Below are 72,089 nucleotides of genomic sequence, written 5' to 3'. Positions count from 1 at the left end.
TTGTAGTGAGCATGGCACAGTACCACATGTGGTGAAAGTGAAACAAGTGTTAGAGGATGTTCACCCACAGAATCCCACTCTGAGTAAATCCACCATCTGGATATTCACATAATTCTGGGTGTGAAACTTTAGGAAGTGGGGACGTGAAATGATTGAAAACAGCGCTGAACAGATTGATGAGAATAGTGTGGTATATGAGGAATATCAACAATAAAGGTCATTTGGAAAGTTGGGGCAGGACTCCTTGGAGAGCAGAAGGCCAAAACCTGGCCTTGTTCAACCTTTCCAAGACATGAGTGGGTTAGACAGATGAAATAAGGAAGGGGGAATGCGCCCCACGCCTGAAAGGATCGAGAACGATTCGACAGAGTTTTAAAGACATTAGTAAAAGAAGAAAAATGTACATGATGAGAAATGTTTTCACATAGGAAATGGTTAGGGTCTGACATTGACAAAGACGCAGTTTCAATCGAGTTGTTGAAAAAATAATTCAATGTTCATCTTGAAAGTAAAAATGTGTAGAGTTACAGGGAGAAGGCAAGAGAATGCGACGAAAAGAGAAGCACATTTATCTCTGTCGGAAGCCAGCACAGCTAAGGTGTTTTGTTACACATTTGTGATTCTGACTGGAATCACAGTTCAACCAACAGGATGTAGGGAGTTAAACAACGGTGATATTGGCAAAGCCGGGACACATGACACAACAGAATGTTATCCAGCACCTACATGACACAGGGAGGATGGCGCTGTCTGAAAATCCTGCAGGGTGTCCTGCGGATCAGACACAGGAAATATCACTATTCGAACCGAATCAGCCCTGTGAAGGGGAGCCAAGGAGCCGGAGGCGCCTGCTTCAGAACTCAATTACTAAAGAAGCTTAGGCTCGAGTCACCCCACAGCAATTCCTGTGGCTGCGGCGTGTTCAAATAAAGAGCAGGACTGGGAATTTGCTTTGGGGAGACGGGGGTCAGTGTCCATCTTGTCATGATCGTGTTCGCCTCCCACACGGTAAATCGCGGGTTCAAGCTGCTTTACGTTCCAGGCAAGTTGAGGTTTTAACAAATTGGGTCCGATTCCTGGAGAGTTAACTGTGGTGTGGGAGAGTGCAGATCTTCTCAAAGTGACTGTGCTGTCATGGTAATGCTCGCCTCCCGCACGGGAAACCGCAAGCAGCTCTCCTGTTTCTTTATGTTCCAGGCAAGTTGAGTTTTTACTGGAACCGAATAGAGACTGTTATTTCATCGCTGTTGTGAAACAAAGTCCTGCGGTGACTCGGCTCGTCGTTATTTGGTTTTCTGGCCAATGAGAAAATCGTTCCAATGAATTTAGATGTGATATGTTATTGAATTTCTCCCATTTCCTTCATTTCCGTCCTGGAGACATCGGAAGGGAAAGGTAATCTAATCGAGACAGTGATTGGTGAAATTCACTTTTTATGGCCCATTCTTCTTATGTTCTTTCTTTCTCTCTTTTCAGCATTGTCTGGTAAGTGGTGGTGATTTAAGGCTGCAGTATGTTTGAAAGAGGAGTTTGGAATTGCCCTGTTGTTAGTTGTGAGATTACTTTATGACTCATGCCCTCGGACTGTCTCACATTTAGTATTCATGCATCCCTGTGTCTAAAAATGCATTTGGTTTGCCAGTTCTGTTTGCGTTCCGTGTTAAATGCCTTCTGTTTTGCGATTCGCTCAATACATTTCGATTTAACAGGGTTTCTGAGGTAACTTCCAGCGGCAAAAATCCTCAACTGAGGATCTGGGGAAATTTCACAGAGTATGGTCAGTCGGAGCTAAAGTAAGGAAGTCGTTCGTTTCTGCAGTGTTTCACAATACTACCTATCCCGTGAGCAGTCGAACAGACGAAATGATTGTGCCACAGACTGCAACGGCAAACTCCGCTAAAAAGTGATCCTTTCAAGCCGGTGTGAGCAACACGACGTTATTGGGGTACACAGCATGGAAACAGATACTTCGGTGTATCTCGTCCATGCTCACCACATAGCCAAAATTAAACAAGTCCCGTTCCCCAGCATTTGGCCCCAATCCCTCTAAACCCATCCTATCCAGAAACTCATCCGATTCTCTTTGCAATTTTCTGAGTGTAATAGCCTCCTCCACTTCCTCTGGAAGCTCATTCCAAACACGCACAACTTTCTGCGTGGGAAATGTGCCTCAGGTCCTTTGTCAATTTCAGTCCACTCACCTTAAACCTATGCTCTCGAGTTTTCAACTCACACCAACTTGGGTAAAGCACGTAAATACTCAGTTTACAACCCTTCCATAAGATCATGTCGCAGCCGTTAGGCTGCAGGGAAAGTCGTCCCAGCCTATTCCACCTCGCCCTACGGTCCAAACATTGACGACATCCTTGTCTATATTTTGTCATCAATTTCACGAGTCTTTTTTTTACGTTTTCAAGATGTCAGTTAAGCTGGACAACAACGAGCTCTGGGAAACAGAAAGGTGAAACGTGGAATGGCTTCAACTTTCAGTGCTGGATGCCACTGAGCCGCAGCACGGGCGCGAGTGGCTTGTTTCTGTAGTGTAGTGGTCATCACGTTCGCCTCACACGCGAAAGGTCCCCAGATTGAAACTGGGCAGAAACTGCTTTGTTCTTCAACTGCAGCCTTTTCCATGGACAAGAACGGAGCTTCCTTGCTTGCTTTCCCATCTGCAAACCTATCTTCGAATTTGCTGGAACAAATCTGCTCTCGTAGTGAAATGTAATGCAATTCCATTTAATTACAGTGCAAAGCGTTGATAAGTTTTTCTCCAACTTGGTTCTGATCATATGCCATTCTGTTTGAGAGTGTAGTTACCGCCTTCTGATCCTTCCACGAAAAGCAGTACCGCATTTGCATTCCTTGAGCAGGCGGCTCGGTTCAAAGACAGGGAAGAAGCTGATGCTCTGGTGTCACAGCGCACCACGAATTCCTGAACTTGTCTGTCTGTCAAATGTACCCCAAGGTCGTCTCAGAAAGACCTCATTTGGAAGCTGTCTGTCCTTATTCAACGTGCGAGTATTGGCACCAGAGGTCCTGAATCATGTTTTGGAGCAGTTCGCACGTTAGTGACTCATTCAATCGGCAACAACAATGAAAGAAATTACACTCTCAGAGGAACATTTGGACTTGTGCTTTCATAGCGTCGCTAGTAGTAAGGTGCGCCCCGAGATCAAAGTCATGTTGGAACTGAAACGGAGGAATCGCAGAGAGGCTACAGAATGACATCGCATCCATTTGGTTTTCTTTAAATCACTGACGAGCAGGAAAATGTAAACGGGGAGGGCGAGTGGAGAAGTGAGGCAGTTGCAGCTCTGGTCAAACTCCTTCTTTGTGATTCACTCAGCCACAAGAGTCGTGAAGGTGACTCAGGCGTGAGAGCTCTTCATATCGAGAACAAAAAGCACTCAAGGGCAGTTAGCACCTCTTCTGGAGTGGGGGTGGGGTGAGGTAATTACCTTTTGACTTCTGTGACTATGTTCAGAAACTGGCTTTTAGATTGAGGTGAACAGAAACTGCATTTCTAAAAAGCACCATGGAATTTAGCAAAATTTATTGAGTCGCTTCTCGTCGATTCCCACACAGGTTTCCAACTCAGTTGATATCCATGTGCCTCATGTCCAGGAGTGAACATCTCAGCAGCAAATTGCACGGTTAAGGTAAAAGGCAAGGAAAGTGGCATCTCGAACTGGCTCCGAGGTTCAGAGCATCCTCACAATGTGATCTGTCGTTCTCGGATTGTAATGCTACCTCCAGTTTTAGGGGGGGAGAACATTCTTTGGGACTCTTATTCTGCAAATCAGACACAGTGACTGAAACTATGCTGCACGGTATGATGTAGAACACGGCCTGTTCAGCTTTGTGCATTTTCTCTGTAGTCCGGTGTGCTTCTTGTTCGGTGTAAACGTGAAAGTCGTCCTGTTTCGAGCAATGGGTGAAATCATTGAGCAAAGTAAGAATCGAAATTGCAGTAATGTCAAGCAGCTCATGTTTACTTGACCATATCATAAGCGAACATATATTCTCACGCACTCACAGATACATTTGTAGCTGAAAAGAGTGTGAGAAGATAGACTCAGCTTACCATTGATTTTTGTCGGGATTGGTGGGCTATCAATATCTGCTGGGAAAATGACATTGCAGCTGTGCGAGTCGGAGAGGGATCCCTTGGAACCCTTTTCATGTGACTTTCCAGCTGTTGTTATGCAGGAGCACAATTGGAAATGCAAGAAAATGGGCGCAAGCGGCCCGCTGGTAGTGTGGCCGAGCTGTCGAAGGCGCTGGATCCAGGTTCCAGTCTCGAACGGGTCGTTCGATTTCATCAATTTCACGTGTCTTTTTTTTTACGTTTTCAAGATGTCAGTTAAGCTGGACAACAACGAGCTCTGGGAAACAGAAAAGTGAAACGTGGAATGGCTTCAACTTTCAGTGCTGGATGCCACTGAGCCGCAGCACGGGCGCGAGTGGCTTGTTTCTGTAGTGTAGTGGTCATCACGTTCGCCTCACACTCGAAAGGTCCCCAGTTTGAAACTGGGCAGAAACTGCTTTGTTCTTCAACTGCAGCCTTTTACATGGACAAGAGCTGAGCTTTCTTGCATGCTTTCCCATCTGCAAACCTGCCTTTGAATTTGCTCGATCAAATCTGCTCTCGTAGTGAAATGTAATGCAATTCCATTTAATTACAGTGCAAAGCGTTGTTAAGTTTTTCTCCAACCTGGTTCTGATCATATGCCATTCTGTTGGAGAATGTAGTTACTGCCTTCTGATCCTTCCACGAAAAGCAGTACCGCATTTGCATTCCTTGAGCAGACGGCTCGGTTCAAAGACAGGAAAGAAGCAGATGCTCTGGTGTCACAGCGCACCACGAATTCCTGAACTTGTCTGTCTGTCAAATGTACCCCAAGGTCGTCTCAGAAAGACCTCATTTGGAAGCTGTCAATCGTTATTCAACGTGCGAGAATTGGCACCAGATATCCTGAATCATGTTTTGGAGCAATTCGCACGTTAGTGGCTCATTCAATCAGCAACAGCAATAAAAGAAATTGCACTCTCAGAGGAACCTTTCGACTTGCGCATTCATAGCGTCGCTAGTATTAAGATCCGCCCCGAGATCGAAGTCATGTTGGAACTGAAACGGAGGAATCGACAGAGAGGCTACAGAATGACATCGCACCCATTTGGTTTTCTTTAAATCACTGACGAGCAGGAAAATGTAAACGGGGAGGGCGAGTGGAGAAGTGAGGCAGTTGCAGCTCTGGTGAAATTCCTTCTTTGTGATTCACTCAGCAACCAGAGACGTGAAGGTGACTCAGGCGTGAAAGCTCTTCACATCGAGAACATAAAGCACTCAAGGGCAATTAGCACCTCTTCTGGAGTGGGGGGTGGGGTGAGCTAATTACCTTTTGACTTCTGTTACTATGTTCAGAAACTGCCTTTTAGATTGAGGTGAACAGAAACTGCATTTCTAAAAAGCACCACGGAATTTAGCAAAATTTCTTGAGTCGCTTCTCCTCGATTCCCACACAGGTTTCCAACTCAGTTGGTATCCATGTGGCTCATGTCCAGGAGTGAACATCTCAGCAGCAAATTGCACGGTTAAGGTAAAAGGCAAGGAAAGTGGCATCTCGAACTGGCTCCGCGGTCAGAGCATTCTCACAATGTGATCTGTCGTTCTCGGATTGTAATGCTACCTCCGGTTTTAGGGTGGAGAACATTCTTTGGGGCTCTTATTCTGAAAAAAAAAGACACAGTGACTGAAACTATGCTGCACGGTATGATATGGATCACGGCCTGCTCAGGTCTATGCATTTTCCCTGTAGTCCGGTGTGTTTCGTGTTCCGTGTAAACGTGAAAGTCGTCCTGTTTCGAGCAATGGGTGAACTCATTTAGCAAAGCAAGAATGGCAATTCCAGTAATGTCAAGCAGCTCATGGTTATTTGACCAAATCATAAGCGAACCCATATTCTCACGCACTCAGAGATACATTTTTAGCTGAAAAGAGTCTGAGAAGATAGACTCAGCTTACCATTGATTTTTGTCTGGATTGATGGGCTATCAATATCTGCTGCGAAATTAACATTGTAGCCGGTCACATCCCAGCAGCTGTGCGAGTCCGAGAGGAATCATGGAACCCATTTCATGTTACTTTGCATTTGTTGTTATGCAGGAGCACAATTGGAAATAGAAGAAAATGAGGCGGCGCGGCCGGCAGGTAGTGTGGCCGAGCGGTCTAAGGCGCTGGATCCAGGTTCCAGTCTCGAAAGGGGCGTGGGTTCGAATCCCACCACTGCCATTTCTGCTGATCAACTCCAACGCTGCAGCTTGTTAAAAAGCTGTTTCGGTGCCCACTGTAAATGGATGTCAAAAACAAAAGTAAAATGGGTTTGCTTCCCAGGGAACTAACTGTGGTGTGAGATACTGCCAAATATTTCAAAATGTCTCTACTGTCATGATCGTGTTCGCCTCCCGCGCGGAAAATCGCAAACAGTTCTGCCAACCCAGGCAAGTTGAGCTTTTACTGGAACCGAATGGAGACTGTTATTTTATCGTTGTTGTGAAACGAAGTCCTCTGGTGACTCTACTCGTTGTTATTTGGGTTTCTAGCTAATGGGAAAATCGTTCCAATGAATTTCGATGACATATCTTGTTGAATTTCTCCCATTTCCTTCATTTCCGTCCTGGAAACATCGGAGGGGAAAGGTAGTCTAATCGAGACTGTGTTTGGTGAAATTCACTTTTTACGGCCAATTCTTATTATGTTCTGTCTTCCTCTCTTTTCAGCATTGTCTGGAAAGTGGTGGTGCACTAAGGCTGCAGTATGTTTGAAAGAGTCGTTTGGAAATGCCCTGTTGTTAGTTGTGAGATTACTTTATGACTCATGCCCTCGGATTGTATCACATTTAGCATTCATGCATCTCTGTGTCTGAAAATGCATGAGGTATGCCAGTTTTGTTTGTGTTCCGTGTTAAATGCTTTCTGTTTTGCAATTCGCACAATACATTTCGATTTAACAGGGTTTCTGAGGTAACTTCCAGCAGCAAAAATCCTCAGCTGAGGATCTGGGAAAATTTCACAGAGTATGGTCAGTCGGAGCTAAAGTAAGGAAGTCGTTCGTTTCTGCAGTGTTTCACAATACTACCTATCCCGTGAGCAGTGAGAACAGACTAAATGATTGTGCCACAGACTGCGAGGGCAAACTCCGCTAAAAAGAAATCCTTTAAAGCCGGTGGAAGCAACATGACGTTATTGGGGTACACCGTGGAAAAAGATACTTCGGTGGACCTCGTCCATGCTCACCACATAGCCAAAATTAAACAAGTCCCGTTCCCCAGCATTTGACCCCAATCCCTCTAAACGCATCCTATCCAGAAACTCACCCGAATACCTTTGCAATTTTCTGAGTGTAATAGCCTCCTCCACTTCCTCTGGTAGCTCATTCCAAACACGCACAACCTTCTTTATGGGAAATGTGCCTCAGGTCCTTTGTCACTTTCAGCCCACTCACATTAAAGCTATGCTGTCGAGTTTTCAAGTCACACCAACTTGGGTAAAACACGGAAATACTCAGTTTACCACCCTTCCATAAGGTCATGTCGCAGCTGTTACGCTGCAGGGAAAGTCGTCCCAGCCTATTCCACCTCGCCCTACGGTACAAACATCGACGACATCTTTGTCTATATTTTGTCATCAATTTAACGTGTCTTTTTTTTTTACGTTTTCAAGATGTCGATTACGCTGGACAACAACGAGCTATTGGAAACAGAAAGGTGAAACGAAGAACGGATTCAACTTTCAGTGCGGGACGCCACTGTGCCGCAGCACGATTGGCTGTGGCTTGTTTCTGTAGTGTAGTGGTCATCACGTTTGCCTTGCACGCGAAAGGTCCCCAGTTCGAAACTGGGCAGAAACTGCTTTGTTCTTCCACTGCAGCCTTTTACATGGACAAGAGGTGAGCTTTCTTGTTTGCTTTCCCATCTGCAAACCTGCCTTAGAATTTGCTTGAACAAATCTGCTCTCGTAGTGAAATGTAATGCAATTCCATTTAATTACAGTGCAAAGCGTTGATAAGTTTTTCTCCAACTTGGTTCTGATCATATGCCATTCTGTTTGAGAGTGTAGTTACCGCCTTCTGATCCTTCCACGAAAAGCAGTACCGCATTTGCATTCCTTGCGCAGGCGGCTCGGTTCAAAGACAGGAAAGAAGCTGATGCTTTGGTGTCACAGCGCACCACGAATTCCTGAACTTGTCTGTCTGTCAAATGTACCCCAAGGTACATTTGACAGAAAGACCTCATTTGGAAGCTGTCAATCGTTATTCGACGTGCGAGAATTGGCACCAGATGTCCTGAATCATGTTTTGGAGCAATTCGCACGTTAGTGGCTCATTCAATCAGCAACAGCAATAAAAGAAATTGCACTCTCAGAGGAACCTTTCGACTTGCGCATTCATAGCGTCGCTAGTATTAAGGTCCGCCCCGAGATCTAAATCATGTTGGAACTGAAACGGAGGAATCGGCGAGTGGGGAAGTGAGGCAGTTGCAGCTCTGGTGAAATTCCTTCTTTGTGATTCACTCAGCAGCCAGAGACGTGAAGGTGACTCAGGCGTGAGAGCTCTTCACATCGAGAACAAAAAGCACTCAAGGGCAGTTAGCACCTCTTCTGGAGTGGGGGGTGGGGTGAGGTAATTACCTTGTGACTTCTGTTACTATGTTCAGAAACTGCCTTTTATATTGAGGTGAACAGAATCTGCATTTCTAAAAAGCACCATGGAATTTAGCAAAATTTCTTGAGTCGCTTCTCGTCGATTCCCACACAGGTTTCCAACTCAGTTTTTATCCATATGGCTCATGTCCAGGAGTGAACATCTCAGCAGCAAATTGCACGGTTAAGGTAATAGGCAATGAAAGTGGCATCTCGAACTGTCTCCGAGGTCAGGGCATTCTCACAATGTGATCTGTTGTTCTCGGATTGTAATGCTACCTCCGGTTTTAGGGTGGATAGCATTCTTTGGGACTCTTATTCCGAAAAAGAAAACAGACACAGTGACTGAAACTATGCTGCACGGTATGATGTGGAACACGGCCTGCTCAGGTTTGTGTATTTTCCCTGTAGTCCGGTGTGTTTCGTGTTCCGTGTAAACGTGAAAGTCGTCCTGTTTCGAGCAATGTGTGAAATCCTTTCGCAAAGCAAGAATGGCAATTCCAGTAATGTCAAGCAGCTCATGGTTATTTGACCAAATCATAAGCGAGCCCGTATTCTCATGCACTCACAGATACATTTGTAGCTGAAAAGAGTCTGAGAAGATAGACTCAGCTTACTATTGATTTTTGTCTCGATTGATGGGCTTTCAATATCTGCTGCGAAATTGTCATTGTAGCCGGGCACATCCCAGCAGCTGTGCGAGTTCGAGAGGAATGATGGAATCCTTTTCATATGACTTTGCATTTGTTGTTATGCAGGAGCACAATTGGAAATACAAGAAAATGAGGCGGCGCGGCTGGCTGTAGTGTGGCCGAGCGGTCTAAGGCGCTGGATCCAGGTTCCAGTCTCGAAAGAGGCGTGAGTTCGAATCCCACCACTACCATTTCTGCTGATCAACTCCAACGCTGCAGCTTGTTGACATTCTGTTTTGGTGCCCACTGTATATTGATGTTGAAAACAAAAGTAAAATGGGTTTGCTTCCCAGGGAATTAACTTTGGTGTGGGATACTGCCAAATATTTCAAAATGTCTCTGCTGTCATGATCGTGTTCGCCTCCCGCACGGAAAATCGCAAACAGTTCTGCCATCCCAGGCCAGTTGTGCTTTTACTGGAACCGAATGGAGACTGTTATTTCATCGCTGTTGTGAAACGAAGTCCTACGGTGACTCTACTCGATGTTATTTGGGTTTCTAGCTAATGGGAAAATCGTTCCAATGAATTTCAATGTCATACCTGATTGAAGATCAACCATTTCCTTCATTTCCGTCCTGGAAACATCGGAAGGGAAAGGTAAACTAATCGAGACTGTGATTGGTGAAATTCACTTTTTACGGCCAATTCTTACTATGTTCTTTCTTTCTCTCTTTCAGCATTGTCTGGAAAGTGGTGGTGCACTCAGGCTGCAGTATGTTTGAAAGAGTCGTTTGCAAATGCCCTGTTGTTAGTTGTGAGATTACTTTATGACTCATGCCCTCGGATTGTATCACATTTAGCATTCATGCATCTCTGTGTCTGAAAATGCATGAGGTATGCCAGTTTTGTTTGTGTTCCGTGTTGAATGCTTTCTGTTTTGCAATTCGCTCAATGCATTTCGATTTCACAGGGTTTCTGAAGTAACTTCCAGCAGCAAAAATCCTCAGCTGAGGATCTGTGAAAATTTCACAGGGTATGGTCAGTCGGAGCTAAAGTAAGGAAGTCGTTCGTTTCTGCAGTGTTTCACAATACTACCTATCCCGTGAGCAGTCGAACAGACTAATTGATTGTGCCACAGACTGCGATGGCAAACTCCGCTAAAAAGAAATCCTTTAAAGCCGGTGGAAGCAACATGACGTTATCATCGCATCATGAATCACTCCTAAAACTTTGTGGTAAATGAATGAGCCTATCCCCTCTCAGGACCCTGCCATCCTGCACAATCTCTGTATGCTGATAACCCTCGGCCAGCGAGAGGGATAATGCGAGTTTCTCATATAAAAGAGAGGTTGCAGGAGGAACCCAATAGGACTGGCACATTTTGGGAGAGAGAAATAATGCTCATGTTTAGAGACAATTTCTTACTTTATTTTGATTATTCTTTTCTCTCTGCCCTAATAGTGATGGATTTTGAAGCTTCTTTCTCTGAGGATTGTAAGGAAGGACATACACACAAAAACATCAACAAAGGGAATTATTTGTCTGTCTGATTTCTCACCTGAACTGACACTGCCTTTATTAAACTTCTTTGAATATTTGAAGAAGATTCACAGACAGGAAACTCAAAAGAAATATTTAATCAAAATCTGACATGATCAATCAGAAACTGAAAACAACTGGCGTTTGAGAGTTGCATCCTCAGTCATTACAATCACTGCATATAATTTCTCCATCATATCCTCCCTGATGAGCTGTACCAAAGTCTTAGGTGATTGTTGATGTGTCCCATACCTGGGGGGAGGTGTCTTCCAGGTAGAGGAAGCTGGGAGCTGACAGGATGAAATGGGTTGGGGAGGAGATGGGGTTTGAATTACAGTCTCTGGGAGTTTTTGAACCTAGCTCAGTCAGCCATTACCCTCACGCCATGCGGGCTGACTGGGGGAGTATTGACCTGTTACTGTCTCTGTCTGTCTGTAAGGGCTGGGGGTCACTTGTTCCCTTTTTGCCTTTTCTATCTCTCTCTCTTGCTCTCTCTTTCTCTTCTCTCTCCTCTCTCTCTCTCCCTCTCTCGTTTTCTCTCTCACACTCTTATTCTTCTGCTCTTTCTTCTCCACCTCTTCTTCACTTCTCTTCTCCTCCTCCCCTCTTCTTCCTCTCTCTCCTCCCCTCTCTCTTCTCTCTGCCCTCTCTCTTCCCTCACTCTTCCCTCCCCCTCTCTCCTCTCTCTCCCCCCAGTCTCTCTTCATCTCTCTCTCTCTCTTGTTAGGATCGCACGGTGGCTCAGTGGTTACCACAGCTTCCTCACAGTGCCAGGAACCCTGTTCAAATCCTGCCCCAGGCGACTGTCTATGTGGAGTGTGCACATTCTGCCCAGTGTCTGTGTGGGTTTCCTCACTCGGTCCAATGGTGTGCAGGTCAGGGTGGACTGGTCATGGGGAAGTTGCCCATTAGGGTTAGGTGATTCGGAGATGCCGGTGTTGGACTGTGGTGTACAAAGTTAAAAATCACACAACACCAGGTTACAGTCCAACAGGTTTAATTGGAAGCACACTAGCCTTCGGAGCAACGCTTCTTCATCAGGTGATTGTGTTAGGTGAACTGTTCAGACGGAGAAAGGTCTGGGTGGGTTACCCTCCTACCCATCTGCCCACCCCTCTCTTTCCCCCAGTCTCCTACTCCCCTCTCCTCTGCCACCCTGCCGTCACCCTTCTTACCGATTGTCTCATCACTTTCCTCCCCCACTTTCACCGTCCTACCCATCTGCCCTTCTGTCTTTCACCCAATCTCCTCCTTCTCCCCCACCTCCAACTGCTCTGTCCTTCCGAATTCTCCTCGCCACCTTCTTCTGCTCTCACACCTCCTGCTGTCTACTCCCTCTCTCCACGCCACCACCTCCTCCCCCTCACCTCTTCTATCCCCATTAACATCCCCCCGCTCTCCTCCTCCTCGCCCCCATACCTCACCCACTCACCTCCTCCCCATCTCTGACACCTCATTTGCCCCTGATGCTCTCTGCCTCCCCCTCCCCCTCTCTCATTGCCCCTCACTCTTCCTCCTCTCTCTCTTCTCTCCCTCTCTCTCTTACACCCCTCTTTTCCACCCCTGCTCTCCTCCCCCTCTCCATCCTCCCCCTCTCCTCCCCTCACTCTCCTCCCCCTCTCTCTCCTCGCCCCTCACTCTCCTCCCCCTCTCCATCCTCCCCTAACCTCCCCTCTCTCTCTCTTCCCATCTCCGTCCTCCCCCTCTCCTCCCACTCACTCTCCTCCCCCTCTCTCTCCTCCCCCTCTCCCCACTCTCTCTGCCCCATCTCTCTCATCCCCTCTCTCCTCCCCCACACTCTCTCCTCTCTCCGCTCCCCTCTCTCTTCTCCCCTCCCCTCTTTCTTCTCCCCTCCCCTCTCTCCTCTTCTCCCTCCCCCTCCTCCTTCTCTCCTCTTCCCTCTTCCCTCTCCCCTCTCCCCTTACTCCTCACTACTCTCTCCTCTCACTCCTCACCACTGTCTCCTCTCCACTCTCTCCCTCCCCTCTCTCGTCTCTCCTCTCCCCTCTCTCCTCTCCCCTTCTATTCTCCACACTCTCCTCATCCGCTCTCCCCTCTCCTCCTCCCTCTCTCCTCTCTCCTCTCCCCTCTTCTCTCTTCCCTCTCTTCTCTCCCCTCTCCTCTCACTCCTCATTACTCTCTCCTCTCACTCTTCATCACCGTCTCCTCTCCCCTCCCTGCTCCCTCCTCTCTCCTCTCCTCTCTCTTCTCCTCTCCCGTCTCCCTTCTTCTATCTTTCCTATCTCCTTTCTCCGCTCCCCTCTTCCCCTCACTTCTCCCATCTCTCCTCTCCCCTGTCTTCTCTCCCCTCTCACCTTTCCCCTCTACTCTCCTTTCTCCCCTCTCCCGCTCCCCTCTCCACTCTCTACTCTCCCCCCTCTCACTCCTCACTACTCACTCCTCTCACACCTCACCACTGTCTCCTCTCCCCTCTACCCTCTCTTCTCTTCCCTCTCTCCTCTCCTCTCTTCCCTCTCTCCTCTTTCCTCTCTCCTCTCCCCTCACCTCTCCCCTCTCCTTTCTACCCTCTCCCGCTCACCTCTCCACTGTCCCCTCTCTCCTCTCCCCCTCTCCCCTCTCCTCCTCCCTCTCTCCTCTCCCTTCTTTCCTCTTCCCCCTCATCTCACTACTCACTCCTCTCACTCCTCACCACTGTCTCCTCTCCCCTCTCATCACTCCCCTCTCCTCTTTCTCCCCTCTCCTGCTCACCGCTCCACTCTCCCCTCTCTCCTCAACCCCTCTATCTTCATCCACTCTCCTTACCCCTTCTCTTCTTCCACCCTCTCCTTTCTTCACCTTCCCTGCTCGCCTCTCCCCCTTCCGCGCCCTCTCCTCCCCCTTGTCTCCACACTCACATCTTCCCCTCTCCCGTCCCCCTCTTCTTCACCCCTTCTCCCGAACTGCTTCCCTACCCCCATGTTCTCCCCTCGTATCCCTCCTCCAACCTGTCCTCCCCTCCACTCTCCCATCTCTCCTGTCCCCTCCTCCTCGGCTCTCCTCCCTGTCTCTGCTCCCCTTCCCTCCTCACTTTCCCCCTCCTTCCCCCACTTCCGCCTCTCCTCCCCCACTCTCTTCTCCCCCTCACCTCCCACCGTCCTCCCCTCCTCCTCATCTTCACCTCTCTCCTCCCCAATCCTCCACACATCCTCCATCCATCATGTCCCTCTCTCCTCCACCTCCCACCCCTTCTCCACACCCTCTCTCCTACTCCACCCCAGACTCCCCCTCGCCTCACACCCCAAACTCCCCTATGTCCTTGCTTCCTCCCCTCTCTCCTCCCCGTTCTCCTTCCCCTCTCTCCTAACCTCTCTACTTCCCTCTCCACCCTTTCACTCATCCCCCACTTCATTCGCTGTCTCCTCCCCTCCTCCAACTTCCACTTGCTCCGCACCTCTACTGTCCTTCATTCCTCTCCTTCTCTCCTACAACACCCCTCCCCTACACCCTACACGCCTCTACTCCCCTTCACGCCATCCACACCTCGCTTCTCAACCCCGTCCCCCTGTTCCCTCTCCTACCCAACTCCTCCTACTCTCTCCTCCCATCCCTCCTCCTATTCTCACCCAGCGTTCCCAGCTCCCTCCTACCCCCCATCACTTACAGCCCTCTCTCCACCCCTTCTTTCCTCTGCCCTGCCTCTTTCCCTAATCCCCTTATCCCCGCACCTCCCCCTCCTCCACCCTCTCTTCCCACCCTCTCTCCTCCCCTATCCCTCCCCCTCCCCTCCCCACTCTCCCTCCCCATTTCTCACATTGAAAGATGAGGCAAACAAAGTGGTCAAAAACTGCATGAAACTGGAAGATTGGGAAAGCGTTAAAGATCAGAAGAAAGCCACAAAAAGAGCGATGAAGAACCGTCGGAAAGAACAGGAGAGAAAAGATGCATCACAGAATTTAAAGATAGATAGCAGAAGTTTCTATGTAAACTTTAAATGAAAAAGACTGGCTAAGGTAAATGTTGGCCCTTCAGAGGATGAGAAGGGCCATTTAGTTATGGGATGTGATAAAATGGCTGAGGCACTGAACAGGTATTTTGTATCGGCCTTCACAGTGGGGTGCACGAATAACATGCCAGTGATTGACAAAGAGATGGAGTCGGTGAGGACCTGGAAACAAACATTATTACAGAACGCTAGTGTTGGGCAAGCTCATGGAGCTAAGGATAGACAAGTCTCCTGGTCCTGGTGTAATGCATCCCAGGGTTTTAAAAGAGACAGCGGGGGATAGAACATGTGCATTGTCAGTAATTTTCCCAATTTGCTGGACTCGGGGGCAGTTCCTGCAGATTGGAATACAGTGGCGCCGCTATTTAAAAAGGAAGGTAGACAAAAGATGGGGAAGTATAGATCAGTTAGTGTAACATCTGTAGTGGGGAAAATGATGGAGTCTGTTATCAAGGAAGAAAGAGCAAGGCTTTGCTGGATCCCCACGTGAATACCTTCCCAAACATGGAACAGCTGAATGACTTCTCCCCCATGTGCTGAAAATGTGTTGCTGGAAAAGCGCAGCAGGTCAGGCAGCATCCAGGGAACAGGAGAATCGACGTTTCGGGCATAAGCCGTTCTTCAGGGCTTATGCCCGAAAACTCCTGTTTCCTGGATGCTGCTTGACCTGCTGCGCTTTTCCAGCAATACATTTTCAGCTCTGATCTCCAGCATCTGCAGTCCTCACTTTCTCCCCTATGTGAACAGGATGATATTAAATAAAGACAATTGAATTTAAGACCTTTACAGATCTTAAAGTTTTTTTCCCCCACAGTCAGGGGAAAGGTCTCTTGTCAGTGTAAAGCCACTGGTGTGACATGAAGCTGGATGACAAAATAAATCTCTTTACACAGAATGTCTGTGTCAATGAGTCTCCAGTAGGTCTGGGAATTTGCAATTATTCTCACAATCCAGACATTTCCATGGTGCCCATCTCCTCACATATCTCCAAGTTGGATGACCTGGTGAATTCTTTCCCATTAATACAACATATTTAAGGCTTCTCTGTCTGTGAATGTTTTTAGATTGTTAACTGGATAATAGTAAATAATTTCTGAAGTCAGTTCACTGGAACACTCACACTCTTATATGTGTGTGTGTGCATGTGTCTGTGTTGGTGTTTGACCACACAGAATGTTGTTAAAAACCTTTGCTCACTGATATACCAGATAATCATGTTCCCTTTATGTTCAAGTGGATTTAGTGACTCTGATGGATCTTCATATCATGTTTGATTTGTCTCACTTCTTGCGAGAGGTGCAAGTGGAGTTCAATGCAGCTAAATGTGAGGTGATGCACTTTGGGAAGAATAACAGGAAGGCAGAGTATTGGGTCAATGGAAAGATTCTTGGTAGTGTGGATGTGCAGAGGGATATTGGAGTCCATTTACATAGATCCCTGAAATTTGCCACCCAGATGGATCGTGCTGATAAGGCGGCATTCGGTGTGTAAGGCCTCATTGGTAAAGGGATTGAGTTCTGGAACAGCAATATAATGCTGCAACCATACAAAATGCTGGTGTGGCCACAGTTGGAATATTGTGTACAGTTCTGGTCGCACCATTACAAAAAGGATGTGGAAGCATTGGAAAAGGTGCAGAGGAGATTTATCAGGATGGTGCCTGGTCTGGAGGGAAAGTCTTATGAGGAAAGGCTGAGAGACTTGGATCTGTTCTCATTGGAAAGAAGGCTGCTCAGGGGGGATTTGATAGAGACATATAACATAATCAGAGGATTAGATAGGGTAGACAGTGAAAGTCTTTTTCCTAGGGTGATGATGTCAGCTTGTACGAGAGGCAACAACTACAAATTGAGGGGTGATAGATTTAAGACAGATGTCAGAGACAAATTCTTTACACAGAGAGAGTGGTAAGTGTGTGGAATGCCCTACCAGCTAAGGTAGTCAACTCAGCCACATTCGGGAGATTTAAACAATCCTTAGAATAGCTCATGGATGATTTTGGGAGAGTGTAGGAGGACGAGTTGAGAAAATTCCACAGGTCGGCGCAACATTGAGGGCTGATGGGCCTGTTCCGCACTGTATTGTTCTATGTTTTATGTTCTATAATCTGAATCTTTTTCCAAGATAGAAATGATAAATTCTAGAGGCCATAGATTTCAGGGGACAGGGGGAAATTTAAAGAAAATAAAAACCGAAAGAACAGAAGATGCGGAAAATCAGAAACAAAAACAGAAGTTTCTGGAAATGCTCAACAAGTCTGGAAGCATCTGTGAAGAGAAATCAGAGTTCACGTTTCTGAGGAAGGACCCGAAACATTAACGGATTTTTATTTTCACAGATGCAGCAAGACCTGCTGAGCATTTCCAACAACATGTGAAAAACAGAGTTATGTCAGGCAAGTTTCTTATGCAAAAGGTGGCAGATGTTTAGAATGTACTCTCCTGGGAGGTGGTAAAAGCAGAAACAATCACAATGCTTAAGAGGTATTTGGGCAGGTACATAAGCTGGCAGGGGTTGGCAGGGAAATGGATCATGTCCAGGCAGGTGGAATTAGTTTGGAATGGCATCATGGTCTGCACAGACATGATGGGCCCATTATTCCGGTGCTGTACTGTTCTGTTTTCCAGGGAGTACAATGTGTGGAGCGAGTTAATATTTTTTAGAACACACAGTGAGATGATACATTTTGAGAGAAGCAATATCGAAAGGAAATATATATTTGGATTGCACAGACACAAAGACTAGAGCCTGAGGGAAGGGGGGACAATGTCTACAATTCTTTAAAGGAGAGAGGACATAATCAAAGTGTTTTGATCAAAACATATGGGATCCTGGGTTTCATTAAACAATTTAGTTGACTGGTTACGTCACAGTCAATCATTGTATCCAATTCAGATCAACAGATTCCTGCTCAGGAAGGATCTGAGTGATGTTCAGGGTGTGGGGTACAGACTTACTGGTGTGGTGCACTGGTGAAGAAAATGCAGTCACTGGATTGATTTGAAAAAATGCTATTTTCTTTGAAGAAATCAAGTTGAATATATCTTGATAGATTAAAATAGATTAAAATGGATTATAACACATCTAGATAGAGCAGACAATAAAATAAATTGCATTTGATAGGTGATGGCTCAAAATTTAAGATTAGATATAATGTTTTGAGAAAGTGGGAGATGAGCAAGTGTTCCCGCTGATTGCATTGGCTGAAAATATGCAGAACATTCTGCCTATTATGGTGGTGCAAGTAGAGATGATCAATGATTAACAAATACGATTATATCAGATCTGAGGGAAATAAATTTCCAGGGTTTTGGGGACAGTTGGAGAATGAGAACAAGGGATTCTGCTGCAAAGGGCCAACTTGGATTTGATGGGCCCCTTTTTGTGCCATAACACATTTTTTTTTTGTACTTGCTTAACTTGTTCTGGTTATTTGTCTTCAGGGGTTACATCTGCTCTGTGTTCATGCTCAGACCAACACAGGTTGTCCTTCCACAGCAGGAGATAATGTTTACTGCTTTATACTTGGTTCTGGGGGAGTCCCCAGGTAGGGTACACAGAACTGAAAATCTGCTCTAGGGTGTTTTAACCAGGATTGTGAATATCTTGGAACATCTAGTGCCACACCAATACCTGAAATGCTTTCCGACTGACTGATTAAATGAAATATGTTCCTTCCACAGCATGTTGCTGGCTGGAGTTCTGTGGTCAGTGTTCTTCCACAAGGATCAGAAATGGAACATCTATTGTCTGTAACATATATCAATGATTAGCATGGAAATGTAAACAACTTAATTAGCAAGTTTCTAGATGGTACAAATTGATGAAGTTGTGAATCGTGAAGAATGTTGTCAAAGGATACCGCAAGAAAGAGATCAGTTGGAAAACCCATACGGAGATAGATTTTAATCCAGACAAGTGTGACGTGATATATTTTGAGAGGCTCATTGCAAGAGGAATGTATTCACTAAACCGAAGGGCTCTCTGCAGCATTGATGTACACAGGGATCTTCAGGGGCAAGTTCACAGCTCCCTGAAAGTGGTGAAGGATCTGTATGGCATACTTGCCTTCTTTTGTCAGGGACTGAATATAAAACTGTCATTAGGCCACCTTTGGAGTATTGTGTGCTGTTTTGATCACCACATAAAAAGGAGGATGTGGAGGCTTTGGACAGCGTGAAAACAGGTTTACCAGGATGTTGCCTGGATTGGGAAAGGTTGGAAAGTCTTGGATTTTTGTCTTGGGAAAGTCAGTGGCTGTGGGTGATCTGAAAGGCTCGGACAGAGTGAATAATCTGAATCTTTTTCCAAGGTGAAAATGGCAAATTCTAGAGGCCATAGATTTAAGGGGAGAGGGGGCAAGTTTAAAGGAAATGAAATCCAAAACAACTGCAGATGCTGTAAACTAGAAACAAAAGCATTTTCGGGAAAAGTTCAGCAGGTCTAGCAGCTTCTGTGAAGATAAATTAAAGTTAACGTTTCTGAGGAACGGTGACCAGACCCAAAACATTAACTGATTTTTCTTCACAGATGCTGCATGATCTGCTGAACATTTCCAACAACATGTGCAAGTTTAAAGGGAGTTGTGTCAGACAAGTTTCTTATGCAGAAGGTGGTAAGTGAAAAGAATGTACTTTATGGAGAGATGGGAAAAGCAGAAACAATCGCAACGTTTAAGAGGCATTTGGGCTGACACATAAGCAGGCATGGGTTGGCAGGGATATGGATCATGTACAGGCAGATGGAATTAGTTTGGAATAGCATCATGATCCGCACAGACATGGTGGGCCAATTATTCCGGTGCTGTACTGTTCTGTTTTCCAGGGGGGAGAATGTGTGGAGGGAGAGATAATATTCTGAGTGGAATATGTCTCTTCATGAGAATACACAGTAAGTTGATGCATTTTGAGAGAAAAAATATAGAAAGGGAATATATATTTGAGTGGCACAGACACAGAGAGCAGGACAGCAGGAATGGGGGACAATGTGTACCAATCATTAAAGGAGAGAAAACATAAAGTGTTTTGAGTAAAACAAATGGGATGCTGGGCTTCATTAATGGGGGAATGATAACAGACTCACGGAAAAGATGCTGACCCTTGACAAAGCTCTAGTTAGGTCACAGTCAATCATTGCATTCAACTTTGGTCAACAGATTCCAGTTCAGGACGAGGAAGTTAAAATACCATAGAGGGGCCAGTTCCATACCTTTTGCTTCTCTTTCACGACACCGTGGGGTCTCAAGGGTTAAACATTCCCATGTCAAAGGCCTTATTTCATCAACAGAAGGCCTGTATTCTTACAATACAGACAGAACACCACAGAAGGGGGTGGGGGTGGGAGGCTGACAGTATCTCAAAATAGAATTTCTTGCAGTCACACATGTGGATTGCCCCGTAACCCCAGACAGAGAGCTCTGGGCAAAACCCTGTTAAACTGCCTCCCGCTCCCATTGTCTTATCTCCCCTCCATCTGAGCATAGGTAAGTGAATCCCCCATTTACTGAAGGAAGAACCCTTCTTCCCATCAACACATAATCATGAACAATACGATAATCAGTTTCTGTAGTCCATTCGCACATTATCACAGGACATCGGCATTCATCAAGCTTTGTAAGGTCATAATTACCCACTTTAAACTATCAGTTGACAATCGCCCATGTTACTGATATGCCTTTCTCTAATTCCTATTAAATATACTGTCTCTGTGGGTAAGGCAGAGATTCGTGAAGAAGAGTCTCTACAAGTAGACACTCAGCTACTTTAGAAATGCTTTGAAACTCTCGCCGGCTGTCCAATAATAAAACTGCTGCTGTTGTGCAGAAAACTTGTATCATCTGGATTTGTGGAACAAAATAGGCATCAACAATGAAGGATATGAGTGATTTTCAGAGTGCGGTGTACAGACTTACTGGAGTGGTTCACTGATGAAGAAAATGCTGTCACTGGATTGATTTGAAGAAATTGCGATTTTCTTTGAAGTGAAGAAGTTGGATATATTTTTGATAGAGCTGTATAATATTATAACAGACCTAGATATAGCAGACAAAAATACCTGTATTCGATAAGTGATGGCACAAGAGTTAAGGTCAGATGTAAGGTTTTGAGACAGCAGGAGATGAGCAAGTGTTTCTGCTAACTGTGTTGGCTGGACATATGCAGAACATGTTTCCTATTATGATGGTGCAAGTATAGAAGATCAATGATTGATAAAAACAATTAGATCAGTTCTGAGGGAAATAAACGTGCAGAGTTTGGGTGACGTATGGGGAATGAGAATATTGGATTCTGCTACAGAGAGCCAGCTTGGATTTGATGGGCCTCTTCCTGTGCTGTAATGCATTTTATTTGGACTTGCTTAACTTTCTCTGGTCACCGATTAAGTTGTCATTTCGGTAAATCTGCTCAGTGTTCCTACTCAGACCAATACAGGCTGTCTCTCCACAGCAGGAGATAATGTTTACTGCTTTATACTAAGTTATTTTGGGGGGGGGGGGGGGGGGGGGGGGGGGTGGCGGGCTAACGGTGTGTGTAACAGTCTGCCAGCATTTATCTGAAATGGCAAAACACCAGTGCAGCCACATTAGGGACCGACTCTGGAAATATGGGAAATGCCAGAAGGGAATTCTTTACCATCCCACCTGGAAACTGGCCAAACCAGTCAGACTCGGGAGAAGCTGTTCACTTGCTCTGTGTGTGTGTGTGGATGGGTGGGGGTGGAGGGGGGGGGGGGGGGGGGGTGTCGGGAGAAGGTATTCACTCAGGCATCCATCCTGCTGAGACACCAATCAATTTACTGATAGCCACAGTTGAAGAATTCTTTTCTCTTTTTCACGCCAAGTAATGAAAATTGGCTTTGGCAGCTCATAAAGTTGTGCACATAGAGATCTTAGCTTTGGAAATGTTCACAACATTGTTGAACATGCACAGATTCACACTGGGTACAGATTTTTATTTTCCTTTACTAATTCACAGGATGAGGGTGTCGCTGGCCAGGCAGCATTTACGGCCCATCCCTAATTGCCCAGAGAGCAGGTAAGAGTCAACCACATTGTTGTGGGTCTGAGGTCACAATGTAGGCCAGACCAGGTAAGCATGGCAGCTTCGTTCCTGAAAGGGCATGAGTGAACCAGATGGGTTTTTCTGACAATCGATTAATGGTTATCATTAGACTCTAAATTCACAAGTTTTTTTAAATTGAATTCAAATCCCCCATCTGCTGCAGCAGGCTTTGAACCCAGGTCTCCAGAACAGTATCTGGAGTTTTAGATTAATTGTCTCGCGACAATACCACTCGGCCAATACTTCCCCACATCGCTGTCCATCTGCACAGAGTGAACAGCGATTTTCTGGTTCATCAGGACTGGATAATCACACATACGTTTGCTCAATGATTGCAGGAGTTGGATATTGATTGGAAATTGACATCCATCGCCAAACCATGTATCCTGGGTTTGTTTCTGGTGATGATTGGAAGCACCATCAGTCTTGTTACCTTTTGGGGATGAAAACAGTTTCAATTAGCTTTCTGTTAAATGATGGCAATCAATTCTATCTCACAACTCTCAGGCAGATTAGTTTCTTTTGAAGGGCTCTCCATCTCCCCAACCTCCTCCAAACTCACCCCCAACAGTACAATGATCTCATAGAGTCTCTTTGTGACTATGAATGAGACAATCTGATCTGCTGCTTCTTTCCCTAATCCTGTGTCAAGTTGGATCTTAAACTCCCCTTACTGCAATTGTGATCCTGCATCATTGTACAGTGTTGCTCGTATTTCATGTCTTGGCCTATCAGTGTTCATGATACTGCATGTAGTATATGGGCCAACAGTGTAAGAGTTTAGCTCTTTCCTTCCACCAATAGCAGTAGAATTGTGCTACAACAAAACTTATAGAATCACGGCCCAGCATATCCCCCAACTTACCTCTTACCATCAAACTAGAGTATCAATCCTCATTCAACTGAGAGAATTCAGGAGGGCATGTCAGTTACAGCAGCATGAATACCCAAAAATGAGGTGTTAACCTGATGAAGTTCTCAAAGAGGACTACTTGTGTGCCTAACAGCATAAGTAGCAAGTGATAGACAGAGTGAAGCAATCCGGGAAACAACAGAACAGATCTAAGATCTGCAGTCCAACCAAATCCAGTTGTGAATGAAGTCAGAGCACAGCTGGAGTTCTGAGGACAGTTCTCTTCAAGATATTAACCAAGAAGAATGTCAGACTGGATTAATTATCATAAAACTCAAGTCCGTTTGATATTCACATATTTACAATCAGTGTTCAATTCACCAAATGTAGCTGAATGTAAAGATAATCTTCAAGTGATTGTAACAGTGGAGACATCTGAATACTTGTTCAGCAAATTAAAGCCTGTTGTGTTTAGATAGTAATAATTTTAAAGAGATGTTTAAAAAGTAGGGTGACTTGAGTATAATGGAAGAAGTTGATTGGTGGGTAGCTGATAATGTTGTTTTAATCTGAAGTTAATTTAGGATTAGTTAACAAATAAACACATGGTAGGGAATCCCAGCCTCATGGAGTGCACATCCAGTTCCATGTGGGAAATCCAAGACACTTCTTGTGTGAGTGACAACCACAAGAACATGGAGGTGACACGGGAAATGTCAGGAACACTCGTTTGACTGCAGTTAAAGTACTGCATACACTTCTGATCTCCACATTCCAGGGTTGATGTGATCACACCAGAGAGGGTACAGAGGAGATTGATCAGAATATTTCTACAATTGGAAAATTTCTGCTCTGAGGAAAGGTTGGATAGGCTGGGGATGATTTCCAAGGAGGATGAGGTGAGATTTATTTGAAGTGATAAAATGCTGAAGAATCCAGATCAAGTGGAAGGAGCTATTCATTAACAGAGAGGTCAGAAACTGGAGGATTTAGATTTAAACTAATTCCCAGAAAGAAGGAGGGGAGAATTCATTTCACTCGGAGATGGTGGAGAGCAGGAACTCATTGATTGGATGGAAAAGGCAGTAACCAGCATCACATTAGAATAAAAGGACATGGATGTAACTGAGATGCTGGAACATGCAAGGTTGTGGACTAAAGTCTTCAGAATGGGATCATTGTGATTTATTTAACATTTCCCCAGAATATTAAACTCAAGTCCAATTTGAGAATTTATGGACATCATCCGACCTGAATTCCAAATGACAGAATTAATTTATCAGAAAGTACAGCACAGATCGCGGCCACTTGGCCTATCCTGCATGTGTTGGCTGTAATAGAATAATCCAAGCTTTACAGCGTTCTGTACTCACCAATGAGAGCAACAATTTCAGACTGCGTACTCTGCCATCTATGTTGTTATAACCTGTTTATTCAATGTATTTCTTTGACAGCTGCTCGCCTTGTTTCCTGGTTTCTTTCCCAGCCCTAACTCCATTCCCCGTGGCCTTGAGGGGCTACCATTTCTGCTGTCTAATCTCTCCTGCCTTCTCCCGTGTGACAGACTGCCTTTTTGTCCTTGTCTCACTCCCACCTTGCTCACAACTTGTTACATTTCTGATGGTTCCCAGACCTCTGTGACTTCACTGCGTCCCCCGGGTCAGTGGCACGAGTTTTGAATTCTCTTCCTCATGAGATAATCGGAAATCTTTCTGGCTGCAGTTTCCTTCAGATTTTATTTTGAAAAAAAAAGAGGATTTGCGTCAGAGTCAAGTACTTGTGAGCCTTCATCCACAATCCTGAGCACTTAGACATAATATGTGACCCTCCCACAGATGTGCAGGTTTGATGGATTGGCTGTGCTAACATGGCCTGTAGTGTGTAGGTTCGGCGGGTTGGGTTAGCCATGCTAAACGTGGGGTTATGGAGGTAGGGTGGGACAGCAGGTCATTGCAGACTCGATGGACCGAATATTCTCTTTGTGCGCCTAAGGGACTCTGTAATTCTAACTAGTTGTGATTGATGTCACATTTTCCTAAGTCCAGGTTCATTCAACTCAGGTACACATGCTGCCTTTTGTGTTTCTGTGGGTGCTCACTCAATCCTTTCCTTCTGATTTACATCAATTTCACACTGTATGTGAGGGTGGGAATGAATGTGTAAATTTAAATACTCCAACCGAAACCCCTCACAAGTCAGGAACTGTTTCTGCTACTAGCATCACTCACAACAGGAAAATAAAGGTTCAGTCACAAATCTGACAGAAACACAGTAGTTATAATCACGAGGAAAGACTTAACAGCTTAAAACTCTTTTCTTAGGAAAAGAGGAGGCTGAGAGACAACCTGGTACAAGTAGGAAGCTTTGTGCCTGTGTTTTCAGAGGTTTGAGGTTGAAATCATTGCCCCAGGTCATCGAAGGTGCTTTCTAAATGTGCATCTTTCTTTCTGCCTATCTGTCTGAGTCAACAATCAGATGGATATGTCATTGTCTGAGTGTTTTCCCAAATCCCCGATTGAATTTGCCTCCCCCCACAATCTCAGGTGCCAGCTGCCTCTAGTCTCCCCACATGGGTATGTTGAAGAGCATGACAGGAGAATGGATTGAAACCGAGAGTTCAATGCCAGAATGAAATAGGAAGAAGGAAATAGGCGGGATTTTTGGATCCCAGGGGATACAGACTCCAGGATTAGTCCTTGTGGGCATTCCCGCAGTAACACGAGACAGCATTCCATGATGAGAGTTTAATCCGGGTGGCAGTAGAGGGAATCACTGAGCATGAGCAGGTTTAGTTCAAACACAGGAGGTTTGTTCAGTCAGTAACAGTGTGTTAGACATGGAGGTGAAGTTTCAGTGAGGGGAAATGTACCACAAGCTGCAGATAGATAACTTTCATTGGAACAGGAGGAAGCCATTCAGCCCTTCAACCCTGCTTTGCCATTCAAGAGATCATAGCAGATTTGGCACCATCTTTGGGTCCAGTGACCGGTCAGGTGACCAGCTGCAGCTGACCTTTCTGCCTTTTCTGCAACACTCTCTGGAACAGGTTCTGGTGCGAGGGGAATGAGATTGTCAATAACAACTGAGAGAAACAGGAGGACGTGCTCAATCAGAATAAAACCCATTTTGGTCTTTCACTTTTAATTCAACTATAAAAATTATTCATTATCATTTCAGAAATAAGATAATAGGCCAGAAATCAACTCTTCATGTCATTGGGGCTGGGAGACTGTGTTAATTCTGACCTGGTCCAGCCTACATGTGAATCCAGAACCTGAATAATGGGGTTGACTCTGAACCATCTATTGGGCAGTTAGAATGGATGACAAATGCTGCCCCGGCAAGTGATGCCATGAACAAACAAAACAAATCCAATCGCTGTGGTTACTTGTGAACTCGCCGGTGTTATTGGAAATGGACGAATGGGAAGGTTTATGGGGTAAAGGGAGAAGAATGCATTCAGTGAGGTGATCCTTTGGAGAGCTGATAAGCCAATCAGCCTCCTTTCGTACAGTAACAATTCAGTAAATATTTCATTCTGAGCCATCTAAGGAAATATCAGGGCAGGGTTTATAAAGAGGTCAGATTAAATGAGGGTCTCGGTGAACACAAATGAGACACAGGTGGGGTGGAAGATGTTGTGTATTGGATCCCCATTCAGACACATGGGACTTGTGGGCTGTCACTGGGATTTACTGAGACATCCGCCCAGACAACCTGATTTCTGATGTAAGGAACATAGATTCAGCCAATTGGGGGTTAGGGAGGTTAATAAGGGGCAGCAGGTTTTAAGCAGAGGTGGCTCAGTGGCTCGCACTGCTGCCTCACAGCATCAGAGACCTTAGGCGACTGTGGGGAGCTTATACATTCTCCCCATGTTTGCATGGTTTCGTGCAGTTCTCCAGTTTCCTCACACAGTCCAAAGATGTGCAGGCTCGGTGGATTGCCCATGCTAAATTGCTGACAGTGTCCATGCACGTGCCGGTCAGACAATTAGCCATGGGAAATGCAATGTTTCAGGGAATTAGTGGGTCTGAACGGGATGCACATCATAGAGTTGGTGTGGACTCTATGGATGAATACCCTGTTTCTGCACTATAGGGACTCTATTCTATTCTCATGAGGAAGAATGTACTTATCTCGATGTGTTGTGAATCTGTGGAATTCCCTATTCAAAATGCGGTGGATGCCAGGACAATGAGCAAATGTAATGAAGAGATACAGATGTTGAATTTGCAATGGGTTGAAGAGTGAGAAAGAGCTGGCAGGAAAATCCAGCTGAGACCGATGTGAGCTCAATGATCACCGTATTAAATGGTGGGGCTGGTTCTCCTGTGCCCAGTCCGTCTCTTCTTACGGTAATAACTGGAAAGCGGAATCCAAAACTCACCACCTTCACCAAAGGAGATTTTCTGAAAATGACATAGTCAGGTGGATTAGCGTTCCAAACTTAGATAGTGAGGAAGTGTGTAGGAGATAATGATTTTGCAATTTTAAACTGAGGGGAGACAGTGATTTATGGTTTTAGATTGCGTCGTACATTCGCAGCGTCCAGTGTACGCTGTTGTGAATATCTATCCTGTACTTTATTACAAAGCCAAGGTCATGACAATGAAAACCAAAACACCCAGGTAACATCGTCTCACCTCGTAATCTGATAAAAGACTTGTGATAAGTCTGGTTGAACTTAGAACACAGATGGAAAGCTGGAAGATTAGATCCACTCCCAAGATCCTGTGCTTTTTAAACAAAAGGAGACTACAATAGGATGAGGCAGAAGTTGGCTAATGTAGACTGGAAACAAAGACTTTACGGTGGGAAAGTTGACAGACTGCGGGAATATCAAAGCAATTTTTTGAAGTGCTCAGCAAAAGTATATATCAGTGAAAAGGAAGAACTGTAGGAAAAGGAATAATCTGCCATGGGTGGCTCAGGAAATAAGAGAGTCTATCAATCTGAAATAGAATGCATACAAATTGCCAAAGACCAAGGAGATTTAAAAAACTTTAAAGATCAACAGAAAGCGAGATGGGATTGGGGGAGAAAAGTGATGAGTAGCTATCCCCAGGGCCAGAATAGCAGTTTACCCTGCTAGAGGGGAACTTATTGTGTGGCGTCTAATTGTTGAAGCACTGAACTGTTACCATAGAGATAATCCTGATCAAGTTAAAAATCACAACACACTCCGCAAGCTTGTACTTCCAAATAATCCTGTTGCACTACAACCTGGTGATGTGTGGTTTTTAAACTTTGTCCACCCCACCACCGGCTCCTCCACATCAGAATCCTGATAGAAAGCCCCACTGAAACTGAAGTGCCTGTCAGATACTTGAGGGAGCCACGGGGGCGTGGGGGAGGGGTGTGTGGTTTAACCACAAAGTGCTGAACTGAACTAGACTTTCTAACTGACCGTTGCCATGGAGATAATACTGAGAGACAGTCTCTATTCAAAGTCCCAAACCACAAAGGTATAAGAATGGGAGCGGCACATCGGACAGACGGGAAGTTACCTGATGCTACCTGGAGGTGTTTTGCATGTACACTATCCAGGTAACTGCCATGTCTCATCAATAAAGACTTAAAGAAGACCTCTCAGAGTTCTGTGCCCAGTTATTCCTATCCAGCAGGGTTCAGGAATATGAGTACACAGCAGTCAGTCTTCACAGTGGAGGATACGAAGATCATGCCAGTAATTGATAAGGAGACTGAGGAAGGTGAGGACCTAGATAACCATTATCATGAAAGAGTTAGAGGTGGGCAAGGTATGGAGCTAAAGGGAGACAAGTCTCATTGTCCTGATGGAATACATCCCAGGATACCAACAGAGTTAGTGGGAGAAATAGCAAATGCACTTAGAGTTATAAACTCCTACAGCAGAGACAGGACCTTTGGCCCAAACTGGCCCATACTGACCAGAATGTCCATCCATGCTAACCCCATTTCCCTGCACTTGGCCCATCTGCTTCTGAGCCTTTCCTATCCATGTATTTTTCCAAATGTCTTTTACCTGTTGAGTGTTCCTGCCTGAACCACTTCCAATGGCAGCTCATTTCATATACATACTACCCTGTGTGTAAAACAGTTGCCCCCCCCCCTCCCCCCAGCTTCCCTTTTATTCTTTCTCCTCTAACCTTAAACTGATCCAATCATGCCGTCCAATCCTTGAGTTCCTGGGAAAAAAGACTGAGTGCATTCACCTTATCCAGGCCTCTCATGGTGTTATACACTTCTAGAAAAGAACCCCCTCTGTTTCCTCTGCTCTAAACATAAAATCCTCACTTGTCCAACCTCTCCCTATAACTCAGACCCCTGAGCCCTGTCAACATCCTTGTAAATTGTTCTGCACTTTTTACAGTTTAATAACTGAAACCTACATTACATTCATCATATTTCCAGTATTTGCCCACAGCGCTGGAACCGACGTGACAAGTCAATGGATTAGAATCCATGATCGAGAATGAACTCCTTTACAACAATCACGTTTTCATAGTATTTCCCATGGTGCAGGTATCCTTGTGTCTTTCTGCTTGCATTATTAATTAAAGACTTGTCCTTCTAGAAAGCAAAGTTGTGGCTTAATTGTTCCTGGGAAATGTGCCATGATTTTCCAGACTTTCAAAAGCAAATGGAATCTCTCTCCCCAGTCACCATGCTGACATGGATTTGGCTGTGTCTCAGTACTTTTGCAGTCACACTGAGATTTGGAATATTCGCCCACGGACAGAAAGCACACCTTTCCTGCCAGATGAAAAGGCCAATGATATTCAGAGTGGCACGGATCAAGTAACGATCAGATCTGAACATGAAGTTCAATTTGAATTTCTCATCCGCAAATCCACCCTTTCAGTACCTTACAACAGAGCACACAAGTTACCACTGTTAATACAGGATGGAAATTCATAAGACAATTGTAGTATTAAACTGTAGCTTCCTTGTTCCTCCAAAGCTTTAAGCCTCAGTCTCACAATTTATCTCTTCTGTGAACTGAAATCCAAACCCACCCCCCCCCCCCCCCCCCCCACTCCTTCCCTCCACACCCAGTTCTCTCACACATTGTCTTCGAATTCAGTTTCCTGGCTCCTGATGAGAACTATCCTGCATACACTGCTTCCTGCAAATCTGGCCAAGACCCATCTTACTAAAATGTGCCAAATTAGAATTCTAATTACAACCCCATCCTTGTCCCTTTCCATAACATCTCTGAATCTTCACAAAAGAGTTCTGATCATTTTCTGCAAAACGCTGCACCACTGATAGTCTGATCACATGTCAGGGTAGTAAGAAAGGGGCCATTTCCCTGGGTCCTGCGCCCAGAGGGATGAAGCTGCTAATGATAGATTAATTCCTCACACCCACAGCCTCCTTCCCAGACACTGACCTCGACTGCACATACTCCCACAGTTGCCAGCACTGCGACCGTGCACTGGTCTCCCTCCTACAGCACGTGCTCCCGATCATACAGGAGTCCGGGTGATTGACAGCAGCTGCTGCCCAATATATCAGAATCCCTACAGTATGGAAACAGGCCCTTCGGCCAAACAAGTCCATACTGACCCTGCAAACAGTAACTTGCACAGACCCATGCCCACTAACTAATGTAACTAATACTATGGGCAATTTCGAATGGCCAATTCTCCTGCCCTGCACATCTTTGGATTGTGGGAGGAAACCCACTCAGACACGGGGAGCACACGCAAACTCCACACAGACAGACGGTCGTGGCCGGAATCTAAGCCGGGTACCTGATGCTGTGAGGCAGCAGTGCTAACCACTGAGCCGTCTCTATCGAGTGGAGGGGGCGTGGCTGGAGGACTGGGTCAATGGGATTGTGAACAGTGAATGAATGTGGAGGACCCTGGAGGATGGACAGGTCAGTGAGGGACAGGATCAGTGCAGCAGCAGGAGGGGATACTGGACAAACTGAGCAATGGGAGAGTCTGACAGGAGAGAAACTACAGGAAGGTTCTGTTTAGAGGCTCAGGCAGGGACAGCTGGGAGACAGCATGGCCTGGTGGCTTGGGCAGGTTTACTAATCAGCCTCTTCAAAGATGCTTTTACACAACTCTGAGCCTGATCCTCCTAGTCCAGAGGTAAGGACACTTATACTATTTACTGGTGGGCAAGGGCTACAGGGACTGCCTTTCAAAAGGAACTCACCTGTGTTGGTGACATTAACAGGACTCAATACACACTCACTGACAAAATGCTGGTGTACTTGAACTTCATCCAGAATATTAACACCTATAACTGGGCAACGCAGACCCCAATGTACAGAGTTAAATCCTGGATAGTAATAACAGCTTTGTGCATGGGAAATCATGTCTCATGAATTTGACTCAGTTTTTTTGAAGAAGTAACAAAAAGGATTGCTGAGGTCAGAGCATGGACATGATCTCCATGACTTCAGTAACGTGTTTGACAAGGTTCCTCATGGGAGACTGGTCAGCAAGGTTAGATCGCATGGAGTACAGAACTGGCCCGAAAGTAAAAGGCAGAGGGTGCTTTTCAGGCTGAAGGCCTGTGACCAGTGGAGTGTCACAAGAATCGGTGCTGGATCCACTACTTTTCGCCATTTATATCCATGATTTGGATGTGAACATAAGAGGTATTGTTAGTAAGTTTGCAGATGACACCAAAATGGCAGGTGTAGCAGACAGTGAAAAAGATTACCTCAGAGGACAAGGGGATCTGGATCAGAAGGGTGAATGGGCTGAGGAGTTCAGTTCAGAAAAATGCAAGCTGCTGCATTTTGGAAAAGCAAACTTTAGCAGGACTTATACAGTTTATAGTAAGTTCCAGGGGAGTGCTGCTAAACAAAGAGTCCTTGGAGTGTAGGTTCACAGTTCCTTGACAGTAGAGTAGCAAGTAGATAGGATAGTGAAGGCGGCAGTTGGTCTGCTTGCCTTTATTGGTCAGAGCATTGAGTGTAGCGGTTGGACGGTCATATTGTGGCTGTACAGGACATTGATTCGGCAACTTTTGTAATATTCCATGCAATTCTGGTCTCCTTCCTATCAGATGGATGTTCTCAAACTTGAAAGGGGTCAGAAAAGAATTACAAGGATGTTGCCAGGGTTGGATAGGCTGTTTTCGCTGGAGAGTCAGAGGCTGAACGGTGACCTGAAAGATATTTTTAAAATCAGGCCGGGCATGGATAGGGTAAATAGACAAGATATTTTCCCTGCAGAGGGGGGAGTACAGAACTAGGGGGCTGAGAGGGGAGGGTAGGCAGAGAGGGGAGGGCAGAGGGTAGGAGAGGGTGGATGGATCGAGAGGGTTGCGACAGAAATGGGTGGGGACAGAGAGGGGGGATAGAGAGGGGAGGCACATAAATGGATGGGGACAGAAAGCGGGATTAGAGAGGAGGGGAACAGACGGGGGATTAGAGGGGGCGACCGACTGACGGTTGGGGGGGCGACCGACAAAGAGGGGGAATAGACTGAGGGGGGGCAACCGATGGAGCGGGGAAAGAGACGGGTGTGCGACCGACAGGGGGGCGACTGACAGAGGGGGAACAGACCGAGGGGGCAAAAGATGGGGGGACAGACCGACAGGGGAGGGACGACCGACGAGTTGGGGGAGCCGACAAAAACTGACCGACAGAGGGTGGGAACCAGACAGAGTGGGGGGAGACAGGGGGAACAGAGAGGGGGAAGATGGAGAGTTATTTTATAGATCTACAACTCAACCCTGTTCGTGTTTTCTCCTCCTCACCTTAATTTCCTCTGAAGTGCTCAGAACAACGGCACAGTTCCTGGAAAGTGGAGTTTCAGGGAGATCAGGTGCTGAATGTAGCATTTGGGACACTGACCTTTAATGGAATGTGCTGTTCAATAAACGGACTCTGGTTTGATTCCACTGTCTGTGTGGTATTTGCACATTCTCCCCGTGTGTCTGGGTGGGCTTCCTCTGGGTGCTCTTAATTTCCTCCCACAATTCCAAAGACATGCAGTTTAGATGGATTAGCTTTGCGTAATGGTAGGTTACAGAGTAAGGGTGAAATTCTGTTCCGATGGTTGGTATGGTCTCATGGGCTGAAAGGCCTGCTTCCACACTGTGGGGATTCTGTCACTGAGTATAGGGGTTAGGAGGTCACGTTGTGGTTGAGTAGAGCATTGGTGAGGCCAGTTTTAAAATACTGCATTCAATTGTGGTCTCCATGATTTCAGAAAGATGTTATCAGAATAGGACTCAACCTCTTAATGGCAAGTTCTTGGGAAGTGTTGACAAACAAACAGACCATGCAGTGTAGGTTGATTGTTCCTTGAAAGTGTGGTTGAAGGTAGACAGGTCGGTGAAGGGGTGTGCTGTATGCTAGCTGTTATTGGGCAGTGCATTGAGGATAGGAGTTGGGAGATCTTGTTTCGGTTGTACAGTTTATTGGCTCGGCCACTTTTGGAATCCCCAGACTGCTTTCAATTCCAGTCTCGCTGTTACAGGAAAGATGTTGGGAAACTTGCAAGAGTTCAGAAAAGTTTTACCTTGTGGTGCCAGTATTGGAACATTTGAACCATAGGAAGAGGCTGAATAGGCTGAGGCTATTTCCCTGCAGCACTGGACATTTTAAGTGGCTTTATCGAACTTTATAAAATTATGAGGAGCAATGATAGGGTGACCAGTCATGGTTTCTTTTTTTCCAAGGATAGGGGAGACCAAACAAATGCTCCTATTATCAAGCAACAATTTAAACTTCTCACCCTTGATGTAATTCCTGGCTGTGAACATCCCTGTCTCCCTGCACCACACAACCTGTGAGACCCGACAACTCATTTTCTTTCAGACTCCCAACGATGAGTTTATTCATTGCTTCAACTGTCTGGCTGGTTCTACTGTTGCCAAGGCAACACAGTCTGGAATTCCCACCCTAACCCCCTCAGACCTGCTTTCCTCCTTTAAGGTATTCCTGAAAACCTGCTTATTTGGCAATTCTTTTGATCACCTGACCTAATATCCCCATCTGTGGCCTTATGTCAGAAGTTCTCAATAGTATTTCTGTGGATTTATAAACATGATAAAAAACAAACAAACTGTTGATGATTTGCACATACATTGTCAACTCTTCAATGTTACTGAGTGAATAATCTATAACAGCTCTTTCCCAACCACATTGTGGGAGCACCTTCACCACACGAATTGCAGCTGTACAACGAAGTCAAACATCACCTTCTCCACAGGCAATGGGGCTTTGGCACTGATCAATGGTATCTGTGGAGGGAGAAACACACAGTTGATATTTCAGGGAGTGCAAAATGCATTATAGGGAGGGAAAATGGTGCAGAATTTGGATTTTGAAATTTGTGTTTTACAATGTGCACTAAGTTCTATAAAACCTCTCATCCCATACCATGAAAATTTCCGCCTCTTCCTGGTCAATATGTCTTTCCTTTCCCCTGCCCTTCACCTTCACACATTGCCAATGCCTTGGTCACAACAACACTGTGCTGTCAGTGAAGTTTATCATGTGGTTGAGTATTGTCCCGCCCCTCATTCACTCCGATTGGTTGAAGGACCAACTAGCACCTCTAGCCCCCGTTCCCGCACTCTTATTGGTCCTGCGCTGACATCAATAATCCGAGGCCCATTGTGGGCTGGAGCATGCTCAGTGCTTCCTGCTTTTGCTGCTATTCATTCGGTCTGAGAGAGAGGGCTCATCCCTGTTTCTCCTGATGTCAGACAATAACAACAACTACCTGCATTGTATGGAGCCTTTCACATTGACAAATCTCCTAAAATGCTTCACGAATGATGAAAACGTTGATTAAAGAGAACGATTTTTAGAAAGATCTTTAAGGCAGACAGAGGGGGTTCGGGAGGATATTCCAAAGGTTTGTGTCCTCGGCAGCTCCAATCGTGGAGTGATATAGGTGGGCAACAGTTTACAATGGAGACAGTTAGTGGCTAACCATAGGTTAACAACCTCATGTCGTAGCCCCCTACCCCACACACCAGTCCTTGTTCTCACAGCCTGCCATTACACACTACCTATGGTTAGCCATTAACAGTCTCCATTAACAGCTAGTCAACCTCCCCCGGCCAGATCGTTATCCTTTATCTAACTGTTCCTCTCACTCTATCCCCACCTATCCTTTACTCCTTTTATCCTTCCCCCACACTATCTTCTGCACATATACTGACTTTTTTTCTCAGTAACATCTGTTCTGTGGAAGGGACACCGGATCTTAAACTTTAACTCTGATTTCTCGTCACAGATGCTGCCAGACCTGCTGAGCTTTTCCAGAACCTCCTGGTTGTTGTTTCTGATTTACAGCATCCGCAGTTCTTTCGGTTTTAATTTTCCGGGAGTTTGTAATTCAGGTCCAACAGCATCTGTCCCAGTCTCTGCTGTCTCTCCCAACCCCAAACAGTGACACTGCACCTGCACAGCTCATGGACAGGTGTTGTCTTGCTGGCCACACCCCTCATTCAATCTCATTGGCTGCAGGACCACACAGACTCTCCTCCCATTGGTCTGGAGCTGCCGTCAATCAGCCGGACACCATTGTGATGAGAGTGGGGGGCTAATCCCTCTCTCTGCCCTGGGATGAGCTTCATCATTCACAGTGAATGGGGCAGTATCACAGAGCACAGGGGCTGGGGTCTATTCAGCCCATTGGGGCTGTACTCTCTCCCTCTGGAGATGCTGCAAGTCTGTCCCAAGTCCCCTCCCATGTGCCCACAAACCCCAAATCTTTCCTTAAAAAGTAAAATTCCAAGTCTGTTTCAGAATACCTGCTGAATCTGTGTTATTCAGACTGTTCCAGATACTCAGAACTTTCTGAGTAAAATAGTGTTCACATTTTCACCTTGTATTATTTGCCAGTTACTTGAATGTAGTTACTAAAGATTGTGAAAGTGTTAACAATTCCTCTCTCTCTCTCTGCAAATTCAAGACCTTGGAACCAAATCTGCACCAGATCGAAATCACTGCTTCACCTTCTCAGCTCCAAGGATAATTATCTGTGCTTCAGTTAGCTCTCCACACAATAGAGGAATACATCTTAATTTATTAAGATCAAAGAAACAGACCTTCGGTCCAATTCGTCCGTGCCAACAAGGAATCCTAAACTAATGGATTCCCATTTACCATCTATTGGCCTGTATCCATCGAAACCCTTCCTATTCATGTACCCAATTGGAAGCCTTTTAAATGTTGTGATTTTTATCAGCCTCCACTATTTCATCTGATAGCCCCTCCCCTACACAACCACACTCAGCTTGAAAACGTTGCCACTTAGATCCCTTTTAAATCTTTGCCCTCTCAACTTCAACCCATGTGCTCTAGTTTTGGACCCACCTAACCTGAGGAAATAGGACTCCGGCTGCTCACCTATCCACGCCCCTCGTGATTTTATAAATCTTCATGAAGTCACCTCTTAGTCTTTGACTCTCCAGAGAAAATAGCCCCAGTCTATTCAGCCTCTCCCTGTAGCCCAAATCCTCCAATCCTGGCAACGTTTTTGTAAATCTCGTCCAAACCTTTTCAAGTTTCACAATATCCTTCCCAGAACAGGAAATTCAAACTGAAAACAGAATTCCTGAAGTGGCTTAATCAATGTCCTGTCCAGCCACAATATGACGTCCCAGCTTCTGTATTCAATGCATTGACCAATAACGGAAAGCGTTAATAGAGTCCCATTTGCCAGCGGTTCACCCTTATTCATCTAAAACCTTCCTCTTCATGTACCCAATCAAATGCCTTTTAAATGCTGCAATTGTACTATCTTCCACCCCTTCCTCTGACAATTCGTTCCATACTTGCAATGCCATCAACATGAATAAGATGCCCCTTAGATCCCTTTTAAATCTTTTCCCTCTCACTTTAAGCCTGTACCATCTAGTTCTGGACCCACCGAACTTTGGAAAAAGTCCCTGACTGCTGACCTTATCCATGCCCTTCATGATTTTATAAGACCACCTCTCAGCCTCCAACTCTCCAGGGAAAATAGTCCCAGCCTATTCAGCCTTTTCCAATAGCTCAAACCGTCCAACCCTGGCAAAATGCTTGCAAATGTTTTCTGAACCCTTTCAAGTTTCTCAACATTATTCCAAGAACAGGGAGATTGGAACTGAAAAAAGAATTCCAGAAGGGCCTTAATCAGTGCCCTGTCCAGCCACAATATGACGTCACAACAGCTGCATTCAATGCATTGAACAATAACGGGGAGCGTACCAAATGCTACATTCACTCCGCTGCCGAACTGTGACTCGACTTTCAAGGAACTATGAACCTGCACTCCAAGGTCTCTTTTTTCAGCAATGTTCCCCAGGACTTTACCATTAAGTGTATAAGTCCTGCCCTGATTTGCCTTTCCAAAATACAACAGCTCACATTTATCTAAGTTGAACTCCGTCTGCCATTCCTTGCTCCAATGGCCCATCTGATCAAGGTCCTGTTTTATTATGAACTAACCTTCTTCACTGTCCACTACACCTCCAATTTTGGTGTCTTCTGTAAATCTACTGACTATACCTCATATATTCACATTCAAGTCATTTATTTAAGGGCCCAATATCCATCCTTGCAGCACATTGCTGCTCACAGGCCACCAGTCTGCAAAGCAACCCTCCATCATCCTCTGTCTCCTACCTTCAAGGCAGTTTTGTCATGGCTTGCTCTCCCTGCATTCCATGTTATCTAACCCTGCTAACCAGTTTGCTTTGTGGAACCTTGTTGAATGTCCATATAAACAACATTCACCGCCTGGCATAATCAATTTTCTTTGTCACTTCAAAACACTCACTCAAGTTAGTGAGACACAATTGTGCATGTACAATGCCACATTGACTCTTCCTGATCATTCCTTACCTTTCCAAATAGATGGATATCCTGTCCCTCAGAATCCCTTCCAACAACTTGCCTTCCACTGACTTCAGGCTCACTGTTCTCTTGTTCCCTAGCCTCTCCTTACCACCTTTTTAACATAATGGCACCTCACCTGTCGCTATCAACGATACAAATACCTCAGGAGAGGCCCAACAATCACTTCCCTAGATTTCCAGAAAGTTCCAGGATACACCTGATCAGGTTCCAGGGCTTTATCCACCTTGATGCGATTTAAGACATCTAGTACCACCTCCTCTGTAACATAGACACTTTTCAAGTTATCACTGTTTATTTCTCCAAACTCTCGAGCTTCCATATACTTCTCAAGTCAAAATGAAGTGAATTATTTGCATATCTTTTGCACCCATTGTAGTTCCATAGACAGCCTTGTTGACCTTTAAGGGGTCCTATTCTCTGGGCCAGTTAATCTTTTGTCTGCGGTATTTTTGTTTACTCTCTTTGGATTCTATTCCAGGACATCCCAGAAAGGTCTACTTCACGGACCGTAATTTTCCTCTGACTTGATCAACAATGCCCTCCAACACATACCCTCCACTTCCCGCACCTCTGCCTTTACCCATCCCGTCCAGCCATATTAAAGAATATAACCCTGCGGTCTTCACCTTCCACCCCATTAACCTCCAGATACAGCGCATCAACCTCTGTTATTTCTGCTACCTAAAGTCAGACCCCATCACCAGAGACATATTTCCCTCCCCAACCCTATCTGTGTTCTGCAGAGACCATTCCCGCTGCATCTCCCATGTTCGGTCCACACCCTCCCACCAACCCACGCTCCACACCCTTGACCCACCCTTGCCACCATGGGAAATGTAAAGCGTGCGGCCACACCTCCCTCTGACATCTGTCCAAGACCACAAAAGGATCTTTTCACATCAGGCAGAGATTTGCCTGCACATCCCAAAACCTCATATACTGCATCTGGACACGATGGGAAACTTAACGTGGTTCATCCAACTAACCTACACATCTTTGGACTGTGCGAGGAAACTGGAACACCAGAAGGAAATCCTCACAGACACTGGGGAGAACGTGCCAACTTGAACACAGACAGTCGCCTGAGGCTGGAATCAAACCCAGGTCCCTGGTGCTGAGGAAGCAGCGCTAACCACTGAGCCTCAATACTGTAGGATCTTTGGTGCTGATGTGCTGCCCCACTGACACCTCTGTTACTCACCCTGCCGAATTTGCTAACTGGCAGTGATGACGGAGTGAAATTATCGCTAGACAGTTAATCCAGAGACCCAGATAACGTTCTGGGGACCTGGGTTTGAATCCCATCACGGCAGATTTTGGAACGTGAATTCAATAAATATCTGGAAAAAATAATCTAGTGACGACAAGGAATCCATTGTCAATTGTTGGGAAAACCAATGTGGTTCGCTCACGACCTTTAGGGAAGGAAAATGCCATCCTTACCTGGCCTGGTCTGCATGGGACTCCAGACCTATAGCAATGTGGTTGACTCATAACTGCCCTCTGGGTAAACGCAGCAATTAATGCTGGCCGAGCCAGTGACAGCCTCATCCTGTGAATGAATAAAGAAAACAGGTCAGGTTTTGTTCCTTCTCTAGTCGGTACATCCTACAAACTGAATCTGAAATGTTCTCGTACACACTGAACAAATGCCTTTCCATCCAAGCCCTCAACACTACAGCACTCCGAGGCCATGTTGGTAAAGTTAAAACCCCTTATGATTGCATCCATATTATTCTCACAGATAACTGAGGTCTCCTGGTAAAATTGTGTCTCAATTCCCCGCCGACTATTGAGAGAGAGTCTATAATACAATCCCATTAAGATGGTCATCCCTTTCTTATTTCTCAGTACCAACCAATAAATTGCCTGGATGTACTCCCAGGAACATCCTCCCGAAGCCCAGCCATAATGTTATCACTAATCAAAAACATCTCTCTGTTGGCACCTTTCTATCCTTGCTATAGCATCTATACCCTGGAACATTAAGCTGCTAGTCCGATCCATCCCTGAGTAATTGCTATAATATCCCAGTGCCATGTTCAAAACCATACCCTGAGCCCACCTGCCTGACCTGTCAGGTATCTTGCACTGAAATAAATGCAGTGCAACTGGTCCGTCGCACCTCATTCTGTGGCTTGCTCTTGCCTGCCTTGACAGTCTGATTGGTGAACAGCACCAGCCTCAGGCCCACCTCTTTTTTCACTATCTCTTTGGGATTACCCCGACTCCCTCACAGGTTTAATGCCTCCCGAGTGGCACTAGCAAATCTCCCTACTCGTCAGGACCCCATACTTTTCCCTTCCTACGCCATTGGTACCAATATACAATGTCCTCCCACTGGTTATTTTCCCTTTTGAGAATATTCTTCTCCCTCTGTGAGACATTCTTGACACTGGCACCAGGGCAGCACCACCCCATTCTGATGTCTCACTGTCAGCTGCAGAAATGGCAGACTGTGCCCCGACTAGAGAGTCCCCTATCACCATCGATCGTGTCGAACTGGATATTCCTCACATTATGTTAGAAGCCAGTCTCAGTACCAGTAACTTGGCTGTCAGTGCTACATTCCCCTGAGAGTCTATTACCAACTACATTTTCCAAAACAGTATACTTGTCTGAGATGGGGATAGCCACAGGAGACTCCTGCAGTACTGACCTCCCCCTCCGAGCTTTCCTGGAGGTAACCCATCTACCTGACTGTATCTGCAGTATCCTGCATTCCTGAGACTGCCCCTACCACACCCCCCGTCTCCTGTCAATTCCTCACTGCCTTTAATCACTCCTCCACCAATTCATGCGTTCCAATAGGATTTGCAATCACATTTGCTGCAGACAGAATGATCAGGATGATTGGAACTCTCCCTAATCTCCCACATCCGACAGGAACAGCACGCCACTCTACAACAGGCCATCTCTCCGCCTTAACAATCTGCAGACCAAGACAAAGGCAGAGTCTTCCTGCTCGATAATAATTTAATGCTGACGTTTCATATCTTAAACATTTAATCAAGAGACCGTAAGACATTAAAAAGAAATCCTCACCTTACTCACTATTGTAGATTGAATAAAATAAAACCGACTAAGATTGATATTTGAAGAGACTGAAACTCACTGAGCTGATCCCCGGCTCGGAGTACTTCCAAGGATGAGGTCTCTCTGAGGGCAGCTGTGAAATGTCTTTGTTTCTCTTCTATGCCCACTCCATTTCCAGAGAGGTTTTTAACTTCACAGCAAGTCAGCTCAGAGAGGTCACTGCTTGGTTTTATTCACTGGGGGTTGCCTTTGCTGCCCAGACCAGTATTTATTGGCCACCTTTACTTGCCTTGGAGAAAGTGGTGGTTAACCGCCTCCCTGAAATGCTGCAGTCCATGTACACCACAGTGATGTTTGGAAAACAGTTACCCTCTGGCCCCACAACCCTCCCTGTCTCTGTCATCCCCCTCCGTCTTCAGAAATTACATGTCCGTGGCTTAAGATTTTTATTTGGATTCATTTTTGTTTAATAAACCCCCCCCACCCAAAAAAAAAGTGAAATATTTGGCCCCAAACAAATTTCTGTTGATTGACCTTTCGGAGAGGCTGACACATGGACGTTGCAGTGTTTTATCTCACATTGTACACCTAGAATGATGGAACCTTCTTTTAAACATTGCTAAAAGGGAAGCAATGGCTTAATGGTATTCCTGCCAGATGAGTGACATGTGCAATGTTCCGAGGATTAGGGATAGAATCCAAACATGGCTGATGGTGGCATCGGAATTGAATACAATCTAGAATGAAAAGGCGAATGATGACCATGAAACTATTGTCAATTGTTAAAAACCCATCTGGTTCACTAATATCCTGTAGGGCAGGAAACGGTCATCCTCACCTGATCTGGCCAACATGTGACTCCAGACCCACAGCAATGTGGTTATCTCTCAACTGCCCTCAGGAAAAATACTTTAAAAACTGTTAACAAATATTCCGCAGGTATCACTTAAAAACTGGCTGTTCACATTGGGACCATGTGAATATCTGAACGGCCTGAACTAAAACTGAGTTTCAGACTCACCTTCTCCCGTCTCACATCAGTCTGTTTACACCCAACTCCAGAACACTCTCATTGAGCCAAGCAGCCCTCACAGTTGCAGCCCTGTCATCTTCATTGTCTGCTCATACCTACATTGCCCTCAGCCTCCTGTACTGTTCCAATGCATCTCAATGGGAGCTCAGGAACAGCAGCTCATCTTTCAATTCAGCCCTTTGTCACCCCAGAGTCAACATGGACGTCAGCAGTTTCTGAATGAAGAGACAATTGTCAGAAGCTGGAACATTCCACCTGAAAAGGTACTGGAATTTGAGTCCAAAAGGATTTTTAATGGGAAGTTTGCAGGTAATTGAAGTTTACAGGTTATCATCATGAAGTGGGTGATTGGGTCTAAATCTGAGAGTACTTACAAAGAGACGAGGTGTAATTTGGATAAATCTGTGCTCCCTCTCAGGCCAATATCTCCTTCCTCAGCTGCAGGGCCCAGAACAGAGCACACACCCAAAGGGTGATCCAACCACGAATTTGTACATCTTTCTCCTTAACAAAAATATTGGAGATATCTTCCCACAAACAGAACAGACAAACCTTTCTCCTTCCACAGTTAAATGCCAATGATATTCAGATCTGGATGAATCCATTTTCTGTAAAAACTGCTTTTGAGATCCCAGCCTCAATTATTCTGATTTAATATCCTATGAAATGAATTCACAAAACAAAACTCACAGTCAGTACAGGAAGAATATAAAGACATACTTTTTTCTTGGTATGTGCTTGATGTGTAAGTGCCTCTCTTCAAATCGCACACCGCCACCCACCCCACCCCCCCCCCCCCCCCCCCACCCCAATCCTCGGAAGGGGACATGCACATGCGCCTCACTGTACCTTACCCCCAATTCAACTAACCTGCTGATCTTTGTACTGCAGGAGATTGGGGTTAAAGAGGAAATCATCGGCAGGGAGAGAACCCAAAGACAGACCGGAACATTTGGAAAGATAAAGGAGTGGATTACGATCTAGCTGGGAGGGTGCATAACAGTTAATGGAGGGGACAGGAACCTGTGTCTGGCAGCATCTCCGTGGAGGTGGTGGAAATGGAGACTGATGATCTACGTTCTGCTGCAAAAACAGACCCCGAGCTTCCAGCTGCCTGCCACTTTAACACACAAGCCTGTTCCCTGGCCAACATCTCTGTCTCATGCTTACTGCAGTGTTCCAGTGAGGCCAGAACATACAAAATGGCCCCGTATTTCAAGGACTGCGATTTCCACTCCCATGTGGTGAATACCATCCACTATATCTCCGCCACTTCCCGCACCTCTGTCTTTGAAACCCACACCTCCAACTGCAACAAGGATAGAACATCCCCCGCCCAAGTCCTTACCTTCCACCCAGATACAACACATCATCCTCTGGCATTTCCACCAGCTACAATCAGACCGGACCACCAGATCCTTAAGGGTTTGACAGAATAAATACTGATGTATCTGAGTGTAAATACTGAGGGGGGAGTTTGAAACCAGATTCTGAGTCAGTCACAGAATCAAGGGTTCTGTTTCGGATTCGTCAAGTTTAAGGCAACACTGACACAGGTAAGGGGTATCAGTAGCAATGGAGCTGGGGTGAGGAGGAGATAATCAATGTTTAAGAGATTGGAATTCCTGGTGTTTGGGATGTGTAGATGTCTGATCAGAAGGTCAGCTTCTCGTCAGATATAACTGCAATACTGTGAAGAGTGTAGTTCTGCTGCATAGTTCCCAGAGAGAGAGAGAGAGGCACAGCAGTAAGGGAAAGGAATTTGTCAGGCAACGGGTTTAACCACTACAATGTTTCATTGGAGGAAACTGCACCTAATCGAGTAGTGGGAGCGTGGTAAGCAGTTTGATAACTGAGTAGCAGTGGAGTAATGGAGAGGGATGATGCGGAGGGAGACCTGGGCATTGTCAGTGTACATGTGAAACCCAACATGGTGCTTTTACACAATGTCACCTCCTGGCAGTATGTAGGTGAGATACAGGAGGGGCCAAGGATAGATCCACGGGGGACACCAAATGCAAGGAATTCAGAAAGGAAAGGGGAGCAGGATTTTCCAAAAAAAATGAGGTCAAATGTCTGTTTTTCACAGAATGGGAGAGAAGCACGTAACCAGAAAAGACAGAACAAGGAACAATGTCTGTGAATCGGTGAGGGGGACTGATGAAGAGGAGGAGAAAAGAGAGTTGTAAAGTCTATGGTTTAGTAAGATTAGGGTAAAGGGTCAAGATGAGCTCTGATAAGGCTTGACATGAGATGAGATTGGAGAAAGATGTAGGTTTGGACAAAAACCGGGAACACCACTTGAGGCAGTTTGACTCAGTGGGCTAGTGGGAGGGAGGAGGGAGGGAGGGAGGGAGGGAGGGAGGGAGGGAGGGAGGGAGGGAGGAGGGAGGAGGGAGGAGGGTGGAGGGTGGAGGGAGGAAGGAGGGAGGCGGGAGGGAGGAAAGCAGCAGATCGGATTATCTCAGTCTTAGTGACAGAGAAACTCCATGTGCTCCAAACTCTTGTTGTTGGAGCGAAGGATGGAGGAGACAGGATGATGAACAGTGTTTCACAAAGAAACAAAACCCGGGTAAGTGATATTTAAAGAGAGTGAACAAACGTAACGTGTTTAAATTTTATCCAAAATATTAAAACAAACGACTGAAGTCCTGGTTCGAATCCCATCTTGGCAGATGTGGAATCTGAATTCAAGAAAAAATACCTGGAATTAGGAATCTCCTGATCTCCATGGAATCATTGTCAATGGCGGAAAAAAAACCTGCCCACCTGATAGTGGCCCAGCCAGCTACTCACTATATTAATCACTGCAAAGTCTCAACAAAGGAATGAAACTGGATGGACCACTCGGCAGCTAAGAAGACACCATTTAATACAACCACAGAATCAGCCCTGTCGATGGTGCAACGTCCTCCAGACTAACATCTGGATTTTGGTGCCAAAATGTGCAGAGCTGTCTCACAGACCAAGGAACAGCCTGACATACACATGAAATCAACCCTTACAGACAATGACCAGACACCACCATCACCATCCCAAGATATTGAGATTGTGGTGATGGAAAAGCGCAACAGGTCAGGCAGCATCCGAGGAGAAGGAGAATCGATGTTTCGAGCCTAAGCCGTTCATCAGCCTGACCTGCTGTACTTTTCCAGCACCAGAATCTTGAGTCTGATCTCCAGCATCTGCAGTCTTCACTTTCTCCTGAAATCTCTGGATATGGCCTGCCCCACCAGCAGGACAGACCAGGCAGAGGTCGTGGCACAGACAGGGAGGATTTGCCCTTGGAGTACTCAGCATTGACTCCGGACACCAGGAAATCTCATGGCTCCTGCTGATTACCACATCCCCTCCTCCCTTGGCTGACGGATCAGTTCTCCTTCATGTTGAACAACATTTGGAGGAAGCACTGAGGAAGTACAATGGTGTCAAACGTACTCTGGGTGCAGGAATTCAATGTCCACAATCGAGACTAGCTCTGCAACAGAATTACTGACTGAGCTGGCCAGGTCCTAAAGGATACCGCTGCTCAACTGAGTCTGCAGCGGGTGGTGAGGGAACCAAGAGGGAAAAACATACTTGATCTCATTGTTATGAATTGACCAACTGCAGATGCATCTGTCCATGACAGTATCAGTACGAGCGACCATCACACATTCCTTTTGGAGACAAAGTCTTGCCTTAAAGTTGAGAAAAATCTCCATTGTGTTGAGTGACACTATCACCGTTCTAAATGGGACAGACTTTGGAGAGATGTAGGATCTCAAACTGGGTATCTGAGGCACTGTGGGACATCAACAGCAGCAGAACTGTACTCCAGCACAATCTGTAATCTCATGGGTTTGTAAATCCTGCTCTCACCCATCACAATGGACAGGAAAGGAGGGCATGCCATGAGCAGCACCAGGCAGACCTAAAAATGAAGTGCCAACCTGGTGAAGCGACCAAACAGGACCATCTGCATATCAAACAGCATCAGCAGCAAGCAGAGCTAAACGATCCTACATCCAATGGAACAGATCGGAGCTCTGCAGTTCTCCCACATCCAGTTGTGAACGGTGATGGACAATTAAACAACTCACTGGAGGAAGCATCACAGATATCCCCACCCTTACTGATGGAGGTGCCTCACACATCCATGCACCAGATAAGATGACAGCATTTGAAGCAATCGTCAGCCAGAAGTGCAAAGTGGGATGATCCATCTCAGCCTTCTCCAGTGGTTTCTAACATCACAGATGTGAGTTTTAAGCCAGTTCGGTTCAGTTTGAATAACATCAAGAAGTGGTTAAGTAGTGCAAAGGCTACGGGCCCTGCCAATATTCTGGCAATAATACTGATGGCTTGTGCTCCAGAACTTGCCACCCACCAAGCCACGTACCGCTCCAGCACTGGCATCTACCGACAATGTGGAACATTGCCCAGGGATGTTCAACACAAAAACACAGGGCAATCCAACCCAGGCAATTTCCCTGTTAGTCCACACTCGATCAGCAGTAATGTGATGGAAAATGTCATCTACAGGGCTACCAAGCAGCAGCTGCTCAGCAATAGCCAGCTGAGCGACACTCACTTTAGGCTCCACCAGGGCCACTCAGCTCCCGATGGTGTTACCTCCCTGATTCACAATCTGGCAACCAGCTGAATCCTAGAGGTGAGCTGAGAGCGACAGCCCAGTCCCACTCCAAGATCACTATTTCTAGCTGATTCTACCCTTGTATCAGCTCATATACTCTCATCCACCTTGTGTTATCTCCAGACTTCATTATCCAAACACACTCCTGGCCAGCTGTCCACATTCAACCTCCCTGTAATCTCAAGAAACACTATATCTCTGCTGCCCAAGTACTCCCTCGTACCAAAATTTGTCGATCCATCAAAAGGCTCCTATTCATAATCAACGTACGTAGAGCCACAGAGATGTACAGCATGGAAACAGACCCTTCAATCTAACCCATCCATGCCGACCAGATATCCCAATCCAATCTAGTCTCACCTGTCAGCATCCTGCCCACATCCCTCAATGTAAAATTCTCACTCTTGATTCAATTCCTGGTTGTGATCTTCCCGAGCTCGCTGCAACACACACCCTTTGAGACCTCAACAACCCATTCTGTTCGAGACTCCCAATGATCTGTTAATTCATTACCTCACCTGTGTGGCTGCTTTTACAGTTGCCAAAGCAAAAAGGTCTGAAATTCACAGCTAAAACCTCACAGATCTGCTTTCCTCCTTCAGACATTCCTCGAAACCTGCTTATTTGGCAATGCTTTTGGTCACCTGACCTAATATCATCCTTCTCTGGCCTAATGTCTAAAGTTCCCAATAATATTTTTGTGAAATTATAAGCAGGATAACAAAACTACAAACTGTTCTTTAATTGGACATTATATTCAAATCATCACTATTGCTGTAATGTGTCTAACCCAACCACATTGTGGGAGCACCTTCACCACACAAACTGCAGCTGTACAAGAAAGTCAAACATCACCCTCTCCACAGGCAACAGGGGCTTTGGCATTAATCACTGGTATCTGTGGAAGGAGAAACACAGTTGATGTTTCAGGGAGTGCAAAACGGATTACAGGGATTGAAAATGATGCAGAATTTGATAGTTAGAAATGGAAGGAAAATGCACTTGCATATTGGAAAAAATAATTCTTGACTGTCAAAGATTTTCCAGAAAACACTTAATAAGCAGCAGATGGTCAGGGGCTGGGCGGCAGTGAAAAATTAACTTACAAAAGTGTCTGTAAAAGTAATAGTAAAATACTAAACAGAAAAATATACACCCATTGTTTGAGACTGAGGAAGCTAGATATTGACAAAGTGGTCATGAGGGAGCCCAGAGATGAAGCAGAACAGTGTAAGCTGTTATGATCCCACAGTCATAGCGATGTATAGCACCGACACAGACCCTTCGGTCTAACGTATCCATGCCAACCAGGTATCCAAACCTAATCTATTCCCATTTGCCAGCACTTGGCCCATATCCCTGTAACTGCTTCCTAATCATATCATATGTCTATTTAGATGCCTTTAACATGTTTTAATTGTACTAGCCTCCACCACTTCCTCTGGCAGCTCATTCCACCCGCTGCATGAAAGAGTTGTCCTTTAGGCCCCTTTGAAATTTTCTCCGTTCACTCTAAATGCCCTCCACATCTGGACACCACCACTCCAGGGAAAACACCTTGTTTATTTACTCTGTTCATGCCCCTCATGATTGTATAAACCTCCATCACATCACCACTCAGCCTACGGCACACCAGGAAAAACAGCCCAAGCCTTTTATGCCTCACCCTACAGCTCAAATCCTCCAACCCAAACAACATCCTTGTAATTCTTTTTTCAAACCTTTCAAGTTTCACAGCACTCTTCTGATAGGAGGCAGGCCAGAACTGCACACAATATTCCAAAAGTGGCCTAACGAATGTCCTGTACAGCAACATGACCTCCCACATCCTATACTCAATGCTCGAATCAATAAAAGAAAATATACTGAACACCTTCTTCATCATCTGCAAATTGACTTGCTAGGACTATGAACCTGCAGTCAAGGCCTCTTTGTTCCGCAAACGTCTCCAGAGCCTTGCCATTCAGTGTGTAAGTCCTGCCCTGATTTGCTTTTCCAAACTGCAGCACCTAACATTTATCTAAATTAAACCCCATCTGATCAATATCTTATTGTAATCTGAGGTAACCTTCTTCATTATCCACAATACCTCCAATTTTGTATGACCTGCAAACTCATTTACGATACCAAATCATTTAAATGAATGACGAAACAAATCCAGAAATAAACATCCATTTCTCTGAGATTGAATGTGCTCTGAGAAAATCCTGCCCAATGACTCTGTACCAGAGAAAGGCTGCACATGCGCCTGGCTGCACCTTGCCCCCTACAAAGCTGGCAGCTCCGCACGTGTCCAGTGAATTCTTGCCCCGAATAAAGATGGCGGCGCGCACTCATGCCTGCAGCCACACTGAGGCAATTCCCCGTTTACTGAAAACACGAGACTGGGACGTTCAAATTTGTATATTCCGACGTGCACATTTTGTTTGTAAAACCTCTCCGCTCATACAGAATCGCTCTCACCACCTGCGGTTCCACAGACAGCCTTGATGATTTTTGCGGGTACCTATTCTCTGCCTGGTTACTCGTTTGTCCTTAGTGTATTTGTACAATCACTTTGGATTCTCCTTAAACCTATTTCCTAAAGCTATCTCATGTTCCCTTTTTGCCCTCCTGGTTTACCTCGAGTACACTCCTACTGCTGCTACACTCCTCTAGGGATTCAGACAAACACAGCTCTCTGTACCTGCCATATCCCTCCTTCATTTTCTCGACCAGGCCCTCAATTTCTTTCGTCAGGCAGCACTCTTTACACCTACCAACCTTGGCCTTAACAGGAACATACTGTCTATATACTCTCATTGTCGCAGGCCTATGGAGGCAATGGCAGATGAGGAGACAGAAGCAATCATTCTCAGTAAAGAGGTAAAGTTGGGAAAGATAACAGCCTAAAAGTAGATGGGTCTCCTGACTCTGATGGAATGCATCCCAGGGACTAAAAGAGATGTTGCGGGGCGGGGCGGGGCGGGGAGAATAACAAATAGACCAGGTGATAATTCAGTAAAATTTGTTGGATGTCTGGTTTTGACAGACTGGAAGCTGCAAATGTTGTGCCACTATTTTTCAAAAAGGATCCGTTAGCTTAACTTCTGTAGTGGAGAAAATGCTTGAACTTCTCAAGGAAGTAGTGGTGAGATATCTGGGTAGAAATTGTCTCATTGAGCAGACACAGCATGGATTCATGAACGGCAGGTCACGTTTGACGCGTTTACTAGAATTACTTGAGGATACGACGAGTGCGTTGGGCAAGGGGGACTCGGTGGATGTGGTGTACCTGGATTTCCAGAACGCATTCTATAAGGAGCCACATAAAAGGCTGCTGAATAAAGTAAAGATGCACAGCATTATGGGTAAGTATCATTGATACAGGATCGGTTAACCAACAAAAAGTAAAGAATGGGGATAAATGGGTGTTTGGATTTGTGTTGGCACTGCAACTGTTTGCAATTTACACAAATGTTTTGGAGTTGAGGACCAAGTGTACGGTGTCAGAGTTCACATTTGATACAAAGATGAGGTAGAGCAATGTGTGCAGAGGCCACTGTCAGTGTGCACAGGGATACAGATCAGTTATGTGGGTGGGTAAGGATCTGGCAGATGGAGTTCAATGTTGGTATATGTGAGGTCATCCATTTTGGTTGGACTAACAGCAAACTGGATGATGAAATGTTGAAAACATGCAGCAGGCTGCTGTGCAGACGGAGCTGGGTGTCCTTGTGCATGAATCACAGGAAGTTGGTTTGCAGGTGCAGCAGGTAATTAAGGCAGTGAAGGCAATATTGTCCTTCCTTGCTAGAGAGATGGTTATGCTGCAGCTGTACAGGGTGCTGGTGAGGCCACACCTGGAGTACTGTGTACAGGTTTGGTCTCCTTACTTCAGGAAGATGTACTGGCACTGGAGGGAGTACAGAGGAGGTTCACTAGTTTGAGTCAGGAGTTGAGGATTGGTGCATGTGGAGAGATTGAGAAAACTGGTTCTATAGTCATTGTAATTTAGAAGAATGGGAGGTTGGATAGGAATCAATAAAATTATGAAGGGAATAGATAAGACAGAAGCAGGGAGGCTATTTCCACTGGGGGTGGGTCAAACTACAGAGCATTACCTCAAAATAAGGGAGATCAGATTTAGAACTGAGCTCAGGAGGAGGTTCTTCAGCTAAAGGGTTGTGAATCTGTGGAATTCCCTGCCGAGGGCAGCATTTGACGTTATCAACTTGAATGCCTTTAAGGCAAAATGTAGATTTGTGAACAGGAAAGGAATTAAAGGTTATGGTGAGAGATCAGGAAAGTGGAGCGGAGGCCATGAGAAGATCAGCCCTGATCTTATTGAATGGCAGAGCAGGCTTGAGGGGCCAGATGAAAGTTCTTGCCTTGTGCCATCAAAATTGGCCTTTGACCAATTCAGAACCTTAACTTTTAGATCTGGTATATTATTTTCTGTAACTACTTTAAAACTAGTAGAATTATCAGAGACTCCCAACAGTGTGGAAGCAGTTTATTCAGCCCATCATATTAATACTGATCTGGAAAGACTCCTAACCTCCTCCTATAACATTGCACTTCTCAGGGCCAGCCAACCTACACATCCCTGAACATTATGGGCAATTCAGCCTGGACAATCCACCCAACCTGCACATCTTTGGACTGTGGGAGGAAACCAGAGCACCCGGACGAAATCCATGCAGAAAACCACAATAAGATCATTATCCCTTTCTTATTTCCCAGTTCCACCTAAATAACTTCACTGGGCGTACTCCCAGGAATGTCCTCCCTAAGCAAAAACATAATGCTATCCCGAATCAAAAATACCATTCCCCTTCCTCTCTTGTCCCCCTTTCTATTCTTCCTATAGCATCTATACCCTGGAACATTAAGCTGCCAGTCCTATCCATCCCTGAGTGATGCCTCTGTAATTGCTATAATATCCCAGTGCCATGTTCAAAACCATACCCTGAGCTCCTTTGCCTTCCCTGTCAGGCCTCTTCTATTGAAGTAAATGCAGTTCAACTGCTCAGTCCGACTTCATTCTGTGCCTTGCCCTTGCCTGCCTTGACTATTTGACTTCTGAACTGTACCAGCCTCAGACATATCTCTTTCCTCACTATCCTCTTGGGTTTACACCCACTCCCTCACTGGTTTAATGCCTCCCGAGTATCACCAGCAAGTCTCCCTGCCTAGACATTAGACACTTTCCAATTCAGGTACAATCCATCCTTCTTACGCAGGTCAACTCTACTCCAGAGGAGATCACAACGATCCAAAAAACGTGAATCCTTTTCCCCTGCACCAGCTCCTTAGCCACTCATCCAGCACCACCTCCTCCTCTGTAATATGGACATTTTCCAAGATGTCACCATTTATTTCCCCACATTCTATATGTCCCATGTACTTCTTCACAGTAAACACTGATGCATAATACTTGTTTCCTATCTCGCCCATCGCCTGCAGCTCCACACAATGGCTGCTTTGCTGATCTTTGAGGGTCTCTATTTTCTCCCTCGTTAGCCCTTTGCTCCTCATGTATTTACAAAAGCCCTTTGGATTATCCTTAACCTATTTTCCAAAGCTATCTCATGTCCCTTTTTTGCCTCCTGATTTCCCTCTTAATTATACTCCTACTGCCTTTATACTCAAATTTTTTTTTTAGATTGGAATAAATGCAAAATATAACATCCTGACAATAAAACAAGGGTAGTACTTATACTCAAGAAAAGTAGGGCTTTGAGTAGTGATCTGGGAACAAAGAGACCGAGGGGTTCACGTCTTTGAAGTTGGCGTCACATGTGGACAGGGTGGTTAAGGTGCTTAGCACACTTACTTTCATTGTTCAGACCTTTGAGTACAGGAGTTGGGACGTTATGTTGAGAATGTACAGAACGTTGGAAAGGCCTCTTCTGGAATACTCTGTCCAGTTCTGGTTGTGCTGTTATAGGAAGGATATTATTAAATTGGAGCAGGTTCAGGAGAGATTTACCTGCATGTTGCCATGAATGGAGGGATTGTGTTCTAAGGAGAGGCTGGATAAGCTGGGATTTTTTTCACTGGAGTGCAGGAGGTTGAGAGGTGACCTTAGTAGAGGTTTATAAAATCAGAAAGAGTGTAGATAAGGTGAATGGACGAGGGAGAGGGGAATTCAAATCTCGAGTGCATTCATTTTGAGAAGAAACGAGAAAGATTTGAGAAAAGACATTAGGGTTTTAAAAAAAAAATTATATGTGTGAAATGAACTTCCAGAGGAAGTGGTAGCTGTGAATACAATTACAATATTTAAAAGGCATTCAGATAAGTGCATAAATAGGAAATATTTGGATGGATGTGGACTAAGCGGAGGCAGGTACAATTAGTTCAGTTTTCAATTATGTTTGGCATGGACTGGTTGGACCACAGGGCCTGTTTCCTTGCTGTATAACATTATGACTCTAATCCTCACTAACTCTAAATTCCTCCATCCTCAACTCTCCCGATCACTGTCACCTCATCCAGCCTCACAACTCTTCCTTATTTATATAATTCCTCACCAGCCACAGAACGCTTCCTATCTCATGTCCTCCAGTTTCTCAAATCTCTGCGATATGTGCCTTTCTTTAGTTCCAGCCTTGAGGATGCCCTCATTCACTCTGATTTGTTGGAAGACAAACTGGTACGACCTGGCCCTCCAGTACTGCCCTCTGCCCCCTATTGGCCTGCGCTGACATCAATCATCGGGGCCCATTGTGAGGTGAGTGGTGGGATCCTCCCTCTCTCTGCCCTGGGATGAGCTTCAACATTCACAGTCAATTGGGCAGTATCACAGAGCACAGGGGCTGGGGCTATTCAGCCCATTTGGGATGTACCCTCTCCCTCTGGAGATGCTGCAAATCTGTCCCAATTCTGTTCCCATTTGCCCATAGCCCCCCAAATCTTCCCTTAAAAAGTAAAATTCCATATCTGTTTATGAATAACTGCTGAGTCTGTGTCCAGCTGCCATTCAGACTGTCCCAGATGCTCGGAACTTACTGAATAAAATAATGTTCACATGTTCACATATTATTTGCCAATTACCTGAAAATAGTTACTAAAATTGTGACATTGTTAACAATTCCCCTCTCTCTGAAAATTAAATATCCTAGAAACAAATTTGCAGCTGGTCGAAATCACAACTTCACCGTCTCAGCTCCAAGGACAATTATCTGTGCTTCTGCTAGCTCTTCATAAAAGAGGAACACATCTAATTTTCATTTGTTCGTGTCATAGAGATGTACAGCACAGAAACAGACCTTCGGTCCCATTTGTCCATGCCAAATAGGAATCCTAAACTAATGGAGCATAATTTGCCAGCTATTGGCTCGCATCATTCGAAACCCTTCCTCATCATGTACCCAATCGGATGCCTTTCAAATGTTGTAATTATATCAGCCTCCACTACTTCATCTGGCAGCTCATTCCACACATACACCACACACAGCTTGAAATGTTTGCCCCTTAGATGAATTTTAAATCTTTGCCTTCTCAACTTAAGCCCATGTTTTATTCTTTTGAACACACTTAACCTGGGGGGGGGGGGGGGGGTGCCGAGGGAGGGGCGGGGAAGAAGACCCTGGCTGTTCAACTTATCCATACACCTCATGATTTTATATATCTTCATAAGGTCACCTCTCAGTCTTTGACTCTCCAGGGAGATTAACCCTAGCCTTTTCAGCCTCTCCCTGTAGCCCAAATCCTCCAATCCTGGCCAAGTCTTTGCAAATATTGTCTGAACTCTTTCAAGAATCACAACATCCTTCCCAGAACAGGGAATTTCGAACTGAAGACACAATTCCTGAAATGGCTTAATCAATGTCGTGACCAGCTACAATTTGATGTCCCAGCTTCTGTATTTAATGCATTGAATAAATATAAGCATACCAAACACCACTTTCACTAGTCTGCCTACCTGCGACTCTACTTTCAACGAACAATGAACCTGCGCTCCATGGTCTCTATATTCAGAAACACTCCCAGAGTTTTACCATTCATTGCATAAGTGCTGCCCTGATTTGCCTTTCCAAAATCCAACAGCTTACATTTGCCTAAATTGAACTCAGTCTGCCATTGCTCGCCCCGATGGCCCGTCTAATCAAGATACTGTTGCATTCTGAACTAACCTTCACTGTTCACTACACCTCCAATTTTGGTGTCTTCTGTAAACCTACTGACCATATCTCATATATTCACATCCAAGTCAATTATTTAAGGACCCAATATCCATTCCTGCAGCACAATGCTGCTCACAGGCCTCCAGTCCACAAATTAAAGCCTCTTTCACTACCCTCTGCCTCCTACTGTCAAGCCAGTTTTGTATCCAAATGGCTGGTTCTCCCAACATTTCATGTTATCTAACCTTGCTAACCAGTCTGCTTTGTGGAACATCGTTCAGGGTCCATATAGACAACGTCCACAGTCTGCCTTCATCAATCATCTTTGTCACATCTTCAAAAAAACTCAATCAAGTTAGAGAGAGAGAATTTCCCACACACAAAGCCATGCTGACTATCCCTTATCATTCCTCGTCTTTCTAAATACATGTAAATCCTCTGAATCCCTTCCAACAACTTGCCTGTCACTGAGTTCAGGCTCACTGTTCTCTTGTTCCCTGGCCTTTCCTTACCAACGTTTTAAATAATGGCACACGTTTTCCAGCCCCTCACCTGTCACAAATGATGATATAAATATCTCAGGGAGGGGCACTGCCAAAACTTTCCTAGCTTTCCACAAATTTCTGGGATTCACCTTAAAGGTCCCAGGGATTTATCCACCTTGCGACGATTTAAGAAACCCAGTACTACCCTCACTGTAATATGGTCAGGAGCCGGGCAGCAGTGGATATTTCATTTACAGAAAAGTCTGTGAACGTAATAGTAAAATACTAAACAGAGCAAAAATACACTCATGAGACACTAAGGAAGCTAGATAATGAACAAGGGGTCATGAAGGAGCCCAGAGGTGAATTAGAGCAGTGTTGACTTTTATGATGCCACAGTCAGAGATGTCGAGCACCGAAACAGACTCTTCAGTCCAATCCGTCTGTGCCAAACAGATATTCTAAGCTAATCTATTTGCATTTGCCAGCACTTGGTCGACATCCCTCTGAACCCTTCCTATTCAAATGGCTTTGAAATGTTACATTTTTTGTAGCCCTTTAGGCTCATGTTGAATTTTCCCCTCTCACCCAAAACCTATATCCTCTGGGATCCACCACCCCAGGGTAAACACCTTGTCTATTTATGATATCCATGCGCTATCCTCACGATTTTATAAACCTCTTCAACATCACTCAGCCTATAACACTCCAGGGAAAATGGCCCCATCCTATTATGCCTCTCCCTGCAACTGAAATCTTCCAACCCATGGCAACATCCTTGAAAATCAATTCTCAAACCTTTCAAGTTTCAATGCCTCCTTCTGATAGGAGGGAGACCAGAATTGCACACAATATTCCAAAGGTGGCCAAACCAATGTCCTCTCCAGTTCCTTTACTCACTGCTCGGACCAATAAAGGAAAGCATATCAAACACTTCTTCAATATCCTATCTCCATGTGACCCTCCTTTCAAGGAACTATGAACCAGCATTCCAAGGTCTCTTTGTTCAGCAAGGCTCTCCAAGACCTTACAATTCAGTGTGAGTCCTGCTCTGATTTGCTTTTCTGAAATGCAGCTCCTCACATTTATCTAAATTAAACCCTATCTGCCACTCCTCAGTCCAATTGCCAATCTGATCATAATCCATTGTACTCTGAGATAACGTTTAACATTGTCCACATTATCTCCAATTTTGGTGTCACCTGCAAACTTACTAACTGTACCGCCTCTATTCACATCCAAATCATTTAAATGAATGACGAAACAAATCCAGAAAAAAATCATCCATTTCTCCGGGTTTGAATGTGCTCTGTGTAAATCCTGCCCTATGACACTCTACCAGGGAGGGCTACACATACACCCCTCTGAACTTTGCCCCCAACAAAACTGGCGGCCGCGCACGTGTCCAGTGAAACGTTGTCCCGAATAAAGATGGCGGCGATCAGTCGATGAGGTTTTTTTCAGGTTTACTGCAAAAACGGGACTGTAAGTTTCAAATTTGTATTTTCCGATGTGCACCAAATATTTGTAAAATCGCTCAGCCCATACCAACAACATTTCCGTCCCACTTCCTGCTGTTTATTTATTTCCTTCTCGACATCTCTCGGTCCTCACATCCCGCACATCAGCGCCCACCGCGCGGATGAACACGTGGTATACTCTAGTCACGCCCCTCATTTCCTCTGATTGGTCGGAGGACCAAATGCCCTGCCAGGTCCGCCTGCTCTGCCCCTGCCTTTCCATTGGTGTGCCGCTGACATCAATCACCGGGACCCATTGTTGCCTGGAGCATGACCATTGCTTCGTGGCTTTTGTTGCTGTTTATCAATTACAAGAGTGAAGGACAATGTTAAAAATCACACAACCACCTGATGAAGAAGCTGCAAAGCGAGTGCCTCCTAATAAATGTGTTGGACTATAATCTGGTGTTCTATGAATTTTTATTTTTTTCCATCCTAATCCAAGGAGAAAGTGTGGACTGCAGATGCTGGAGATCAGAGCTGAAAAATGTGTTGCTGCAAACGTGCAGCAGGTCAAGCAGCATCTAAGGACCAGGAGAATCGATGTTTCGGGCATAAGACCTTCTGAGGAATGGCTTATGCCCGTAACATCGATTCTCCTGCTCTTTGGATGCTGCCTGACCTGCTGCGCTTCTCCAGCAACACATTTTTCAGCCTTCATCCTAATCCAACACCAGCACCTGCAAGTCAAGAGTGCGGGAGGAATGCAAAATATAAGATCAAAAGAACTAGGAACAGGAGAAGGCCATCCTGCCCTTTGAGCTTGCTCTGCCATTCAATAAGATCATGGCTGATCATTTTGTGGACGCAGAACCATTTACCGATGTTCTCACCATATCCCTTAATTAATTATTTCTTTTTTTAAAACAATCTACCTTAGCTTTAAAACGTTTACTGAACTAGCTTCAGCTACTTCCCTGGGCAATGAATTACATAGAGGCCAAGAAGTTCCTTCTCAATTCAGTCCTAAATTTGCTGCCTCGAATCTTGAGGTGATGCCATTTTGACGTGGCTTCACCTGCCAGTGGAAACATCCTCTGTACTTCTATTTTATCCATTCCGTTAATTATTTTATATGTTTCCATTCTTCGGAATTCCAAAGAATATAATCCCAATCTACTCAGTCTCTATTAACCCAACCCCATCAACCCCGGAATCAAACTAGTTAACCTCCTCTGCACCCCCTCTAGTGCCAGCACAGCCTTTCTCAAGTAAGACGACAAACACTGCATGCAGAACTCCAGGTGAGGCCTCACCAGCACCCAATACAGCTGGAACATCACCTCTGCTTTTAAACACAATCCCTTCAGCAATGAAGGTCAAAATTCCATTTGTTTTCTGAATTAATAGCTGTTCCTGGTGACCAACCTTCATGCAGAAGGCTCCTCAGGTGCCTCTCCATAGTAAATGATGCATTTTTAAAAAATTCAAGTCATAATCTCTTTTTTAATGTTACTCCAACCAAACAGTATGACTTTACATTTATGAACACTCTATTCTAAATGCCACTCAATGTATCAACGTTCCACTGTAAAGTTACACAGTCCTCCACACACTTTTTTCTGCTACTCATCTTAGTGTCAAATACAAACTTTGATACCCTACATATGGTCCCCAACTCCAAATCATCTCTATCAATTGTATATAGTTGCTGTCCCAACACTGATCCGTGAAGCACACTACTAGTCACTGATTGCCAGCCAGAACAGTACTCATTTATCCCCACACTTTGCTTCCTGTTAGTCAACCAATCTTCTATCCATGCTAATACCCTACCCCGAATGCCATGCACCCTTATATTATGCAACAGCCTCTTGCACAGCACCTTGTTGAAGGACTTTTGGAAATCTGGGCACAACGCATCCATTGGTTCCCCGTTGTCCACCTTGCTCGAAATGTCTTCATAGTAGATTAAAATCGCCCGTGATAATAGCCGTACGATTTTTACAGGCATTAGTTATTTCTTTGTTTATTGCCCATCCCAATGTTATTATTTGGTGCCCTGCACACTTCACCTGTCAGTGACTTTAATGTTAGAATTTTGAATGCATCACTACTGTTTCTCCTAATGTACAGCAATAACAACAACTACTTGCATTGTATGGAATCTTTCACAATGGCAAATCTCCTAAGGTGCTTCATGTATGATCAAAACGTTGATTAAAGAGAATGATTTTAAAATACATCTTTAAGGAGGATAGAGAAGGTTAGGGAGAGTATTCCACAGACTTCTGCCCTTGACAGTTCCAATTGTGGAGTGATGCAGTTGTTGTGGGTTGGAAAGGGAACGTGCAAAGGGGAAATGGAGGAGCGCAGGCAGTGCATAAGGTCTTCAGGACAGAGGAGGTTCCAGACAAAATCTGTCTGTCATAGAGAGTATGGCTGCCTCATCGGGTTTGAAGCTCTGCAATGGGTCCATGCACATCATGTTAGTGGAGGAGAGTATAACGGTGGCTGGGAGAACTTTTGATGAGGACTCAGCTACTGAGGTAGTATGGGCTGAGGTTAGAAACAGAAGAGGAGAGGTCACACTGCTTGCAGTTAATTATTTAAAGTCCTCCAAGAGTTCCAGGGAGGTGGAAGAGATGATTAGCAAAATTATTCTGGGTAGGAGTGAAAGGAACAGGATGGTCATTATGAGGGACTTTAACATCCCCAACATTGACTGGAAATGCTATAACTCTAATACGTCAAATGGATTAGTTTTTGTCCAATGTCTACAGGAGGGTTTCCTGACACATTATGTCGAAGGGCCGACAAGAGGAGAGGCCACATTGGATCTGGTGCTTGGTAATGAACCAGACAAGGTGTTTGATTTAGTTGTAGGTGAGCACTTTGGAAAGAGTGATCATGATTCAGTTACGTTTAGCTAAGCGATGGAAAGGGATAGATACATGCCACAGGTCAAGAATTATCGATGTGGCAAGGGCAATTATAATGCGATTCAGGAAGTAATAGGATACATAGAATTGGGTAGCAAAAGGCAAGGGGTGCAGACGATTGAAATGTGGAGCTGGTTTAAGGAACATATATTGTGTCTCCTTAACAGGTATGTTCCGGTCAGGCAGGAAGGAAGTGCTAATGTAAGGGAACGTTTGTTTACTCCAGAAATTGCGTCTCTTGCTACGAAGAAGAAGGAGACGTATGTGTTGATGAGGGAAGATGGTTCAGATGAGGCGATGGAGAGTTACAGATCAGCACGGAAAGATTTAAAGACAGAGTTAAGAAGAGGAAAGAGAGCACACGAGCAGTCTTTATCCAATAGAATAGAGGAGAACCCTAATGCTTTCCATCAGTATGTAAGGAACAAAAGCATAGGATAGGAATAGGGCCAGTCAAAGTCAGAAGTGGGAAGTTGAGTGTGGATCCTGTGGAGATTGGAGAGGTGCTAAACGAACATTTCTCATCAGTTTTCACTCAGGAACAGGAGAATATTGTAGAGGAGAAGAATGAGGTACGAGATATTAGACTGCAAATGATCGAGGTTAGTTACGAATAAGTGTTATCAATTCAAGAAGGAGTGAAAGTAGACAAGAACCCTGAGCTGGATGGGATTTATCCGAGGGTCCTCTGGGAAGCTAGGGAGGAGATAGCAAAGCCTTCGGCTTTGATATTTGAGTTGGATTTGATATTTGAGTCATCATTGTCTACAGGTTTGGTACCAGTGGACTGGAGGATTGCAAATGTTGAGCCCTTGATCAGGAAGGGCAGTAGAGATGACCCAGGTAATTATATACCAGTGTGCCATACTTCTGTTGTTGGAATGGTTTTGGAAAGGATTATAGGAGAAAAGATTTATAATCATCTAGCGAACACTAATTTGATTTCAGATAGTCAACATGGTTTCATCAAGGGCAGAACATTTCTCACAAACCTCTGAGTTTTTTGAGAAGGCGACCAATCATATAGATGAGGGTAGGGCAGTTGACGTGGTATACAAGGACTTCAGTAAAGCCTTTGATAAGGTTCCACATGGTAGGCTGTTAGAGAAAATGCGGAGACATGGAATTGAGGGTGATTTAGCAGTTTGGATTAGCAACTGGATTTCTGAAAGAAGGCAGCGAGTGGTGATTGATGAAAATATTCAACCTGGAGTCTGGTTACATGTCGTGTGCACAAGGACCTGTTTTGGGACTAATGCTGTTTGTCATTTTTATAAATTACTTCGACGCAGGCATAAGTGGATGGATCAGTAAATTTGCAGACGACACTAAAGTCGGTTGAGTAGTGGACAATGTGGAAGAATGTTACAAGTTTGCAAGGAGACTTGGATAAAATGCAGAATTGAGCTGAGAGGTGGCAAATGGAGTTCAGTGCAGCTAAATGTGAGGTGATGCCATTTAGGAAGAATAACAGGATGGCAGAGTACTGGGTCAATGGAACGATTCTTGGTAGTGTGGATGTGCAGAGGGATGTTGGAGTCCATGTACATAGATGCCTGAAAGTTGCCACTCAGGTGGATAGTGCTGTTAAGGCAGCATGCCGTGTATTAGGTTTCATTCATTGAGGGATTGAGTTCCAGAGCCGCAATTTCATGTTGCAACTATACAAAATGATGGTGCGGCCATACTTGGAATATTGTGTGAGTTCTGATACCCACAATTCGGGAAGGATATTGAAGCATTGGAAAAGGTGCAGAGGAGGTTTACCAGGATGTCGCCTGGTCTGGAGGGAAGGTCTTATGAGGAAAGGTTGACAGACATGAACATGTTCTCATTGGCAATAAGGCAGCTTAGACGGGATTTGATAGAGACTTAAAAGATGATCAGAGGATCAGATAGGTTTGACAGTGAAAGTCTTTTTCCTAGGATGATGACGTCAGCTTGTTCGAGGAGGTAGAACTACAAATTGAGGTGTGATAGATGTAAGACAGATATCAGAGGCAGGTTCTTTACTCAGAGAGTGGTTAGGGCGTGGAATGTGCTACCTGCTAATGTAGTTAACTCAGCCACATTAGGGAGATTTAAACAATCTTTTAGATAAGCACATGGTGATTTTGGGATAGTGTAGGGAGACGAGCTGAGAATAGTTCACAGGTCGGCGCAACATGAGGGGCCGAAGGGCCTGTTCTATGCTGTATTGTTCTATGACTATAGTGCTACAAGAGATTTCTACTGTCTTAAACAGTGATGGATGTTGCATTGTGGGCTTACAAAACGTCACTGATCTCTACCAAACATGTACGAGGCAGAGCCAGTGCAATAATAAGATGCTGCGACAGGAGGGTAACTGGTAACTCCACAAAAATGCTACTCCTTCTCACCTATTTTCACTTCCACAGAGGATGGTGCATAGATGGAATGGACTGCCAGAGGAAATGGAAAAATAAGTATAATTAAAACATGGAAAAGACACTTGGGCAGGTACATGAAGAGGAGAAGATTTGAAGGGATATGGGCCAAACACAGGCAAATACAACTCATTCCATTTGGGAAAACTCGACCGAAGAGTCATGCAGCACAGAAACAGACCCTATGTCTCCAGTTGTTGGAGGAGGAGACTATTGAGACAAGGCATATTGTAGAGACTGAAGCAACTTACGATGATATGGATGGTCGTCTGGACTGAAGGTTTCAAATTTGTCAAGTAATTGGTGAGAGGGGATGGAATGACAGAGATAGGAACTGTTATGGGAGTTAGAGTGATTGAAGACACTGGTCCACAAGATGAGCCATAGATACATCTTGAACAAACTCCCCTCAAGTATGTGAGACATGATTTCACACGCACAAAGCCATGATGGCTGTCTGTAATCAGTCCTCGTCTTTCCAAACGCATGTAAGTCCTATCTCTCAGAATGAACTCCAACAACTGACCCACCCTGATGCCTGGCTCATCAGTCTGTAGTTCCCTAGCTTTCTCTTTCTGCCTTTCTTAATTAATGACACAACATTATAATCATAGTCAGAGAGTCGTACCGCACTCTTTCATTAACGCTAACTATACTCTAAAACTGATCTCGTCCAACCTGCCTGTTCCTGGATCATGTCCCTTCAAACCTTTCCTATTCCTGTACTAATACAAATGTCTTTTAAACATTGTATTTGTCCCCATTTTCACTCCTTCCTTGGGAAGTTCATTCCACACACAACCCACCCTCTGTGTAACAATGTGCCCCTCATGTCTTTTTTTTTAAATGTCTCTCCTCTTACACTTAAAAATGTAGCTTCTTGTCTTGAAACTCCCCTGTCCATGGGAAAACACAAATCCCATTAGCTCTATCTATCCCCCTCAGTATTTTATAAACTTCTATGAGGTCATCTGTCAACATTCAGGTTTCAGTGAAAACAAAACAACCTATCCAGCCTTTCTTTATAACTGAAAATTTCCATAACCAGCCACATCCTAGTAAATCTCATCGGAACCCTCTCCAGCTTAATAACATCCTTCCTAAAACTGGGCGACCAGAACTGAACACAGTATTCCAGAAGAGGACTCACCAATGTCCTGTATAATCTCAATGCGACTTCCCAACTCCTATATACAAAGGACTGAGCAATGAAAGCAAGTGTGGCAAGCACCTTTTTTAAAACCCTCCTGTCTCTCTATGTTGCAAACTTCAAAGAATTATGTACCTATACCTCGAGGTCCCTCTGTTCTACAACACTACCGAAGGTCCTACCATTAATTGTATAAGCCCTGCCCGTGTTTGTTGTACCAAATGCATTACCTCACATTATACAGATTGAACTCCATCTACGGCTTTCCAGCCATTCACGCATTTCAGCAGGATCCCTTTGTAATCTTAGAAAACGTTCTTCACTGTCCACAATGCCACCCTCCAGTCTAACAGCCTATCACACATAGCTCTCTATGTGTGCTAGGGGCCCTACAATATCTCTGCTAGGGGCCCTACAATATCTTCACCAACTTCCCACAATGTCCTGAGATATATTTGATCAGGGCCTGGGGATTTATCTATCTTTTGTGTTTTAAAACTTCCAGCCCCTCCTCTTCTATAATGTGGACTCATTTCAAGACATTGAGTCTTAGAGATGGAGAGCATGGAAACAGACCCTTTGGACCAACTCATGCGTGACATATCCAGTCACATTTGCCAGAACTTTGCCAATATCCCTTTTAACCCTTCCTATTCATATACCCATCCACATGCCTTTTAAATGTATTTCTATCAGCCTCCACTATTTGCTCTGGCAGCTTATTCCATCCACTCTGTGGGAGCCAGTTGTCCTTTAGACCCCTTTGAAAAGTTTCCCTTGCCTGGGGAAATGACCTTGTCTATTGACCCTATCGATGACCATCATGATTTTAAACACCTTTATCCGGTAACTCCTCAGCCTCCCATATTCAAGTGAAAATAGCCCAGTCGAGTCAGGCTTTTCCCTGTAACGGTAACCCTCCAAACCTGGCCAGCATCCTTGTTCATTTCTTCTGAATCCTTTAATGTTCCACAACATCCTTCCAATGACATTGAGACTAGAATTGCACACAGTATTCCAATAGTGGTCAAGCCAAACACTGTTTAATTCACTGAGATACCCAGTCTTTATCCATAGTAAGTTCCAAAGTGAAATATTTCTTTCAGATCTTGTAGTTTCACACATCATTGGCTTCATTGATCATTAAGAATACCGGTTTTGTCTCTAGCTCTTCTTTTGCTCTTAATACACTTGTAGAATCTCTTTGGATTCTCCTCATCTTTCTCTGTCAAAGCTATCTCATGTCCCCTTTTTTACATTCCTGATTTCCATCCAAAGTGTATTTCTCCAGCCCCAATACTCCTGAAGGGATTCACTTGAGTCAGCCAGTTATATCTGACATGTGCTCACTTATTTCTTGACCACACCCTCCAAACTCAGCCAGTGTTTCCTAATTCAGTCAGCATTGAGCTGCACACTAACAGGAACACGCTGGCGCTGAACGCTCCTTTTATCTCGGTTTCAAAATATTCCTACTTGCCAGACTTCCCTTTACCTGCAAATAGCCTCCCCATGTCAACTTTAAAAATTCATGACTAAAACTATCGTGCTGCATTGTATAACTTGAACTTGTGGACCAGGCCTGTCCTTTTCCATCGCTATTTTCACACCAATGCAATTCTGGTGACTTTCCAAAGTGCTCACCCACCAACGCCTCAGTCCCGTTCCCTACCTTGTTTCCCAAGGGGAGGTCAGATTTAGCCCCATTTTCCAATTGGGCCATTTACATAATGACTGGGAGTTTCGGGAACACACTTAACAAATTCCTTTCATCCAAAATCATAACACAGTAGCAATCCCAGTCCAGGTTGGAAAGGTTAAAATCCCCTACCATTACAGCCCTATTATTCTAACAGATATTTGAGACCTCCTGACATATTTGCTCTTCCATCTCCCATTGCCTATTGCTGTAGTACGACAGTAGCAAACTGATGACCAATTTTTATTTCACAGTTCCACAAATATCGCTTAACTGGGCGATCCTCCATGAATCTTCTCTCTAGGTACTGCTGTGATATTTCCCCCAATCAAAACCACCAGCTCTCCTCCTGTTTTGCCTCCTGTTTTATCCTTCCTGTAACATCTGTCCCCTGGAACATTAGGCTGCCAGTCCTGACCCTTCCTCAGCTGTGTCTCTGTGATACCTTTGGTATCCCAGTCCCATGTTCCCATCCATGCTCTGGGTTCATCTGCCTTATCTGTCTGGCCCTTTGCATTGAAACAAATGCAGTTTAATCCATCACTTTTCCTTCATTGCCTGCTATGTTCTTGCCTGCCTTGTCTATTTTTATTGCTCTCTTGAACATCTGTACCAGCCTCAAATTTCTTTCTGGCCTCACGACTGTTGGGGTCACCCCTGCCAGACGATTTTAAATCCTCTCGAGCAGCTCCAGCAACTCTCCGCACCAGGATGTGGATCCCACTCCCGCTCCCAGTTCAGGTGCCTTCCCCACCCTGTCTATCTGTGCTGACACCTTCAAACATCCAGGGACTTGTCCGCCAACGTCCCTGTGTTCCTCAATAGTCCAGGAGGACCTACCATTCATGATGGATATCGTTCACTTATTAGACTTCCCACAGTGCATTAAACTCCATCTGCCATTAGTCTGCTTAGTTTATCATCTGATCGATATCAGACTGTAGCCTGAGACCATCCGCTTCATTGTGGACAACACCCTCAGCTTTCATGTCATCTCCAAACTTCCTGATGATACCTTTTGCTTTCACATGCGAGATATTAATGTACTTAATAACCAGCAATGACTCCTGTGCAGGTCCCTGTGGTACACCCGCTGGGCAAAGGCTTCCAATGGTGAAAGACACCCTCCACCAATTATGCATGCAATTTACCAACTTGCCTTGGATTCCATGGGCTCTTTCCTTTTGGACCAGCCTTCTATGTGGGACCTTGTCAAAGACCTTAATGTAAACCATGTAAACCACATCATCTGCACTGCCCTCATCAATATCAGAGGACAGTCCTCTACCAAATCCATACAGACAATCCCTAATGTATCCTGTCGTTTTGAATGTTGATTCATCGTGTACCTCCGAATTCTTTCCAATAATTCCCCTCCTCCTGCTGTCAGACTATCTGTCTGTAATTACCGGGCCTATCCCTGCTGCCCTTCTTGAACAAAGGAACCACATTTGTTATCCTCCAGTCATTCAGCACTTCACCTGTGGCCAGCAAAGTATTAAATATATCCACCAGGGTCCCAGCAATCTGCGCCCTTACCTCCCATAACAGCTTGGTATATATTTTATTCTTACTTGGAATTTCTCCACCTTTTTGCCTGTGAATACATTTATTGTCTCCTCCTTAATGCTCTTAATATGTTCCAGAACCTCACCATCCCAACTGAAATCCCCGGCTACAATGTCTTTCTCCTGTGTGAATACAGATGGGAAGTATTCAATTAAGACCTCACCTGCTTCCTCTGGCTCCATGCACAGATTGTCCCTTTGTTTCGATCAGGCCCCATTGCTTAGTTGGGGATCCTCTTACTCTAACTGTACTTACTAAATATCTTGTGGTTTATCCTTAACATTATCTGCTAAGGACATTTTGTGACCATTGTTTGCCCGTTGATTTTTAAGGACCCCACCCCTCCCTCTGCTTTCTATCTAATGCCTTTGTTATCTATTATTGTTAGCGTCGCCCATTTTGCCTGAGTTTCCACAAGGTTGTGGGCCATTGAATATTTATGTTCCACCTTTTGTTCTCCCTGTAAACACATCTCTCCGGTGTCTAAATCTTTTTCATCTCTGTGTCACAAATCCAGCTACTTTATTGAAGAGACTTTGTCTATGCGGAAAATAAAAGTTTCTGTACTCTTTTCCACAATTAGCTGGGTGAGGTAGTGGCTGAACGGTAAAGTCACTAGCTTAGTAATCCAGGCTTTCTGTTTGTGGGCGGCACGGTGGCCCAGTGGTTAGCACTGCTGCCTCACAGCGCCTGTAGACCCGGGTTCAATTCCCGACTCAGGCGACTGACTGTGTGGAGTTTGCACATTCTCCCCGTGTCTGCGTGGGTTTCCTCCGGGTGCTCCGGTTTCCTCCCACAGTCCAAAGATGTGCGGGTCAGGTGAATTGGCCATGCTAAATTGCCCGTAGTGTTAGGTTAAAGGGGTAAAGGTAGGGGTATGGGTGGGTTGCGCTTCGGCGGGTCGGTGTGGACTTGTTGGGCCGAAGGGCCTGTTTCCACACTGTAAGTAATCTAATCTAATCTAATTTCCTATCAGAAACCAATTCGCTATTGTCGAGTTTTAGTTAAACTCTGTCTCATCCTGTTCCTTTCTGCTTGTCTTCAGCGACATCCCTATGCTGTTCCGATGCGTCACGTTTTCTATTTGAATTTGGAAAACACTTTGCTGTGGGTATGTCGTGCAGACCACCTGAGTATTAGCAGATATCCTTCTCTAAAGGACAAATGTTTCGGTTTTCTTGTACATCAGCAATAGTTTCATACGTATTTATGGATTGTTAATTATTATTTTTAAATTATTGATTTCAATTTCCACCATTTCTGGTGGTGGGATTCAAACTTGTCTCCCCTGAACATTAGCTGACATTTTGGATACATGCCCCAACATTAATATCATTAGGGCATCACTTCACGTGTTCACACGTTGCTCATCCCTGAGCATGGATACCAGTATATCATGAAGCTAAACACCTTCTCCCCACACAACTGTTTGATCCTGAAATCTTCCTGCACTTTGATGATATCACTCAGTATTTCCCCATGTGGTATCCCTCACTGTGAGGGTCTAATTGCTGCCTGTGTAAACGTCTCTCACACTTGCAGCTACTCCAGATCCTGAGCCAACAGAATTCTCCACTCCAGGGCGATGCAACAGCAAAATCCAGGGATGAAAACTGTGATTTTCCAGATCTCTGTGGGACTCAGTGCCATTCTCCATGTATCACCCTCATTGCATTGGTCTAATTTCCCATTCTGTCTATTTCTCTGCCTCCTGCAGGTAATCAGGAAGGTCCTGACTCAATAGACTTCCCAACTGCTGGGTGTGTCGCCCATCACCTCATCGAATGCAGTTGGTCAGCCAGAGGGCAGGGAAATCTGGAGCCTTCAATAAATCCTGCAGCGAGGTAAGATCACTCACAGTGACCAGAGCAGAGGATATTTAAAGGGCGAGAATCTTCAGCTCACACGACATGTCATAGATACAGTGCTGAAGGGTAAACACAGGTCATAAAGCTCCCAGACTCAATGTCTACCTTCTTGTAAGAGGATTATTTTCCAGCTCTGCTGTCCTGAGCCTTCCTGAGACAGTATAGAGTGTTCACAGTTATGAATACAGGCCTGTGCTGTCTCAGTGAGCATCAGTAAAACAGAGGGGAAAACAGGCCTTCCTTATGAAAGTGGTATTGAAGCCTGAGATTTTTCTGTTCCCTGTTCCCTCTCCTACATTCTCTATAGGTCCCATCATAGAGTCAAACAGCACGGAAAATTACCTTTCGGTCCACCTAATCTGAGCCAGTGCCTTGAATGCTTCTAACTCTGAGAACATTTCATATCTCTGTAACCTCCTCCGTTGTCTCCAATCCCACTGAATATTTAAAACCTACTCCAATGCTGAATATTCTCCCTGTCTCGGTAAACTGCTCCAATCTGAATAATTTTTCCAATCCCAGCAATCTCCTCCTTCAGTCATCACAATAATCACTATTACTGTCGTCTTGCACAATACCCACAGCCCACCCTATCACTGTAACATCCTCCAGCCTTTATTAACCACCCCCATCTGTGTACCTTCCTCCAGCCCCTACAGCACATGATATCATTGTCACCTTCAATCCCTTCAATTCCTCCTGTCCTACATCACCACATGACCACTGAAAACATACTATCCGAACAGACCTCCGTATCTGTGTAAACTCCTCCAGTCCCTTCAGCCTTCCCTGCAGTGTAACCTGCTCCAGTCCCTGCAACCCTCCCTATGTATAATGTTCTGAAGCCAATTTTACCTTCCCCATGTCTGCAACCGCATCCATTCTCTGTGATCTCCTCTGTCGCTGTGACCTTCTCCCATCACGACAATGCTCAGTTACTCTATCTCCTGCCATCACTTTTAGCCTTTCTGACTCTGTAACCTCCTGATGCCACTAAAACCATCCATGTACCTGAAACATCTTCTTTGTGGCTGTATCCAAGCCCACTCTGTACAGCTCCCTCTTTCTGTAACCTCCTTCTATCTGAAGAATCATCCAGTGTCTACATTCCTCTGTATTACTAACTTCATCCAATCGCAAAAGCCATGACCACAAACCTCACAATTGCAGTAACCTCTTCCAGCTCCTCGCTATCTCTGTATGCCATCCTGTCCCTACTACCCTCCCTATCACATCATTTCATCTCTGCAACCCTCACGATCATAATAAATCTCTTCTATATCTACAAAATAGTTCAAATCTCAGTAAACTCTTCTCTTCCTACTCCCCTCCACGTGCATGTAATCTCATTGAGTCTTTAGAAACATTTGCTTATTACCACTTCTGGATAAGACGACAAGATATGTTTCGCCAACGAGCACGACCTCCTATTATCCTCCCTGTCACAGTAACCTTCTCCAACTCCTTCATGCATCCCATTTCAGTCAGCTCCTCCAGCCACCAAAGGATAAATGACCGTCCCTATCTCTTTAAATCTCGATCAGACTCCAAAAACATCCCTATCTCTGTAATCTCCCATAGTCAATCCATCCCTTCCTATCTCTGTCACATCCTCCAGTCATTCCTCCCATCCCTATCTCTGTCATCTCCCCGAGTCACTCCTTCCCTTCCATCTCCGTAACTCACCAAATCACTCCATCCACAACCTCCACAAATGGCGGGCCGAAGGGCCTGTTGCTGTGCTGTACTGTTGGATTTTCTAATTTCCTGGCATCTACCATGGCAGAGACTCTGAGAATCCTAGATGTTCTGTTCTGATTTGTGATTTTTTGAAATGTCAATGGTTCAAACTCAATCTACTCCACCTCTTTCCAATAGAAAACCCCACCATCTCCAGGATCAGCTGAGTGTCCCTTTTTTGACCTGCCTCCAATACAAGAACATCTTTCTTTCAGGAACTCATACTGTTCGTACTATTCTAGGTGTGGTCTGACTGGTACCTTGTATAGTTTAGCAAGAAATCTATATATATTGACTCCATTCCATTTGTAGCAGCATTTGCTTTACCTACTCTATTACCTGCTGACCCTGTATTTTTTTCAGATTGATCCACAAGGATTCCCAAAACCCTTTGTGCAGTCAGTCTGAAACCTTACAGCATTAGCCTGACAGTAAGTCAGGAACGTGCTGGAGTTTATTATAAAGGATATGGCAATAAATGATAACTGGACACTTAGAAACAATTGGAGATGCATGATATTTTAAAAGGAGAATATTTTTACATCTGTTGGATTCTATATTTTGGTATGACGATAAATGGCAGAATAGGTAAGGGTGGGGGAGGCTAGTGGCAGTAGAGGAATATTTGAAACTTCAGAGGCATTTTGACAATTACAACCAGGGCTAAAGAGTAATGAGAGAGAGAGAATAGGGCCCCTGAAATGTCAATGAGGATTTACTGTGGAGAAAGACATGAAAGATCAGGAACTTGGGAAAATACATAGTGATATCTTGAACAGAGTTTACATTTGAGAACAAGAGGTGCTGGATGTCTTAAAATGCAAAAAACGTTGATAAAACCTTGGGAAATAATCAGATGCATCCCAGCGCCTTGTGAGAGGCTAGGGATGAAATTGCAGGGCCCATCGCAGAGATATTTGTGTCATTAACAGACACTATATGCCAGTTAGACCGATGGGAGGGTTATTTGTTGGACTAGATTCTGAGAGAGAGGATCATCATGCATTTGGAAATGCAAGAACTCATTAGCGATAATCAACATTGCTTTGTGTGTGGAAAATGATGACTGAGTGTTTGTGGAGATGAACAAATAATAGATCAAGGCAGAGCAGTAGATGATGTCTCCATGGAGTTTGGCAAGGCCTTTGACAAGGTTCTGCATGGCGGACTGATTAGTAAGTTTAGATCACACATAACCAGGGAGCTCTCACTAACTAGATTGACGGTAGGAGACAGAGCATGTTCATAGAGGGTTACTGCTCAAACTGCAGGCCTGTGACCAACGGTGTGCCATGGGGTTCTGTGCTTGGTCACTGTTGTGCATCATTTATATAAACGGTTTGGATGATAACACAGGAATCATAGTTAGCAAATTTGTGAGTGACACTGAAATTGTTGGGAAAGTGGACAGCGACGAGGGTTATCTGAGAGTACAATGGGCTCAACAGGACTGCTGGGACAGTGAGTTTAGGAATAACGTGAACAAATGCAAGATGTAGCATTTTGCTAAGGCAAATGAGAGCAGGACTTGTACAATTAATGTTCGGGCCCTGGGTAGTGTTGTCAATCAAAGACCCAGGGATACAGGTACACAGTTCTTTGAAAGTGGTGTCACAGCAGATGAAGCAGGTGTTTGGGATGGTTTCCTTCACTGGGCAGAGCATTGACAGTAGGAGTTGGGATGCCGTGTTGTGTCTGTACAGGACATTAGTGGGGATTATATGGAAAAACTCAACTGGTTCACGTATGTCTTCGAGGGAAGGACATTCTAACCTGGTCTGGCTCATAAGTGTCTCCAGACCCACAGCAATATGGCTGACTGTGTTGCCCTCTGGGCCATTAGCAACGGGTAATGTATGCTAGTCCAAGTGGTGACATCCTCAGCCCATGAATGAATAAATAAAAATAGATATTTCCATCACTATCGCTGCATACACCTCTAGCTGCATCAATTCATACTGGCTGTGTAACATTGTTCAGTCCCTTGTCCCTCTCTGTAATACTCTCACCACCTCCAGCACCTTCACCTCTCCCTGTTCCTATCATCTCATTATACCCTGACAATGTTTACTTTTCCTGGTGCACTCCTCCTGCTACTAGACTCCAAGTGATCCCTTTAACAGATACTCCCATGTTTCTAAAGCATTGAGTTCTACAGAATTGTTAGGTCTTTTTTTTTGTCTTCTAAGCATCTCTTAATCAAATCTGGTAAATCCTGGGAATGACTGAGCTAAGACCATCCAAAGTGGAGGAGAAGCATTGGAAAGGGGTGGAGCACCTCGAGACTTGATATGGGGAAAAAGGGGAAGCCAAGAGAAAACAGCACAAGGAGCTCGCAGCCACCCCAAAGCCCCGCCCACCCCTTCCCACGGCCACTTTCTGCCCCAAGTGTAACAGAG

General features: G+C 45.0%; 1 protein-coding gene and 2 non-coding genes across 7 annotated transcripts; 2 read left to right on the top strand and 1 right to left on the bottom strand.

Moving 5' to 3' along the window:
- The first annotated feature begins 6,210 nt into the window (after window positions 1-6,210).
- trnal-cag (transfer RNA leucine (anticodon CAG)) lies at window positions 6,211-6,292 on the top strand. Its single transcript has one exon. It is a non-coding gene; the product is annotated as a tRNA-Leu (tRNA).
- A 1,544-nt stretch (window positions 6,293-7,836) lies between these two features.
- trnaa-ugc (transfer RNA alanine (anticodon UGC)) lies at window positions 7,837-7,909 on the top strand. The gene has a single exon. It is a non-coding gene; the product is annotated as a tRNA-Ala (tRNA).
- A 13,731-nt stretch (window positions 7,910-21,640) lies between these two features.
- LOC148141487 (uncharacterized) lies at window positions 21,641-56,485 on the bottom strand. Of its 5 annotated transcripts, XR_015752538.1 has the most exons (6): window positions 56,403-56,475; window positions 42,172-42,278; window positions 38,994-39,102; window positions 33,778-33,934; window positions 27,036-27,141; window positions 21,642-22,309 (listed from the first exon to the last, which is right to left on the bottom strand). XR_015752538.1 is itself a non-coding variant. In XM_087978132.1 (5 exons), the coding sequence occupies exons 2-5, from the start codon at window positions 42,222-42,224 to the stop codon at window positions 22,202-22,204; spliced, it is 312 nt and encodes a 103-aa protein (XP_087834258.1). In that variant the 5' UTR covers window positions 42,225-42,278; window positions 47,046-47,156; the 3' UTR covers window positions 21,641-22,201. The 5 variants fall into 5 exon arrangements, 2 of the variants coding, with proteins under 2 accessions (XP_087834258.1, XP_087834257.1); XM_087978132.1 differs by lacking the exons at window positions 27,036-27,141; window positions 56,403-56,475 and adding an exon at window positions 47,046-47,156 and having other exon boundaries at window positions 21,641-22,309; window positions 33,893-33,934; XM_087978131.1 differs by lacking the exon at window positions 27,036-27,141 and having other exon boundaries at window positions 33,893-33,934.
- Window positions 56,486-72,089: the final 15,604 nt, after the last annotated feature.

This window comes from Chiloscyllium plagiosum, unplaced genomic scaffold (genome assembly GCF_037043375.1).
Source record: "Chiloscyllium plagiosum isolate Xiang-an unplaced genomic scaffold, Cpla_swu_hap1 HiC_scaffold_33, whole genome shotgun sequence".
NCBI classification, from domain to species: Eukaryota; Metazoa; Chordata; class Chondrichthyes; order Orectolobiformes; family Hemiscylliidae; genus Chiloscyllium; species Chiloscyllium plagiosum.
The sequence above is the reverse complement of the archived record's forward strand: the minus strand, read 5'-3'. Positions and strand labels throughout refer to the sequence as shown.

Excerpts from the sequence above, each read along its gene's own strand:
- LOC148141487 (XM_087978131.1), bottom strand. The coding sequence starts at position 42,224 with ATGGATTCATCCAGATCTGAATATCATTGGCATTTAACTGTGGAAGGA. Across the intron at positions 33,935-38,993 it reads TCCCATGCAGACCAGGCCAG|ATACCATTGATCAGTGCCAA; the intron begins GTAAGGATGGCA and ends CTCCCTCCACAG. Across the intron at positions 22,310-33,892 it reads CCCCATTGCCTGTGGAGAAG|GTAACAAGACTGATGGTGCT; the intron begins GTGATGTTTGAC and ends CATCCCCAAAAG.